Here is a 72089-nt window from a genome sequence, read left to right as displayed (position 1 = left end):
TCAGACATCTATCTTTGCCTTATCATCACGTTTGTCACTGAATTATTATCTTTGGAATCAATAATGTACTTGAAAATGGGGTTATAACAGAAACTTAGGTTGTGCAGTAACCACAGAAAAATTTGTGAAAAAAGGCAAAAAACAGTAAACAGTGTTTGTTTAGGTAATATCACACCTTTGACAACTGGTGGATACCATTCTGAGTCACGATACATGAGGCATGTGTGCAATGGCGTCAGAGCAGGTATCAAGAATGGAGATAATTTGACTTTCGATAAGCGTTTGTCTCCGTACCACATCAGTTTTTACTAACGAAGTATGGTTATGCCAGGCATAATACAAAACTTTGTAATGGGTTCAGGACTTCTTGGTACACAGGATGCAGCATGTTGTCATGTATGGATTATTATAAAATATGTCAAAGTAACTTTACGCTCGTCGTAGGGAAGCTTGTTGGCTTCTATGTTGTTTGCGTTGTGTATTAGTAACCTGGCAGACCTGTATTAATAGTCACCTCTGAGGTTTTACTGATAATGCAGTCATGTATAATTAAGTAATGAATGTGTTAGAGTTTTCGAAGTGCTCAAAGATTTGCAATTTTCCCGCAATGCTCATGGTGTAAAATTGTGAATTTCACGAAACTCAAAGAGGTAGTATCTTTTGACTGCAAACAATGAATCAGAACTGGCATCAGTACTCTCATGATAATACCTTCATGTAACATTTTGTGATGATGTAAAATGGAAGAACCACATAGCTGTAGTTCTACGTAACGCAGGCGGCTCACTTCGGTTCATTGGAAAGATAGCAGGACACTGCATTCAGTTTACAAAGGAGACTGCTCACCTGTCCTCCTTATATTGCACTGTCTCTTCACGTTGTGGCCCTTTCCAACTAGGAACAAGAGGGCATAGTGAACGTATTTAAACGAGGGTAGGACGAAGAGACACAAAAATGCCGAATTGCAGTCACAGAATCTCCTGGGAAAACCAGTATTAAATAAGTAACCAAGAAATATTCTTCATTCCAAAAAATTTCATTTCCACAGGTAGCACGAAGATATAACGACTAGTTAAAGTGTACACAGAGGCATTCCAGTAGTGATTTTTAGCGCACTCCATACACAATTGGAATTTGAATAACACAAATGTTGCTGAGTGCCAAATACAGTCTGCTATTCGCTTTATATGTGTTTTGAGGGTATATGTACCAACCTTTATGGTGATATGGCTGTAAAAGGAAGTACTTTTTGCTTGAATTGTAATCAGTGTCATCCGATAGTAGAAATTCCGCGTAAGTAAGTATTACTGGAAGTGTTCTATGTACCCTAATGAAAATGGGCTAGATTTCTGACAGTTTACCAATGTTTCATTCATTTTGGTACATGGTGGCAGGACATAAAAGTTACGCAGGAGGATCGTACAAACATACCGCCGTTTCAGTCTCGTACAGATTCCGGTATGGAGGACATCTCTGGGGTTGTGAAGCAGCAGAATGGGTTGCAAATAAATAAATCGCCAGGTTCTGATGGGTTTCCAATTCGGTTTTACAGAGAGTACTCTACTGCATTGGCTCCTTACTTAGCTTGCATTTATCGCGAATCTGTTGCCCAACGTAAAGTCCAGAGCGACTGGAAAAAAGCGCAGGTGACGCCTCTATATAAGAAGGGTAGAAGGAGGAATCTCAAAATTACAGACCAATATCCTTAACATCGGTTTGTTGCAGGATTCTCGAACATGTTACCGGTTCGAATATAATGATTTTCCTTGAGACAGAGAAGTTGCTGTCCATGCATCAGCACGGCTTTAGAAAACATCGCTCCTGCGGAACGCCACTCGCCCTTTTTTCACATGATATCTTGCGAACCATGAATGAAGGGCATCAGACGGATGCCATATTCCTTGACCTCCGGAAAGCGTTTGACTCGGTGCCCCACTGCAGACTCCTAACTAAGGTACGAGCATATGCGATTGGTTCCCAAGTATGTGAGTGGCTCGAAGATTTCTTAAGTAATAGAACCCAGTACGTTGCCCTCGATGGTGAGTGTTCATCGGAAGTGAGGGTATCATCTGGAGTGCCCCAGGGAAGTCTGGTAGGTCCGCTGTTGTTTTCTATCTACATAAATGATCTTTTGGATAGGGTGGATGGCAATGTGCGGCTGTTTGCTGATGATGCTGTGGTGTACGGGACGGTGTCGTCGTTGAGTAACTGTAGGAGGATACATGATGTCTTGGACAGGATTTGTGATTGGTGTAAAGAATGGCAGCTAACTCTAAATATAGATACATGTAAATTAATGCACATGCATTGGAAAAAGAATCGTGTAATGTTTGAACACTTCATTAGTAGTGTAGCTCTTGACACAGTCACGTGGATTAAATATTTGGGCGTAACAATGCAGAGCGATAGGAAGTGGGACAAGCATGTAATGGCAGTTGTGGGGAAGGCAGATAGTCGTCCTCGGCTCATTGGTAGAATTTCGGGAAGATGTGGTTCATCTGTAAAGGAGGCCGCTTATAAAACACTAATACGACCTATTCTTGAGTACTGCTCGATCGTTTGGGATCCCTATCAGGTCGGATTGAGGGAGGACATAGAAGCAATTCAGAGGCGGGCTGCTAGATTTGTTACTGGTAGGTTTGATCATCACGCGAGTGAGGCGAAAATGCTTCAGGAACTCGGGTGGGAGTCTCTAGAGTAAAGGAGACGTTCTTTTCGTGAATCGCTACTGAGGAAATTTAGAGAACCAGCATTTGAGGCTGATGGCAGTACAATTTTACTGCCGCCAGCTTACATTTCGCGGAAAGACCACAAAGATAAAATAAGAGAGATTAGGGCTCGTACAGAGGCATATAGGCAGTCATTTTTCCCTCGTCCTGTTTGGGAGTGGAACAGGGAGAGAAGATGCTAGTTGTTGTCCGAGTTACCCTCCGCCACGCGCCGTATGGTGGATTGCGGAGTATGTATGTAGATGTAGATGTACATAAAGCACGTCGATCATGCTGCCAGTGGAATGAAATTAAGTATGATTGCTGTCCGTGCTTGGCTTTTTGTGTACAGTAGTAGTTATCGACAGCCGTCGATAATAAAGAGAAGCTTGAGTGCTGTACGTTGATTCCACAATGCTAAATTCTGGGGCACTTTCTTTCTGGGTAAGTAATGCAACTCGGTACATTAAGATTCCTGTAATGGAAGGAAAGAGAGTGTCACGCGCCGGCGGCTGGCGTCGCGGCGCTCACAAGGTCGCAGGCGGGAGTACAAGTACCTGCCAGGAACAATGAGAACGAGCAGGTATTCCGCGACGCGGCCTGCATTATGTATACGGCGGCCAGCGAGAAAATGACATAATGCGCCGCGCGCCGTGAATGCTGAGCGGCTTTACGTTGTCACCTGTTCACTGTGCCGGAATGCAGCTGATTTCTCTGAAACTGCCTTCAACCGATATGCTCCTTTCAAGTTACACTAAAAATACATGAAACCATTATTTTTCTTTACCGCACCGCAATTCATCGACAACACACGAATGGTGATTTACGGAAGGCGAGCTTCAGAGGTTCCGTTGACAGCGATGTCATTCAAGACGGAGCACAAGTTTGCATTAAAGGAGGAAATCAGCCGTATCCGTCTCGACGGTGGCACTGGTACTTCACCATTCAGTGATCTATGGTGTCCGCAGGAAAGCTCAGTATGGGTGGTCAGATCGTCATTTGAACCGCTATCCTGTGTAATATAAGCCCGATTACACAACCTGTTTGTCATATCGTGCGGTCCCGGGAAACGGGATGCTGCGATCAGACGCTTCAACGTGAAACCTAAATTAAACCTGAATAAATTTTCAACTGCCAAGATCACTAAAATCATTTATCCATAGAGATCACTGGTTTCGGAAAACCTCTGTGGTCATCTTCGAGTTTCAAAAGGTGAGACCGAAAGTATTAGGATAAAGCAACTAACATAACAGGTGAAGGTTTGCAATACATGGAATAACAACGCACTTGTGTTTATATCGTTACCCAATCTTCCTCTTCAGTACAATAAATGACGCTATACAACGTATATCCGTAATGCTATCGTGGGCTGTGCTACAAGTCGGCAAGTAAATTTTAAAGTAACAGCTGCTAACACACATCTTATTGCACCGCTTACAAGTGCTAACATTCATTTCATAAAGAATTTTTATAAAATGTTGTCAAGTTTTTTTAAAAGAAATGATGGAAAAATTTTCATGTACGAGCAATGTTCTCAAGTCTTTTTTAACATGATGTGAAAAAATTCATTTACAAACAATTTTTTATGAAATATTTGTTTTGTAAATAAAAGTCTCCTTTTCTTGCTGCATTGTTATTTATTTCTCACAGATGCGTTTCGCCTATTTTTATTCTAAGGCATATTCATGGGGATCTAGAACGATACAGTTTTGTTTTGATATTTGTTATTTTTAGATTATTCGCATTCTTTTATAACTAAGTAATTACAGTTTGTTGGCATCTGTGTTTCCTTTCATCTGGACCGGCCGGAGTGGCTGTGCGGTTCTAGGCTCTTCAGTCTGGAACCGCGCGACTGCTACGGTCGCAGGTTCGAATCCTCCCTCGGGGAATGGATGTTTGAGATGTCCTTAGGTTAGTTAGGTTTAAGTACTTCTAAGTTCAAGGGGACTGACGACCTCAGATGTTAAGTCCCATAGTGCTCAGAGCCATTTGAATCTTTCATCTGGTCATTTCTGAAACATAAGCACATTTTTACTTCCCAGCTTTTTCCTTCACACTGTTAACCATACATACCCTTATTTTTGTAGTACACTATTACTGTTTGGTGGCTATATATTTCTTCAAAAACTGTTCTTTTGAAGACGTAAATATTGCGAGTTCACTACGTGTTTCCTCCTGTTTAGTTTGTTTACCTACACGCTGTCAACCTAGTGAACTTGCAGTATGTACATCTTTAAAAGAACAGTTCTCGAGCAAACATATATAACTACTGGCTAAAGAGGAATTCTGCACCACAAAAATAGGATAAAGTTCGGAAATAAAAATGAGTTTATGTTTCGGAAATGAAATAGTATTCGACCTCCAGACCAGATGAGAGGAAACGCAGATGCCAAGAAACTGTAAGTGGTCAGTTAGTTTAAATAATGCGACGTGATCTGTTTGCTAATCTAAAAATAACAAACAGCAAAACAAAGCTGTGTCGTTGTAGATCCCAATGAAGATGTCTTAGAATAAAACAAGGCGAAATGCGTATGGGAGAAATAAATTACAGTGCAGCAAGGAAAGGCGGTTTGTTGTTTCAATACAAATAATTCTGTGCTTGCTGTGGAGGACGGCCAGGCAGACAAACTTGCTAATGTATTATGACTTGTGAACATGATGTTACAGACTTTTTTTTAAACTGTCGAATATTGACCTGGTTAATATGTTATGATAATAACTTAGGCATGTGCATTTATGTGGAATAGTACATCCACGGCTTAGTCTAATGTGAGATGATATTATCGATTCGTGCTGTTATTGGGCCATCTGTTGTATCTATGTATCACTAAAAGTGTTTACGCCGGAATCTTTCAGTTGTAAAGTGGTGATAAATGTGTGGACTTGTAAGCGGTGTAATAACATGTGTGAACATAGTTGTTCTTTATAACTGACATGCTGCCTTCTAGTACAGCTCGCGATACCAACACGGACATACATTGTAGAACACCACTTTCTGTAATGAAGGAGAAGGTTTGGTAATAATGTAAACTTACATATGTTGTTATTCCATATATTCCAGCGCTTGATTGTAATTATATGCGCTGTTATGTTAGTTGCCGCATCCTAGCATTTCTGGACCCAACTGTTGTAGATCCAAAAATGGCACCAGTAAATCGCTGAAACCGGTAATCTGTATGAAAAACTTATTTAAGCAATTTTGGCAGCTAAATTTTTATCACTGTTAATAATACAACAATCGCCCCCATGCTGACGATATCAGGTGTGTATATGAAATCTATATATCTACTGTATTGTCGTGAACCAAACGACGTAAGAGAAATGCTATTTGTGCATCAGTCGGCTGCACGCAATCAACACAGTAAAAGAGATCAACACGGAGACGTGACAGAACTGCATAATGGAGAAGTTGTCCGATTTGGCGTTCGTTGTGTTATTCAGTGCTTTGGTATTTAACGAATTTGTAAATGAAAATGATAATCTTATTTTATTACACTGAGTAATTACTAAATAATTTTTCTCCCGGCTAAAGAGTTGATCAAGTTGCTAAAGAACTCCAAGTTAACGTCGTGTTAAAGTGTTGTCTGTAAGTTGTGTAAGTGTCACTAAATCACAGTTCATACAACGTATTCTACACAACTATGGATTATGATGGAAACAGTTATCTTCAGCAAACTGATCATTAAAACCACCGAATATCAGCCGTGCACAACACTGACGTATGTTACCTGAAACAATATTCTTCGCAACTCGTGCGTAATTAATTTCGTCTCCGTACATGAGCTAGAAAAGTCTGTTATAACGATCGTGGTATGAGCACTGTTTTTAAAGTACAATCTGATTCGAATCATTTTCATTAAAATAAGTTCGGAACCACCGGTGCACATTTATTTTTACACATTTGTATTACGTTCGGCATTTATGTTTGCAGAGTTGCGTAATTTGAATTTGCCGCTGAAGTGATTGTTAAGATGGCGGCAGACAATTGATAGAGACTTTCTATTGTTAGACCAGATAAGTAGGTATTTGAAATCATTATTAAATTCTATAAACTATACTTTCATATTGTGCACTATTTATACTTCTTCAAGCAAACATTTGATTTGTTTCTAAGGAAAACACAGACAAAAACGCGATGCAAATCGTTATCATCAATGGCTGTGCTCCTTGCAGCGGAAAGAAATAATTAACACAGATAATGCTTACTGAGAAAGGAATTAAAGTTACAAATAATTATTCACTCATATTTATAATAATAATGAACTCTATTTTCAAGTAATAATTAACAAATAATTACAACTTCTTAACAAACCTCAGTTTGATATGCGACCGCAACTTACAAAAGCCAACCAACAAAAGGTAAAAACAAACGAAGACAAACGCAGATCAAAAAATGATATTACAATTATCATTTTCTTGGTATGATACACATCGGTATGTCCAATTACATCGTAGAATAGTATATAAATAATTAATATTTATAAGTTTTCACTGTTTTTTCATACGCCGAATAGATAATGCTTATAACGGTCACAGGCATAATTTCCTCTCGTCGCACTCTAGCCTAAAATTTATCACGTGGATGTTACAATGCCCCCTGGGCTGAGAAAAAAAAAATTAGTTTATCTATTGTATATTTTTTTATCAGTCCACGTAGTCCACGTAGATTTGCTACTCTAAAGATGCAAATGTTTAGTTTCAATGTTGTTTTCGACACGACAAAATTATAGTTGAATGGAGTACTTTAAATGACTGCAGTGACTGTATTATCTCGGAAATTGCTGCGGATACTTCCCGGATTAACTTATCCCCCCCACCATTTGGGTTCACTGGACAGGGAAAACCGGGAATGAAACCATCCAAGGGGATTCAAGAAAATACAGACACCTACTTTTAACAGTCACGCTTGACATGATTGTATCAAAATATGCTGGAAAATGCAAATTTGTGACTGTTGTAAGCATCTGAGATAAAGAATGTTTTCTCATGGTAGTATATCATAAAATTTCCAAAGTCACTGATTTATCGAATGTCATATGAATTTGCTGCTGACGTCGTAAGACCGCCCCCGTGTCGAGCCGTTGGACCGCAGACAGGTAGTGGGTGCGGCTGGACCGCCCCTGGCCGAGTCGGTGGGGCGTCGGCTGCCGTCGGCTGCATCGTGGTTTGGATCTGCTACTGACTAGAAGTCGCGCTGCAGCAGGTCTTGTTTCTCCTTTCCCACGTCCCTCAGTTTAAGACGGGTACATGAGATGTCACAATATAAGCATCAGTGACAACATAATTACTACTCTCAACCTGTGGAAAAGTTTATTAGTGTCCATTTCACTCACATTCACACGGATGGAATTAGACTGTTTTTGGAGTATGTTCTGTATTTTGACACTGTTCTACACAGTGTAGTGATTCATATGTAAGTTCATCACAATATGCACATTTTGAACACTGCACCGTTAATCATACAAGTGTCCGCAGTGTGTCTCGTTACTTAAGCGGAATGTAAGTATTTTCGCGACGCGCTGCGTAGCCAACGTTGCATTATTGTTTTGCCGCGCGGCTGGCTGTACAGTTCGTCACATTAACTTTGGCACGCGGAGACGCTTCTTATCAAACTACTAAAGGTCATCAGTTCAAGTTAATTATTAATACAGTCAAAAGTACTCAACGTTCATAGCGTTGCTGCTAACTTTGACAATCCAAGAGCGCTCATAAGGTTACGTGATCACAGTTTTTATCACTGTTCATCATTATTCACAATGTAAATCACGGTTCTTCACGCGTCCACTAGTTCCTGCGAAACACGTTTCACTGTTCTGATTCCTGTCAGTAGTTTTCCAGAGTACTTAACAGACAATCTGTATGCAAGTGACACTTTTCAAATAATGAGGTCTGGAACATTTGCAAGTAAGTTCATATTACCATGACTGAATAACAAAATTTAAAATTTTACACTGTCACATAAACATGAGACAATATAAAATTTTCAGAATCTGCTACATTACCTTGACCATGAGATCATCACTGAACTGTCCAGATAACTGAACTGTCCATTTTCATTACAGATACATATATTTCTATTTTTTGTGATTGTTATTTACCGTGTTTTTAGGACAGATGTCCATGTTCGGTTTGTCTAACAGGAATGTTGCTCATAAGAGCATTTTAAATGACTTCGTAATGAAACCGTGTACGTAAATCAGTACACATTCAGATTTCGCTTCACTAGTGGTGACAGCAGTTTATTTTATTTTTTATTATTTTTTTTTCAGTCACACAGCTCACACGCCACCAACACTCGCTACGTGTGTGGGACTACATGACTCAACCTTATGAAAATATTTTTGTTATATCCATTCTACGAACAAGTATAGTATTTAAGCATTTTAATCATTTCTATCCTACATATAGAAAGGTAAAATTCCTCACATTTAATGCAACAACACTCAAGTGTTTATCAAGTTACTGGTCCCTTTTAGAGTAAAATACGTTTATTATGGGGATTCTCCACTCCTTGTTCAAATAATTCAAGAACATTGGAGTGTAATACTTGACATAAAACTTTAAACTAATACATACACAATATTATCACATTATTACTGCTAATTGGTTTACCATAAACATTAAAGTTACAGTTATGGGGTAGAGCACTTGCACTTCTGATTGGTCCTTTGTATCACTTCGTTTTTCTTAGTCCAGGGGACCGAGTAAGATGCTCTGCAATAGGTATTGTGCGGATATACTTTCAAATTATACTGGTAATCTTTTATGACTACAGGGCGTTCAGTGAATACTTCGAGATATCCGGATAATAATTCTGTTAATTGTCTAGCCTCTGAAGCATTAATGCAAGTTGCCTCCTGTACTTTCTCTTCTATCGTTGTGACAATGTCACTCACGTTGCTGGGTGCATCGTTATTTCGATTTTTGTGACACATCTGTGGGTGCTTGTGATCGAACACTAACAACTTCTGTTTGCTGACAGAAAGATTCATTTTTCTCATCAGCGGAAGGTTCGCAACGAACTCCCGATTCAGCATTAATGTTATGGGTAGCTGTTCGTACTGAAGTGCACATGTCCCACGGGCGAGATCAATTACAGCTTCCCTTTCCCTAAGGAATTCAAGACCCAGAAGCACCGGTACTGACAAGTTTTCCATTAGTAGGAATGTGCATAATAAGCGATCATTTCCCAAGGAAACTTCCACCTGTGTCTGGTATTTTACACTCCGTGCCTTTTTTCCCAATGCCTCTACTACCTTACAATTTGCAACCTGCAAAATCGGCAGTCTCCTTACCTCCGATACGTTCTTGAAAAACTGCGTGTTCATAACTGATACATTCGCACCTGTGTCAAGCAGAATAGTAGTTGTTACACCATTTACAGCTCCTGTGACACTTGCTTGGATGTTTTCCCTTGGTGGCTTATCAGAGACAGCAGGTTCCTGATATAGCTCATCTTCGATCATGTTGCCATCCTGGTACCATATCATGTTTATTTTTTGTTCTGTCGACCTATTGCCTTCATTGATGGCCTCGGTGACCTGGCGAAGGCCTACAGGGACCGAAATTAGTTTGTTGGCTTCTGAGTGTTATGTTTTGTTTCCGAAGGTACCTCCACCATTCTGACATTTTGTGAGTTTTCAGTCGGTGGAGGCGTGCTTGGATCCCACCACGGTGGATATTGATTGCTTGGTATAGGTATAGCCTTACATAATTTATTGGCTGACCTGAATTGATAGAATTTTGCCGCGGCTGCCAATGACTTGGCCCTGGCTGTCACCAATATTCACTGTCACCCCGCATATTTTTAGGCTTGTCTTTATATGGATTGTCTGGCTTGTTGTCATTTCGTCTCTTTCGGTTGCTATTGTTATTGTTTGGGTTTTCATTGTGGTACGGCCTCTGATTACCATTTGGTTGTTGGTGTTCTTCGGCCTTTTGATAATTACTGTTATTATTATTAGGATAACCAAAATTTTGGTTGTAGTGGTTCCTACTACTATTATTGTTACTGTAGAAATGAATTGTATTCTATAAGCTTTACTTTTATTTTTCTTTGGACTACCTTCGCCCCTATTTCCATTATTTCCATTCCATGAATTTTTTCTATTAGGACTATTATTATTGCTGATCACGTCAGAATTTTTTCTGGCGTTTTCTTGCACTAGATCCAGAGATACAAATACAGACAGAAATTCTTTCAAATCGGTGTCTGTAACATCAAATAATTTTTCACTAATATGTATGGGTAATCTAGCTTTTAACACTCACAATAAGTCTCTGGTGGTTACTGGCTCATCTAAGTACTGGGTCATGTTAATATATTTTTCAGAGTACTTTCTTACGGAACCTGACTTCGGATTGTACATTTCTGCATTGTAAACAATTTTACGGAGTCGCTCTTGAGTAGACGCTGACCAGAATTGATGAAGGAACGGCTTCTCAAAGCCGTGGAATGTCTTGTAAGTTTCTGCTGTATTTAAAGCCCAGAGCGACGTATCACCAGAAATATGTGAAACGACAAACTGTATTTTCTGTTCCTCCGACCATGATTTTCGAAGAACAGTTGTGAAGTTTCGAATGAAAACTACTGGATGTATGTTTTTCTTGATTTCTTCGTTAAATATTTGAAATTGTCTATGCTTAATTAGGCTTTCTTCATGCAACAAAGTAGTTAAGTGCATGGAATTGCTATCATTCGCACGTGGTGTGGTTACTTTATTACAAGTACATTCTATTCCACTATTAGTGTTCCTTGGTGCCCCATATTGCTTGGTAAGATAGGTTTAATACCAAAATTTAGTCTTCCTTGTGGTGCATTAAAATTCGCCGTTAGATTATCTCAGATTTTTTCCCTGTCAGTACCAGTGTTCTCATTACTGCATACTGTAAGATTTTCAAAGTTTTGATTTTCAGAGCTCAGCACCCTGGCTACTTCTGTTCGGACTTGTTTTCGGATTTCAGAGAGAATGTCCTCCTGCATTGTTTCTACAGCGGTAGCCAAGGCTTTGAATTGGTTCTTTAGTCTATCTACTTTAGTTTGAGGACTATTGACGTGAACTGGAATGTTTGTTAACGGTTCAATAGTGGTTTTTACTGCATCGATCTCCTGCTTAAAATGGGTAGTAATAGCATTATCACTATCGACCAACACTTGATTTGTCCTACGGACAATTTCTTTATCTCTTTTCAGGAAAATATTGTTTATATTTCCAATAAATTTCTTTTCCTTTTCTTGGTCCTTAGCTCCTGTTGCTGTTTTTCTATAAGCTTTTCCTGTCTACGTTTTTCCTTTTCCTGGTGACGTTGTCTTTCACGCTCCTGCTCTTTAAGCTCGCGTTGTTTTTCACGCTCTTTAATAGTAAACTTTTCAAAAAATGCCGTTAGCATATCCTTTATGGACATAGCTTGAGCATTGCTAATTTCTGCCCCTTGCCCAGAAGAAATATTGTCATTAATTCTTAACTGGTTGAATCCAGGAGTATCAGTTTGTTTTGGCAACTCCTCGGTGCTACTATCAGTCGGGACATCGGTTTCTAAAATATGATTCATAATAAAATTTTCTAATAATTCAACAGAAATATGGGTAGATTGTTCTACCTGAGACTCTGATGTCACCTCTGCATCAGTATGCTCATTCGGTTTATTTTTCTTCTGTTTAACCATTCTACCATTAATATATCACAACAAATATATAAATCACTGACAAGCACCAGTTGACACAAAATGATCTTATAACTAACACATATACACAAATAACACTCGAAAATATTATTCCCGCAGCCAGAATATTCAATTATTACTACTTATTGCTGCAGAAACTGACCGAATATGGACATCCGAATTAATTGACAGTTGTGGACTGCGCTGAAGTTACTCGTGTGTTGGGCACCAGTGCAGTTACAGGTTCGTACAATAGTTCGGTAGGAAGATGTCAATGCTCATGAAACAAATAAATAAACAATGATGAATAGTTTGTTTTGGTACCTCGCACCTGTATTAGACCTCAATTTTAATTATTAAGATGAATAAATGTTGATCGGTGACCCCACGTTGGGCGCCAGTGTGGCATTCGCTGTGTTATTCAGTGGTTTGGTATTGAACTTATTTGTAAATGAAAATGATATTTTCTTGTAGAACAAAAGTATCATAAAACTGCCGAAAGAAATCCCAAGACACAGTGTCCCAAGAATCTGGCACAATTTGTTGCTATTCGGCGATTGTTCTTACAGGACATGGAGAATGAATAAGTACCTGCTAAATTATAACCCAAACTTGTTCAATTCCGGACAGTCCTGGTGATCTTGCAGACCGGGGCAGTTGTTGTGTGCGAACGGAAGTCCTTCCCGTTGGAGCAGCTGTAATTGGACTTGTCCTGCTGAAAAAGTACTTCACCCTCCTTTCGAAGTAATGGCAGTTGCTCGGGGATGACAGCCAGCACAGTGTAGCGCACACTGGTGTCTGTACCCTGTAGAACACTAAATATGACCGAGATTTGTAAATGATGGCGTCATTGCTATGAAGCCTGGAATGGGACCTATGTGTCATGGATAAATGCACTCTCAAAAAGGCAGCCTACCATGACTACGCCACACACGTATACTTTCATCACTCACATATAGTCATGACGGAAGATAACAAAACGCCATTCCATTCACCAGTTAATGCTGTCGCGACACCAGGGTAGCCATAGTTCGCAGTGTCGGGATGTCTGACCAGAGACACACGTGATCTTAATCCTGCTGCATGCAGACGGTTCCCTGTGGTCTCTGATGACACACCAGGTGCGACGTCTCTGGATGACGCTCGGTCGACCGCCGCTGCTGACACAATGCGCCGATGGTGACGCTCGTCTGTAATATGCGGACGTCCAGTACCTGGACCTTAGGTGTTCAAATAGTTCGCAGACCAGTGTTGAAAGCAGAGGTACAGGACCGATGCATCGTGCACAACATGTGCAGTAACACGTACCGGCTGATCAACAGTCAGCATAAATTTGAAAACTTAATAAACCAAGGAATAATGTAGATACACTCCTGGAAATTGAAATAAGAACACCGTGAAATCATTGTCCCAGGAAGGGGAAACTTTATTGACACATTCCTGGGGTTAGATACATCACATGATCACACTGACAGTACCACAGGCACATAGACACAGGCAACAGAGCATGCACAATGTCGGCAATAGTACAGTGTATATCCACCTTTCGCAGCAATGCAGGCTGTTATTCTCCCATGGAGACGATCGTAGAGATGCTGGATGTAGTCCTGTGGAACGGCTTGCCATGCCATTTCCACCTGGCGCCTCAGCTGGACCAGCGTTCGTGCTGGACGTGCAGACCGCGTGAGACGACGCTTCATCCAGTCCCAAACATGCTCAATGGGGGACAGATCCGGAGATCTTGCTGGCCAGGGTAGTTGACTTACACCTTCTAGAGCACGTTGGGTGGCACGGGATACATGCGGACGTGCATTGTCCTGTTGGAACAGCAAGTTCCCTTGCCGGTCTAGGAATGGTAGAACGATGGGTTCGATGATGGTTTGGATGTACCGTGCACTATTCAGTGTCCCCTCCACGATCACCAGAGGTGTACGGCCAGTGTAGGAAATCGCTCCCCACACCATGATGCCGGGTGTTGGCGCTGTGTGCCTCGGTCGTATGCAGTCCTGATTGTGGCGCTCACCTGCACGGCGCCAAACACGCATACGACCATCATTGGCACCAAGGCAGAAGCGACTCTCATCGCTGAAGACGACACATCTGCATTCGTCCCTCCATTCACGCCTGTCGTGACACCATTGGAGGCGGGCTGCACGATGTTGGGGCGTGAGCGGAAGACGGCCTAACGGTGTGCGGGACCGTAGCCCAGCTTCATGGATACGGTTGCGAATGGTCCTCGCCGATACCCCAGGAGCAACAGTGTCCCTAATTTGCTGGGAAGTGGCGGTGCGGTCCCCTACGGCACTGCGTAGGATCCTACGGTCTCGGCGTGCATCCGTGCGTCGCTGCGGTCCGGTCCCAGGTCGACGGGCACGTGCACCTTCCGCCGACCACTGGCGACAACATCGATGTACTGTGGAGACCTCACGCCCCACGTGTTGAGCAATTCGGCGGTACGTCCACCTGGCCTCCCGCATACCCACTATACACCCTCGCTCAAAGTCCGCCAACTGTACATACGGTTCACGTCCACGCTGTCGCGACGTGCTACCAGTGTTAAAGACTGCGATGGAGCTCCGTATGCCACAGCAAACTGGCTGACACTGACGGCGGCGGTGCACAAATGCTGCGCAGCTAGCGCCATTCGACGGCCAACACCGCGGTTCCTGGTGTGTCCGCTGTGCTGTGCGTGTGATCATTTGCTTGTACAGCCCTCTCGCAGTGTCCGGAGCAAGTATGGTGGGTCTGACAGACCGGTGTCAATGTGTTCTTTTTTCCATTTCCAGGAGTGTAGAAACGCAGCTCTGGCGAGTATGATTTCGAAGTTCGAAGCCACAGGTTGTTTAGACGATACACTCCGTAGTGGCCGGCAGAGAACAAGGCGTAATGCTGCAGAGACAGTTTAGAAAGAAATGGAGACTGAAGCGGGTTCGTCTCTGCACGGGGAAGTTAGCGCTCGTGCAGTAGCTCGCCGCACCGGCATTCCATGCACTACTGTTTGGTTGGCACTGAGGCGTACACTCCGATGCTATCCGTACAAAATCCATCGGCATCATGAACTGTTACCTGGCGATTTAATGAAGCGGAGGGCATTTGCGGTGTGGGCGTTTCAAAAGATGACGTCTGGTTGAGTAACGTGTTGTGGACCGACGAAGCTCATTTCACGCTCCGAGGGTCTGTCAACGCCCACAACTGCAGAAATTGGGCTACCGAAAATCCTATAACTTTCGTGCTAACTGCATTGCATGAAGAGAAAGTCACGGTATGGGTTGGATTTACGGTACCACATCTACCGTTATCGGGCCTTTTTTCTTCGAGGAAATGTGTGATTCTGGTTTTGTAACTGCTACAGTGACGGGTGAGAGGTACGCCGATACGTTACAGAATCGCATTATCCCCAGCCTGTCTTATAATCACTTGCTGGTACTTACCATGGTTATGCAGAATGGCGCTCCACCCCATATTGCTAGACGCGCGAAAGATCTCTTGCGCGCGTCGAGCGGTGATGATCGTGTGCTCAGCCGCCACTTTCGTCATGCTTGGCCTCCCAGGTCCCCAGCCCTCAGTCCGTGCGATTATTGGCTTTGGGGTTACCTGAGGTCGCAAGTGTATCGTGATCGACCTATATCTCTAGGGACGCTGAAAGACAACATCCGACGCTAATGCCTCACCATAACTCCGGACATGCTTTTCAGTGCTGTTCACAACATTATTCCTCGACTACAGCTATTGTTGAGGAAGGTGGTGGACATATTGGGCATTTCCTGTAAAGAACATCATCTTTGCTTTGTCTTATTTTGTTATGCCAATTATTGCTATTCTGATCAGATAAAGCGCCATTTGTCGGACATTTTTTAAACTTTCCTTTTTTTTTGTTCTAATAAAACCCCATGTCATTCCAGGCATGTGTGTCAATTTGTACCTCTGTATCTACATTATTCCGTGATATATTCAGTTTTCAAATTTATACTGACTTTTTGATCACCCGGTATATCCAGCGCCCCGCAGGCCGACTGTGCCTGCCCGGTTAAATGAGTGAAGCTGCTCAATTGGAAAACGTACTCGTTGGTGGGCCATGTTTGTACCCTAGACTGAATTCCGCAAATACTATTGACCTCTAAATGCAGCACAGTTGCTGCCAGCAGAGTCAAAACGGAGGGTGCACAGACAGTCCTGAGCGCCATCTGAAAGCCGATGAATGTGACAAATGAATCACTAACACGGCAACCGCTTAGTAAGCACATATTACGAGATGCCACTGAACACAATTCTTGACGGTGTTGCATTTTTCTTGTGGTGTACATGTTTCTCGTTGCTAAGTCGAAAGCTGTATCTTTACAGTAACTATACCGTACTGGAAGATCGCTGATGTGTCGCAAAATAGCGTAGATTCTCGTGAAGGTGGGAACCCCAACGCACGGATTCTTCCCCCTTGCTCACCAGCTCTTCCCGTGACCAATTTTCCAGACAGTGCTTCCCTTCACACATACCCACTATGACACGTAATCGAAAATCCCTTGCCGAGCTCTGCGGGTATGTCACCCACAAATTCAAATACTTGCGTAACGCTTCTGATATGGAAATGCTGTCACATCAGTTTGATATATATGAACGCGTATTATAGGGCCTGGTGTATTTCCCCAGAGACACCCGCTGAGGGTCGGGCCGAATCCTGCAGCCGTGTGTGCGCGAGCGGACAAGCCTCAGTGAATTGGGAGCTGACTACCCTGTTGTGCAATGTCCTGCCACAAATGCCACTAGTTGTACTATCACGTCTGCTTTACAAGGTAATGAACATGGGCGCCTAAGGAGATGTATGTGAATCACGGAGAATTATGTTTGTGACCCTCAAACCGATAACTGCGGGTCTCCCTCCTAGTTTCTTCTGTACAAGTCTCTTCAGCTCTACACAACTACAGCTACCTTCACCAATTTCCGCTTGTTTCCCGTTACACAGCCCTGTTCGCAATCTACCCAACTCACTTCCCTGTTTTACCAAATCATCTACTATTTTATGCCTCATAGTGCGTCTTTACAACTCGTCGCTTCGTACAGTCAAGTGAGTAAGTAGCCTGTTTAGGTTTTTGTGTTGGTAACGCCACGTAGCGTTCTGTATGAAATTCACTGGCTGTGCTGTGTGCAGTCTGTGGCTGACTGGCATTGTTGTAATATTCGCTATTGAAGTGTTGGGTAGTCGGACGTAAACAGCGTGTAGCGTTGCGCAGATGGAGGTGAGCCGCCAGCAGTGGTGGATGTGGGGAGAGAGATGGCAGAATTTTAAGAGGGGACGATCTGGACGTGTGTCCGCCAGAAAGAGTAAATATTTGTAATACTGGCTATCATTAAATACTATATATAATGACTTTTGAACTGTATTAAGGTAAATACATTGTTTGTTCTCTATCAAAATCTTTCATTTGCTAAGTATGCCTATCAGTAGTTAGAATCTTTTAGTTAGCTGGCAGTAGTGGCGCTCGATGTATTGCAGCAGTTCGAGTAACGAAGATTTTTGTGAGGTAAGATGACCCAGGAAAGGTATAGGTTATCATTAGTCAGGGCCATTCTTTTGTAGGGATTTTTGAAACTCGGATTGCGATATTTTGTGTCAGTTTAGTGTTGATCAGAATAAGTATAGAGAGAAATGTCTGAGTACGTTCAGTTCAGCTCAGCTGTTTGAAAATCAAGTAACGTAAGAGGTTTATCAGCACAGTATTTCACTAATTTTTCTAAGGGGGCGTTTCAAGTGGTACCGTAAAGTTTCTTTTCACTGCAATTCCACCTTGCACCTTTTCGTTAGTTGTGCAATCTACCCATCAACTCTTCACCTTTCTTCCTCAAGATACCACTTCCGTGAACGGCAACAGAAAATACTTTCATAAAATATTTCCAAAAACTTAATTTTGATTTCGATGTTAATAATTTATAAAATAAGCTGGTCTCCTAGTGACAGTCTGCATTTTATATCCCCATTTCTGCTGTCGTCAGTTATTTTGTTGCCCAAAGAGAAGAAGTCGTCATTTACTTGTATTGTCTCGTTTTCCTACATAATTCCCTAAGATTCAATTAATTTAATTTGAACATACTTCATTATTCTTATTGTACATTTTTTTCATATTCATACAACACTTTCGAAGACGATATCCATTCAGTTTAGGTGGTATTGCAAGTCCTTTGGCGTTTCTGAGAGAATTACAATACTAGCCGAATATTTTTAAATTTTCGCTTCTTCTCCGTGAACTTCAAATGCCTTAATGCCACTATATCTTACATTACTATTTGCACTACGTGCGAGTGATTAACGTGGGGGTAGAGTGCTACCGGTCTCAGTGGCTTCCGAATTACTGCCTGCCTTTTATGACTGCAAATTCTTCTAACTGTACTACTTGCACTGTGTATTTGTTGAGTGATATGGGGTATCGGGCAAAGACCTGCCGGACTCCATTCTCAACTAACGCTTCCCTTTCATTTCCTCCTCTTGTAACTGTACCCGGGGTTCTGAACGGATTGAAGATATCTTCTGTTCCATGGATGCTATCCATGATACGTTAACAATTCCGAAATGCGTGCAACGACACGTTTGCTGCCATCTGATAATGTGGAACATTTTAGAATGTCTTTCGTTAAACTTCTAGTCGGATTACCGCTGCTGTCTGCAAAGACACCACGCATCGATCTCCATTCGTTCGCTAAAAAGTTTGTTTTCCATGTGCGTACTGATTTTTGCGCAGGAGACATTCTTTCCCTTTCTAAGCAATGTCATTATAATAATGCTTACCGTATGTTACACGACGTTGCGTCTGACAGGTTTGGGGATCTGCATCTGAATTTTTCCTTCCTTATTCGTCTAGAAATATACTTGGTATTGTTAGTTATGTTACTAATTGTCTCAAACCCTCCGCTTTCCCAAATTGTTACCGTTTTAATTTTGTATCATTAATGTATCTTTCTTTTGCTTCCTCCTTTCCAAGGCCGGTCGAAGTGGCCGAGCGGTTCTAGGCACTACAGTCTGGAACCGCACGACCGCTACGGTGGCAGGTTCGAATCCTGCCTCGGGCATGGGCGTGTGTGATGTCCTTAGGTTAGATAGGTTTAAGTAGTTCTAAGTTCTAGGGGACTGATGACCTCAGATGTTAAGTCCCATAGTGCTCAGAGCCATTTTTTGAACCTCCTTTCCAAGATCAGTAAAAATTTATTCTACTCAATTTCTCCCACTTACTCTTCTAAGCAACTTTTTCATTCATTCATAATACCTCAAAACAATCATTACAAATTCAAATAAGTCATCAAGAATGTTCTTCCCTTCCCATCAGTCTTAATGTCATTAATCATCAGATTGTTGCCAGTAGTGTAAACTGTATTTCAGTAGCTAAAATGACGAAACTGATAATACAGGAAGGGATTAGTCCCATCAGAATATATGCAGATTAACTACTCAAAATAAGTCCAGACATACACGAGTACGAATTAGAAAAATGTGAATAACGAGGAGCTGGCTGAAGTGGCCGAGCGGTTCTAGGCGCTTCGGTTTGGAACCGCGCGACCGCTAAGGTCGCATGTTCGAATGCTGTCTCGAGCATGGATGTGTGTGATGTCCTTAGGTTAGTTAGGTGTAAGTAGTTCTAAGTTCTAGGGGACTGATGACCTCAGATGTTAAGTGCCATAGTGCTCAGAGCCATTTCAACCACTTGAGTAGCGGGGAAACAGCTTAGAAACTAATCTGAAATGCTCGCTCCACAAACTGGGTAGCACGTATGCACCAAAATACGAAACAGAGTACGCAGCATAAGACTGGCCGAGTTTATTGACAGAGGTTGAGAGACAGCGTACGCATGATCAGAAGCCATCTGTAGTGAACAAAACAAACATTTCTGGAGTCTAATAGCGGACAGTTCCTTGAATCATATGTATTAAAAGTTATCACCACGTCGGATAACTTGATATGCAAGAAATTATTCAAATTTTCCCGCATTTCTGAATCCAATATTATCAGACAAATAAGCCAAAAGGAATTGATTCTGCGTTTCGAATGCAAACACTCGTGTAGTCGATTTTCTGTTTCTACGTTTTTGTGCGTTGAACATTCTGTGGATTTGCATATATATGAGACTTTCTTTCGTTATTCAGCGAACGTTTCCGAGGGCTGATTTTTCTCTCCCTCTTTTTTTCGTAAGAATAATGCTGACTCACACTAGCTGCTTTCTACTTGATCTCGGAGGGATGCAAACAGCGCAAACGAGAGGGACCTCGGAATAAGTTTAACCATTGCTGAATATTAATACGCGGAGAGGGTGGGAGGAGGACGATAGCGATCAACCGGGACAACAGTCAGGGGTGTGAGGGTAGGGGGTGGGTCTAGAGGAGGAGGAAGGGATCGCGCTGCGCGCGGAGCGGAGCGCACATATTCGAAGGGGAGGGAGGGGGAGGGCTTAAGGTAATTGCTGGCGTCCTCTCACCTGAAGAGACACGTGCGCTTGCGCCAGAGCCAACAGGACCGCGGGAATAGCTGGTGCTGGAAACACAGTTCCTTTGCATGTCGACTACACTAGATACAAGGTAGTTCTTTGTTTACAGGTACGTACACAATCCACCGTACCGTCCGTAATGACACCGATTCAAAAGGACTCTGGCTGCCCCTACTTTAGTGGTACATCACTGAAGATGAAATACACCTATCTATTTTCGAAGTAATACACATAAGTTACGATATGAAAGATACAATTCATGCCAAAATATATTATGTGGCTTCAGGGTCATCCCTGGAATACTAAACACTCGCAGACGCCAAGAGGCGTAGGTATACGAAAAGATATATCTTTGAAATTTTCAATGAATATATGGCTTGCCCATATTCTGTACTAAACTTTGCTGCTGATAATGCTGTACCATACGTGTAACAACGTGTTGGTTAAGGAGTTTACGTTAGGGAGTGGCATGCGTAGGTAGTATGGTATCTGTGGTACATACAAAAACCACCAAATAGTGGAGTAGTCATCTCATCTTTACAAGAAATTGTCTACACCTTCCCCAGTTATATGAAAAACGTCATATTTCAGAACTGTCAAGTGTCGCCGCTAAAGAAATCCTTATTAACCGCTGGCTTTGATTGCCTTCCGATTATTTATAACCACATAATATCAAAAGGTTCCTAGCTATGTATGTTGTGCACTCTGAATATGTCGAAGTATGCAGTATGTAGAGTGGGCTTCTCACATAAGAATGGAAGCTGTATACGTCATGTATGCTAAATAACTACACTGCAAGAAGTACCAACACCGTCGAGATCAAGGTCATTTTATTGACAAGTGAGATGACAGGGGTATATCATAACAAATTCAGACCAAATAGAACACGTATGTCACAGCCATTCCACTCTCCAGTCAACTGTTGCACTATTCAAAAGTACCCATGCTTGTCAGGGTCGCTTTGCTAGCGGTAGCCCGTACAGAGGTACAAGTGATCGTAATTCTGCCGCAAGCTGTTCTGTTCTAATTACTATCCTATTCTAATGTCATCTAAGTCCATATATCAGTCTATGTGTGCGCTTTGTATATTTCATTTATTAGGGCACAATCTAGCATGGTTACAGATAGTTATTGTTTATAGACGTTTCATCTTTGTGTATGCTGTTTTGGGTGCTCTTTGCCGTGAATATGTCAGTGTTGTGTGTCCTATTTTTCTCCTACTGCTTCGTTCACTAATTATAAACTTTCATTGTGAGAGTGGGTTTTTCCGCTCTGTCCAGAGTCCGATACTTCCCGTGCGTCAAGATCATCTCGGGTAATTACCTGTCTGGTTCGTCTGTAAGGTCTTGCTTCTACGTATTCGGCATAAAGTATACGTGATTTACGCGTAGTTTCAGTGGCTGGGCTCAGCTATTCTCATATCTTTGGGTTTCCTACGGATTCGTAGACGTCGTCATACGTGACCTTTGTTTGTCGGGTCTGCATGTGTAATGTGAAAAGGAGAAGCGTATGCTCAGGGATTCTTCGTTCGCCACAGTAACACTATTCGCTGAGTGAGGTGCATTCGATGGAGGTGCGCTGGATAGGTGTTTCGTCCTGTTAAAACGTGCACCATGCCTCGAGTGGAGCTTGCGGCGCGGTTGCGACCTCTTCCGGACGTCGGGGAAGAGTAAACTATATGGCCTTTAATGGTTGCCCACTCACGCTGCCAAGCATTCACTCCTACCTGTTTTAGTTGGCGCTTTTCCCTTAGTTCTTCCTCTGTATCTTCCATTACTTTGTCTTGTCTGCCCCTCATCGGACAATATGTCGCAGCACGTTGACGAATGTTTAGGTACATTGGGTATATTCCGAGATGCATGCAAAGTACCTCCACCGACGTGGTGCTGAAACACTTCTTTCACCTCGCCTAACAACGGTTGTGGTCATTATGAGACATAGTCTGTGTGCCTTTGTGCTCACTGTAAAACATGGTATAGTCTGAAGCAAGGCAGGGTGATACATTCGAACAGCAGTAAGTAATGCTGTTGATACGCTCGAGTTTGTGAACTAGTTTTTCTGCTTCTGTTAGGAGGGATTAAATGTAAAGATTCCAAAAGTTGCGCTAACAAACTGAATCCTGCGGGTATCCCTTAGTAATTCGCTTGATCACATTCATCTCATCCGCAACCAGTGCGCGTAATTCAACTACTCTATTATTACAGTAGGCTAGTAGACTATTGTATAGCGTTGCTGGTACCTGCAGTTCCTGCTGTCTTGCGAACGTTGTGGACCACCAACGCCCTGGCGAAGTTTATATGGGCATTACGTACTTGCAGTTGACAATGTGTGCTAAATTGGGGTGCCAGATTAAATGTAACTGAGGTATTTTCTCTGAACCCGTGTTGATGCAGGCTGAACCTTAGAGCCGTCTTTGATCGTGTAATCAGTTACACAGAAGCGGCTCCTGGACCTGAGCCAAAGGGTTGATCAAGCAAATTGGTCTGCACAACTTCGCAACGGATAAGATTTTGCCTTCCGGTTTGTTTGCTAATTTACGATCTGTAGGTACTCTTTGTCGTCTTACTGAGCCAATTTACTGATCAAGAAAAATGGTCTGCACAACTTCGGACTGGATGGGTTTTTGCCTTCCGATTTGTTTGCTGATTTCCGAGCTGTAGGTACTCTTTGTCGTCTTAGGGCTCCGTTCAGTGACTCGATTAAAAATCGGTTAAACTGTGGAACTGCTCGTATAAGAGGTCTCGGAGTGAATGTGATCCGACCCAGGTGATTCCTTAACTTTTACTTTTGATATTGCCAGCGCAACGTTTTCCTGCGCAAAGGGGCACGTGATGGTCTCCGTTGTGTATTCTGTCTGTATTAGAGCTCTTAAATGGTGTGGATCGTGTGTCCTGTGGTTGTCATCGGGCAGGGGCTGTTCAAGCAGAAACTCCACTGCACTTTTCCATCTCTGTGCGGAGGTTGCGTCAACCCACCTCGGTGTATTTAGCACAAACGATGTTCGTACTCTCAGGATCATCAGTTTGGACGGTGGATCGCTTTAGTCGATGCTCATTTAAGTTTAAACGTAATCGTCTCAATGACGTCTCTTTGTTTTCCAGGTCCTTGTGTTTTCACTTTGAAGCCCCCAGCTATTCCAGTCGTATGTGCCTCTCTCTAGCAGTTGCCGCCCTCTGGTTATATCTGCGTTTGGTTCTCGAATCCTTTCTGGGTCTACCATCCAGGGCATTTTCCTTTTACTCTTACCTGTTATTGTTGGATTTCTTTAATTGTTTCTCGTGCAAGATCTCCTTCAACCTACGTATCTTACGGACAGTTCTGCCTTTAATCTATCATACATCGCCCGCCGATACAAGTTCTATACATGCACCAGTCTGCTTTCTTAAACAGAAAAAACTTGTTCTGTGTTTCCCTTGTCGTATGTGTAGAAATATTTGTGATTATAACATTATGATCGTTGTGTGTAAACCCGTCGCGTACTTCCCATGATGTGATGAGCTCAGGTAATTGTATATTTTTAACTGTGACTTCATCGTTTCATTTTGCTCTCGCTCTGTTGCTGTGAGTGTGGGTCTGATCGTTCCTCTTAACTTCGTATAGGTTTTTGGAGGATATCTTGTGAGTAAATCAGCGTTCCCCTGTATCTGTTCGTGATGGCATATTCCTTGCTGTTTCTATTGATGATTAACTTTTTTATAAATGATAATTAATTGAAACCCTCAGTTGCCGACAGGTGTTGTTGATATACCTCTGTGGGGACAGCTGAAAATGTGTACTCCGACCGGAACTCGAAACCGGGATCTCGTGCTTACATTACAGACGCTCTATCGATCTGAGCCACCGAGGACACAGACTTATCCCTAGTACGCTTCCCGTGAAACCCACATTCCCAACTGTCCACAATATGAAACGTTCCTAACAGATATTTGCCCATCGACTCATTACAAGCGCACACTAAGAGTTCGGGCAACCTGTGCGCATTCGCATTTTTATGTCGTGCGCATTGCGTAGTTCTCTGCAGCCATTCTCTTTGGGGTGGATCTCATCAGAAAACTGCACATCAATTAACGAAATCATCCATGCATCGTAACCTTCTCGTAGTTCTACCGTAACTACGTGGTCACAGCCTGTTGACTAATATGATGACAGGTTTCAGATCGGCGCCTCTGGCTCCTGAAGGCACCCCATGCCAGCGCATCACTCGTCCACATTTTCCAGCTGCGCATACACGACAGTACTCGCATTGCTTTTAGGTGGGACAGCTTCAAAGACGTTTCATGAAAACAAAGCACTTCATGCTCGTTCTGGTAGGACAGAAGAATAGGCTGCCGTGCGCTCTCACAAAATCTCCGTGCAAATGGTCTTGGTTGAATCCTTTCTATCTTCGCATACATGACCTTCCTCCTTGTTCAGGTACCACACGGGGATCGGCCGAGAGATTTTGAACCTTGGAGGTAACAGGGAAAGCATATTATTTTCCCTTTCTCTTGCATTTTGCGTGTTAAGTAACGCTAGGATGTTTGAAAGATATCTCGCTGTTGCAACCCGTTAATACACAGAATCACCTCTAGTGTTCCTCAATCACACGAGATGCAGTTTTGTTTGATTTTGTGAGTAGCTCCTTGTTTTTTCTCGCGTTTTGTGGTTTTTAATGAGTTTTCTCTTTGTTTTTTGTTTGGTTGTGTATATTAAAGCATCTTGCTCTTGACTGCTTGTTGTATCTTACTGTTGACAACAGCGAAGCACCGGCCACTGTGACCGAGCGGTTTTAGGCGTTTCAGCTGCTATAGTCGCAGGTTCAAACCTTCTACTACTAATGCTGCCACCAGCCGTGTGTGAGTGGTTATTGTAAATTAACGTCGGGCATAGGCGGTGGTCACATTAACGTGAATGGACCGTGTAGTATCGAATATACTGATCGAATCATTTACAATTTGCAGCGCAAATAATGTGGAAATGGGTGGTGCTACTGAAGTGCTGTTTTCACAGGATGGGGCTCGTACTGATAGCCAATAAAGACACTGTAGTAATAATTAGAAAGTGTATTTTTTGTGCAAAATTACAGGTTTTTAAATGGAACAGTGATTATTAATATTAACAATCTAAAAGTAAGGTAAAGTGGAATGTCAGTGGTGTTTGCTGTAGTATTTTCGTGCGGGTCGTTTACAAGATACCGTATTTTGTCTGGTAGCACATAATAAAGATCAACAAAAATGCGTACACTATTTATGTGGATTCTGACCAGTAACGAGACAACTGACCATCACAGGTGGATTCAAAACGACCACCGCCAGCGGAAACACACGCTTCCAGTATGGCAGAGAACTACTGCTGCGCATGTGCTAGCATTTTAGTGGAGACGTCTAAGCAGGCTGCAGTAATAAGTCATTGTATATCATCGGGTAGTTGATGCGTCCTTGTAAACAGCGCATTTCAGCTTCCTCCACAGAAAAACTCTACAGGCGCCAAGTCAGGGCAATGGGCTGGTCAAGGAACAGGTCTTCTGTTTCCAATCCAGATATCTAGAAACTATCCGTGAAGACATGCTGCAGTACTTCGTGCGCTATGGACTGGTAAGCCGTCATGTTGGTACCATAGGTTCCGCCTAGTCTGTAGAGGAACGCCTTCTAGAATCCATGGAAGACGGTCTGTTAGGAGACTGTGATACTTGTGAGTTCAGTGTTCCGTCTATGAAAAATGGGCCTTCGAGCTAGTGGTTCACTATCTCAAATCACACATTTACATTCCATGGAATGTAGCCAACGGGGACTGTCAAGAGGCTAATAGTGTATGAGGATTGATAAGTGTGGCTTCATCACAAATAATACAATGATACATCCGAAGCTTCCTGCCTTAGCGCTTATGTACAGAAGTTAACACGTTTTCCATAATCGTTTCAATGCACCTCTTGACGAAAAGAGATGTGACAAGGAGGAACCTATGTCATTTAGATTGTATAGGACACTTGCCTGGCTTTGCCACTTCCTTGTGTGGTTGCGTGGGAGCTAACGTCCGGATCAAGTGCAACACTAGCAAGAATTTTAATTCCCTCTCTTCTGTTATCACTAGTTTCCTTCTGTTGCGCTGCCTTGGTTAAACACTACCTCTTTCACGTAACTGGCTGAAGAGGCTTGCAAACAATTGCTGAGGTGTCTGACGTTTATTGGGAAACCTTTCCACACAACCGCAAAAGAACGAGCTGCATGCTTCCTACATTCTCCATACACCATGAGCATGTGGGCTTTTTCTGCACTGGTAAATCATATCGTCCACTCACAGCGTACAGCTTGGGCTGTACACACCAACCGACTAGCAAGTCGGAATGCACTCAAAGCACACCATAGCACCCTTAAGCAAACATAACAACGTTGCACGAGCAGCTACGTAGGCTGAATAGCACAAACCAGCGTCGGTGTGGTAACTTCTCAAAATACGATACCTTGTAAACTCCTCGCACTTGAATCCTGCAAGAAACACCAACGACATTCTAATTTGCTCTACTTTTAGTAGATCACTAGTTTCCTTCTGTTGCGCTGCCTTGGTTAAACACTACCTCTTTCACGTAACTGGCTGTAGAGGCTTGCAAACAATTGCTGAGGTGTCTGACGTTTATTGGGAAACCTTTCCACACAACCGCAAAAGAACGAGCTGCATGCTTCCTACATTCTCCATACACCATGAGCATGTGGGCTTTTTCTGCACTGGTAAATCATATCGTCCACTCACAGCGTACAGCTTGGGCTGTACACACCAACCGACTAGCAAGTCGGAATGCACTCAAAGCACACCATAGCACCCTTAAGCAAACATAACAACGTTGCACGAGCAGCTACGTAGGCTGAATAGCACAAACCAGCGTCGGTGTGGTAACTTCTCAAAATACGATACCTTGTAAACTCCTCGCACTTGAATCCTGCAAGAAACACCAACGACATTCTAATTTGCTCTACTTTTAGTCCGTTAGTGACAATAGGCATTTTCTCCTTATAAAAGTCGATGTTTCCACGAGAATGCACTTTCAAAGCATTATTACAACCTTTTTATTGACTGTCAATCCATTCTGTGAAAATTGCACATCAAAAGCACTATTCGTGTCCACAATATTCGCGGTGCAAGTTTTAGGTGATGCACCCTATATATAGAGGGTGATGCAGTTTCCCGTACCTCTGGGTGTTATGCAGCCCGCAATACCTCGTAATACCACGCACGAGATATTCGTTTTATCTCCCTCGCTGTGCGCAAACTATTAGACCTACAGAGTAAATGGACGGGAGCATTTTGTTGGGTATATTATGTAATTACATTTTGTACTGTGATACCTTCTCGCTGGAAGCGACGATTTTCGAGTTATTCAAGAAAAATGCATTTTAAGATCAGTTTGGTACATTTTCCTTGAATAATTCGAAAACTATGGCCACTCGCAAAAATGCACCCACGTAAAAAATCTAAATACTTTAAATTTCCTACAAAAATATCCTGCTCATTTTTTCGTAGGACGTTGTGAGTGAGATAATATGAAAATCTTACACATAGTATTGGAAGGTGCTGCAGATTGCGTAAAACCTAGAGACAGGGGCAGCTGAATCTCCCTCTATATGTCATTGTGGAAGTGGAAGTTCCAGGGAATATATGCCATCACTGATGATGGTGCATCTCCACTGACCGCTTAAGTGAAAGCGGATGATTGATTTCAGTTTTGCCAGACAATACACATTCATAATTGGTAATACACCACCGTTACTAAAAAGTATACCTTCTCGCCAAATGCGCAATGAATGTGAACCGCAGCTGCAATAACAATAAGCATGTTTGGAAAGTTGCATTTTATGGCTGCTATCGGAAAACACAGTCATATTATTGAACTTCATTGTGCAGCAATAACAAAACACAGATATGTTTCGAAAATTGCCTTTTATGAGCGCTAATTTGTAGACACAGTCATTTAAAAGTCACTTATTGCAGCAATATCGTTCCCCACAGCACTGAGAGTTGCACAACACGTGTTTCTTTTTTCAAAAGCATCTCAGGGTCTGAGATGTGTGCTGGCAGTGGCATCTGAAGAATCCCTGACCGCTTCCCATAGACTGTGACGTCGCAGCTTACCTCAGAGCAACTTTTTTTCTGGTGGAAATTCCATCTCTGAGATTACTGTAAGAGGGCAAGTTCTGATCAGCACGTGTAACAAAATGCTATCGCAATCGTAGCCGCAGTGGCATATAGTATCGTATTTAAAAAAATCAGTTTATCACGTAGGTTCGAGTTGGCGCAGCACACCATCTCTTCCCCTATTTGGTAGAGGCCATCAGCCGTTGGTTCGAGGACGACACACATGATGGACCTTGCATGTCGTCTTCCTCGATCGAAGTCGGGACTGGAACTCTCACTGGTTGCAAACGACGACCTGAGCACTGCTACATTCTGTTTGTTCTTCTGAGCAGTAGTAGGCCTTTATTCTGTTTTCTAATAGCACGAGTTAACTCGTCTAAAACAGTCAGACACCATTCATTACTATCTGGAATACATCTCTGTTCTCAACTTCTGTTTTTGTTTGTATGTTATTCTCTTATACTGGAGATCTGCTATGACGTTATCCTATAACGTTTCAGACCCTTACTCACTTCTAATATTTACTTTATTTCACGTGATTAGTTACATTTTCAAGGTCGTCTTCAGAGTGAACGTTCGCCATTGCTTCAGGTGTCAACTTCATGATGACAAAACGAATTTAGGAATGCATGCGAACATCGCTTCGTACAGGGATCTTTTAACTCCAAAATTTACAGCGCAGTTCTTCATAAGCTGCACAAAACTTAGTGCACGGCTCAACTCCGAGATGGTTTTTTCTACATTTAGCACATTTTCTATGTCTTGCTTTGGACGCTAGGGCTACATTGGCTCTGGCTATGTGTAGGTTTGCCGTGTGCACTCTTAAAATTGGACCATAATTCAGTTATCTGGCTATGTGTAGGTTTACCTTGCACACTCTTAAAATTGGACCATAATTCAGTTAAGCTGCTCATCATTTTATTAAAGAACTCGCGACCATTGTCTGACTGCAACACTGAGGCAGCGCCTAACAACGTAAAACTTTCAGTAACACTATCATATACCTCCTCAGCCATTTTGGGTTTCAGTGTTCTCATAATCGCTCTTTCCGTTTAGTAAGTTGTTAATATTGGTTGTAGTGAATACCGAAGGCAAAAGACAGAAAGGGCATTATAGAGTAGAGACGAATCACGAAAATCGGTGAGGCCTACGTTGTAGGCCTATCTTTAACACAATGAAGAGTGACTGTGGAAAGATGATTAATCAGTTTTGTGCGTCGGAATCAACTTTGCAATAAAATGACGTTCGTGAACCGGCATCGGACTTCGTCATCATCCAACTGAATGACGACAGGATCGTTTCCTGGGACGTTCTGTGAGCCCTTAAGACAATGGCAGCAGACCCATTCCATCTTCGACTTATTGCATTTTCGTATTGAGACGACCGACCTACAACGAATATTTGCTGACATAAGTTATCAGATGAAGAGAAGGAGTTAATTAAATACTACAAATGAATGAAGTAAACATTCATATTAGTGTAGCTCAACCTGTCTAAAATGACAGCAGAAGACACCACCTTTCCCTTCAAGCGCTCACTAATACGCCTACGACCCTACGAAGGACGAGAGCAACGAATTTCGTGAACTTTTTTTTTTTTTTTGAGTCATTAGCCTCTTGACTGGTTTGATGCAGCCCACCACGAGTCCCTCTCACGTGCCAGCCTCCTCACGTCACAGCAGCACTTGCAATCATCATCCACAATTATTTGCTGTGATGGTCCTAATAAGCCATTACGAATTTATAGCCTCCATCTGGCTGTGATTGGAAGTCAATGATATCAACTTGTTAATCATTTACCCCTTTACACAACACCCTACACAGCTGCAGAATTACTTATCAACCATAAGGAAGTATACTAATGGATAAGCCCACTGCCTAGCCTGCCAAAAGAGGAGCTCCTACGGAAGAAAACGTAACAAACACATTTGTCTCATTCACTGTACATCACGTCAGAATTACAAAAGAAAAAAACACATACGAGAGAAGGTTAGCTCTTGTTCAGAAATCATTCGCTGGAGCAACGACGCTATTTAAATCTCATCCCAAATTGTCTGCTTTGTTTACAAGAAATAGCAAATTCCAATTACATATACAGGACACTGACGAACTGTCAACATACTAAACCCAAGTAGTTATCAATTGGCCATTTCATCTGGTAAAATTAAAGAACTTAACTGTCATCAGGATTTACAATTATAAATTCAGGAATTACATAACCCTCTTGAACGGCTGTGGCACAATTTTTCACTATGACTTTGACAACGCCATTTAAGAAGTCACTTCATATTCCTTTTGTTCCTGGACTCTCAATTCTTATACATTATAGAGCGCAGCGATCAATCGTACTACTTTTGCAGGTTTTACTTGACAAATCCAGATTTCGGCTAGTTTCTAGCCATAATGGCTAGGTACTAGTCGAAATCTGGATTTGCCAAATAAAACACGCAAAAAAAGGACGACTGATTGCTGCGCTCTATAATTTAAAAATCATATCACAGTCATTGAGAGCACCCACTTCCCTAAAGGACTGTAACCTTATCATAACTCTTAGTTTATTTTATCACATACGTACCGAAACCGACATATACAATGATTTCATTTGCATAGACCTTGATAAGTTCTTTCTTTTTTTCTTTTGATGGATAGTTTTTCATTTCCTTTTATATTCCAGTACTCAAGTATATTAGATTGATTACCAAGGTCTGCTTAATCACTGATCAGTGAATAAGTAGACCACATGCTCAGGAAAGTCAGATGGCAGAGGCGACAGAGGTTGGCAGGCACTTTGATTTATGAGAATGGGCTTCTGGAGAAGAATTTCTTGTCAGTATTGTTCCTGGATGGCTCCACTCAACCAGAATGTCATTCCACATAGACCAACATTATGGAGGAGTTGTACGACAGAATGAGTGATGATATTTTTGTACAACTCAAGATTGGTTGTGATGAAATAAACGTTTTCAAATAGAAAGGATATAACATTTCCGTTTCTAAAACAACTTAAAAATTGATATGTACATATATGTATAAACGTTCCGATAAATACCAAGCGAATTTCCTGTTGTCTTTTGTCTCGGATACTTTGGCTGATGTTTGTTTGATGATTTTTCAGACGTTTCGCCAGCAGGGATAGCATACCTTGTCGGAATTTCACCTTCCATTGCTGGCGGTGAACTGGTGTCGAGTTCACGGCCGGAGATTATATGTTCCCGGCACGAACGTTCAATGGCTCTTCCTTGAGGACCTCCGTTGCATTTCTCATGTTACTACCAGCAACGGACGTTCGCTGCAGACCGGGAATCAAGGATTCATTCACCTTGAATCTTTCTTCTTTCTTATCCAGGCTATTGTCGTGATAGTATATTTCTATAGTTTCTCTAAACAATTAAATGTAATAGCACTTCTTTACAGCATTCATGTCGGGGAATTTTATTACGTGGTAGGTTTCAACAGCGCTTGCTCCGCCACGGTCGATTTATCCACCTACCGCAGACAGCAATGCCGCTGATGTACAGTGATCCTGGTGTTGTTTGATCTTCCAGTCATTCGAACGTAGACTTTTCCGCATGTGCATATTATTCGGTATGCTTCAGACATTGCAAGTGGGTATAATTCCTCCATTACCGATTTGGCTGTTGATCTTCTTCGTCAGTTTCTAAATTGTCCTTTAGCCGTGTTTGCACAATATAAGCCGATTCTGTCCGTCACACTGTGAATGTTTGACACAAAGGCCCTATCCGACATTTCTTTCTCTGATGCTTCATTTCACCATGTGTTTCATTTAGTGGCCGGCCGCTGTGGTCGAGCGATTCTAGGCCCTTCAGTCCGGAACCGCGCTGCTGCAACGTTCGCAGGTTCGAGTCCTGCCTCCAGCATGGATGTGTGTGATGTCCTTAGGTTAGTTGGGTTTAAGTAGTCTGTAAGTCTAGGGGACTGATGACCTCAGATGTTAAGTCCCATAGTGCCTAGATCCATTCGAGACATTTTTTTGATTTAGTGACACTTTCTTATGTAACTGGTGGAGTACCTTTTACTCTCAGAACGCTTTCCAAGTGTTTCATCTCGCATCTGAGGTGCTGTGGCTCACATATTTGTCTTGCTGGCCTTGCGAGTGTATTACTCTTGCTTCCTTTCTGGCTCTGGTGCTGATTTGACAATTTGTGTAGGTATCGGTCCGTGTGTGGCAGTTTTCGATACGAACCGTGTCCCAGGTTTTCACCGTTGCTCGTGATCAGCACATCTACAAAGGGTAGCTGCTAGTGCTTTTCTAGCTCCGTGGTAAATTTTAAGTTGGCATCGAGGCAGTTCAGATGCCTTAGCAAGTTGCCGAGCTGTTGCTCATCATGGCTGCATACAACGAACGTATGGCCGACACATCTGTACCACATTTTAAGTTTACAAGGTGCCAAGACCAGTGCCTGTGCTTCGAAATTTTCCATGTAGAAGTTGACCGCGACTGCACGTCCGCGCCCGGTAGCTGAGTGGTTAGCGCGACAGACTTTCAATCCTAAGGGCCGGGATTTGACTCCCGGCTGGGTCGGAGAATTTCTCCGCTCAGGGACTGGGTGTTGTGTTGTCCTAATAATCATCATTTCATCCCAATCGACGCGCAAGTCGCCGAAGTGGCGTCAAAGCGAAAGACTTGCACCAGGCGAACGGTCTACCCGACGGGAGGCTCTCGTCACACGACATTATTGGTTCAAATGGAACTGAGCACTATGGGACTCAACTGCTGTGGTCATTAGTCCCCTAGAACTTAGAACTACTTAAACCTAACTAACCTAAGGACATCACACACATCCATGCCCGAGGCAGGATTCGAACCTGCGACCGTAGCAGTCGCACGGTTCCGGAATGCGCGCCTAGAACCGCGAGACCAGCGCGGCCGGCACACGACATTGTTATTATACCACCACTGGACTAAGTGGACTAGCCAGAGTTTCTTCATTGACAAGCTAAAGAAAGCAAAAGTTGGAACATACAATAAGTTGGTCAACTTTGACGTTTTTCATTGTTTACATTAGAGCCACTGAGTGAGTCTCTGGAGTACATCGGTTCCATTATCCCGCAAGCCATCACCAAGCTCTTTAACGCATGTCTCACCATGAGCAATTTTGGTGGAATGGCAACTTCTACGAACTGCTGGAATGCTTTGCCGTGGGTAGTCCACTTAGTCCAGTGGTCGTCATCTTCTTCAAGGAACATTTCGAAGCACCGGCACCGTGTTTGGCACCTTTTAAACATAGGTTTCGTGCAGATAAGTCGACGATACATTCTTTGTGCGGAGTAACAGTGAGGAACAGCTTGGTGACTTGCTAAGACCTGAACAGCGTCCCTGTCGAAATAAATTTTACCACGGAGGTAGGGAAGGAACAATGTCTACCTATATTTGTGGTCACGAGACATCGTGAAAATCTGGGACATCGCGTATAACGAAAATCGACACACACAGACTGACACATGCACAAACTGTCAAATCACAACCTGAGCCAGGAAAGAGCCGTGCTTAATACTCTCGTAAAGCGAGCAAGACGAATATGTGAACCACAGAATCTCAGACGCTAGATAAACCTGAAAAGTGTTCTGAGGAGCATTGGGTACTCCACCAGTTACATAAAAGTGTCAATCAAACATTCGACGAAGTGACACATCAAATACTGCCTTTCTGCCATACATTACCAGGCTGACGTACAGAATCGTCCGCACACTGTGCAAACACGGCGTAAAGTCCATTTAAGAACCGACAATGAAGCTTAAAAAGTGCCTCAGATCGGCAAAGGAGAATAGGGACCCTCTCGCGATTATAATGAATACCACGTTCATGCGGAAACGTCTATGTTGGAATGACTGGACTATCAACCGGCACAAGAATCACCGAACTTTAGTGGTATTGCTGATGAAGCTGGTGGAGAAATCGGTCGTGATGGAGCAGGCGCTATGTAAGACCGACCACGTAGTAAAATTCGAAGACAGAAGTCCTTGCTGTAGAGAAGAACAATCACACACACTTCTTCAGAGAAGCTATAGAAATACAAATACCTACACCAAGAAAGAATAAAGCCTCAAGGCGAATGGATCATGGACTCCCGTGCTGCATCAAACAACCTTTGTAGGTATCAAGGGGAGAAGCGCCTCGCCAACACACACGGAAAAGCCCTTACACATAAGCGCGCCTTTGAATAATTTGCATCCGCGAGCTCGATTTCAGTTCACCACCAGGAATTGAAAGGTGAAGCTTTGACAATACCAGTCACGCGTGCAAGCGAAACGTCAGGAAAATCGTCAAACAAACGTCGGCCGAAGAACCCGAGACAGAAACCAACGGACGGTTTGTCATCAAGTGGCCATGAATGCCTTAACAAATGCTAAGCTATTTTAAGACTTAATACAATATCATAGGAAATCAGTTAACATTTGTTCATGGGTTGCGAATTTCTTTTAATGCACGGCACAAGAAACGCCTGGATAATATGTTAGCAAAGTTTACATTAGACACAGTTCGTGCGTATATTAGATTTTCTTTTCGTGTTCATTTTATTTACATTATTTGAATTTTCATAAAACAAATCTGTCTCCACCATGGAGTCCGCGTTACACAGTTGAAATTGTCGTAAGGTCCGAGACGCGCAAGAGCGACAAACAATTGATCGGTACTGGTGAACGTGGATAACGTGCTCGCGTTATCGCTTTTATATGGAATGCCTTGCAGGACCGTCCCGGGACAGCCCTGTTTTACACATTAAACCACAGGAAGGTAGATGCTCAGAGGATCAAGTTCAGGTAATCAATCTGTTCAGCTTCTTCTTTTGAGTCCATGTCAGTGAAATTTTCAATTACACATAGTAACGCTTGCAAAACGTAGAATTTCGCTGAAGGAAATTTTCACCCTGTAGCAGAGTGTGCGCTGATATGAAACTTCGTGGCATATTAAAACTGTGTGATGGACCGAGACTCGAACTCTGGACCCCATAGCGATTTGTTAAGTAAATGAAACCACATACTTACTGGTCCCTTTTTTACTTCACTGCCACTTAATTCAAGAGACTCTAATTCAGAGCTTTGTCACTTGCACAGTTTAAGCTGCCACTCGTCCCTGCGGATCTCGCTATTAGTCATGAAATCAAACATTTTTTCATCGTATTTACGTAAAGCACTCAGTATTTCGTATCTATTTCTAAACTTTCTCCTTTTCCTGAATGAGAATATTTCTATGGGACTTGTAATTAAACGACGAATCTTAAAATAATTTTTACAACTATAGTGGTTTATGTAATGATTCACAGAATCTCCGTCCCCATAGTAACTTGTTGAATAAATAAAAGCAGTATTCACTACATTCAACCAAATTACAGCAAGATTTTCTTAAGTAGTGATCTGGTCCTTAGTACTTCCCTTGTTCACGTTTTGATTACTTTAACATTCACAGTATAAAAGCGTAGTTTCGTTCTTTGGTTCAAATGGCTCTGAGCACTATGAGACTTAACATCTATGGTCATCAGTCCCCTAGAACTTAGAGCTACTTAAACCTAACTAACCTAAGGACAACACACAACACCCAGCCATCACAAGGCAGAGAAAATCCTTGACCCCGCCGGGAATCGAACCCGGGATTCGTTCTTTGTTTACTTATGTTTCACACTTGGCATTTGAAGAAATCGTCAGTACATCAAATGCTATATCAGTTGTGTTGTTACACGTGTAGAAATCGTTTCAGATCCTGGTGACAATAACGTCCTTTAATTTCACCATATTTAGGAATAGCCAATAGGTAAGTACCTGGGTGTGGCGTGTTGACTATACGACAGGGTTCGGAATGCTAAAAGTGTGTTCCTTACCTTTTCTTCCAGAGGAGCTCTTGCTTAGGAAATAAATTTGTCCACACGTTGGTTTCCTTGCGCTTAATTAGTAATTCGACATGGGTGTAGGTATTGTGTAAAAAGGTAAATTATTTAGTTAATTCTCAGACGATTCAATAAATTAACATAAGCTCTCATAAATCAATTGAATTCACGGTAAATGTGTTCAGCCACTTTACTTTTGGGATGGTATCATGATACCAAAACGTCCTTAATACTCTTGTCTTGCAAGAAATTCTTTACATCTCTTCTACGTAAAATTCGACGCTTGTCTGTTCGGAATGTGATAGCCTTGCCAAATGTTGGTACATAACTTTTGAGGATTCTGCTAATATAGTAGACGCTGCCACCGATCTTGTGGCAAATACTGTATATTGACTTCCCATGGTTGTGATTCTCAGTCACTCAGAATCCTTTAAAGGAGATCATATTCCCCATTGACTGTAGAAATAGTTTATTCCACATTTGCAGTTTCGGCTTTTGGGCCATTTTGAAGTGGTAATGCAAAAGACTTTGCTTCAGCACATGTCAGACATCATTTCAGGATGTATGCAGCTTCGTACTATTCTGATGTTTCTGTATTTCTACAATGAAAAGGCTTATTTTTTAGGATGCCATATATACACGTCTGACATGTGCTGAAGACCCTAACGTATTATCTTGTACAGATGCTTCGTTATGTTCATTTTCACCATCTTCAGGTACCTCTGCAGTTAAAATTTTTTATTGAAGTTCTCTGGTAGTATTTACCATGTTCCTCTTGGTTTTGTATTATGTCTACTTCAATATCCTTTCCCTCGATGATTAAGTAACACTTACCCAAAGGAAAATCTAATTTTATGTCTTTTTCTCAGAATCACTCCATACCCAGCAATCAGTCGGCGACAAGATTTTTAGAATCAAGAATGCGCCGTTTCTAAAGACAATATTTACTTGTGTCTACTACTTGACAGAGAGCAACAGTACGACAATTTTGCACCTGGTAGGTTGTACTTTAGCTACTGGTTTAACCTTTTTAAAAACGTGCCTCTGTTAAGAGGCACCTATGTCTAAAACTTATTTTGGCAGGAATTGTTACGACTATGGCATGTATTTAGGCTTGCACTAAAAACAGCGTATGTTTATTGTGGAGAGCCTGATCCACAGTCAACGCATCTCTGATATCGACACCATCATTATTCCTTAATAGTCTGACGTGAGTTCCCTGAGTGCCCCCACCACGTGATACACCTGCTACGAGGGCTTACAATTGCTTTACTCAGCTTCAGTGCGTATAGTTGGGGGTAGTGCTTTGGGCGACTTCCACAATGTTTACCGAAAGGTCTTTATTTTGCCAATTACTAGCAGGTGCAACACGTCGTATATAGCTGGTTTTTATTTTTTTATTTTATTTTATTTATTTATTTATTTATTTATTTATTTATTTGGATAAGTATTGTCTTCCCTCCGTCGGTTCTGGGCTTCGTTACGTGGATTCCAGTAGCCGTTACTGACATTTCTGAAATTTTGCCCACCCCCATTTCCTTGCTACCCAGGGTATACCAGTTATTATAAAACATTCTTCCGTTACTATTATGCGATCTCCGTGTACACGTAGCGCTCTGTATGAAAATCACTGGCTGTGCTGTGTGCAGTCTGTGGCTGGTTTGCATTGTTGTTGGCTGTTAACAGCGCTTAGCGTTGCGCAGTTGGAGGTGAGCCGCCAGCAGTGGTGGATGTGAGGAGAGAAGTGGCTGAGTTTTGAGAGCGGATGATCTGGACGTGTGTCCATGAGAAACAGTACATTTGTACGAATGGATGTCAGGAACTGCTACATATATTGGAGAAGGAGGAGATTAGTGTTTAACGTCCCGTCGACAACGAGGTCATTAGAGACGGAGCGCAAGCTCGGGTGAGGGAAGGACGGGGAAGGAAATCGGCCGTGCCCATTCAAAGGAACCATCCTGGCATTTGCCTGAAGCGATTTAGGGAAATCACGGAAAACCTAAAGCAGGATGGCCGGAGACGGGATTGAACCGCCGTTCTCCCGAATGCGAGTCCAGTGAGCTAACCACTGCGCCACCTAGCTCGGTGCTACTACATATATTATGACTTTTGAACACTATTAAGGTAAATACATTGTTTGTTCTCTATCAAAACCTTTCATTTGCTAACTATGCCTATCAATAGTTAGTGCCTTCAGTAGTTCGAATCTTTTATTTAGCTGGCAGTATTGGCGCTCGCTGTATTGCAGTAGTTCGAGTATAGATTTTTGTGAGGTAAGTGATTTGTGAAAGGTATAGGTTAATGTTAGTCAGGGCCATTCTTTTGTAGGGATTATTGAAAGTTAGATTGCGTTGCGCTAAAAATATTGTGTGTCAGTTTAGTGTTGATCAGAATAAGTAAGGAGCGAAATGTCTGAGTACGTTCAGTTTTGCTGAGCTGTTTGAAAATCAAATAACGTAAGGGGCTTAACAGCACACTAATTCAGTAATTTTTCTAAGGGGACGTTTCAACATATCTGTGGGAGTCACATCATAGTCGGGTGACATTGAAGGTGACCTCACAGGAGTGAGGAGGAGGAGATGATTGTTTAACATTTTGTCGATAACGACGTCGTTAGACATGGTTAGGAAAGGACGAGGAAGGAAACTGGTGGTGCCCATTCAAAAAGCACCCCGGTATTTGTCTGAAGCGATTTAGGGAAATCACGGACGCGGGGTTGAACCGTCGTCCTCCCGAAAGCGAGTCCATTGCGCTAACCACTACGCCACCATGCTTGGTGTTGCGATCCCACATGCGGCTGAATTGAATGCAGCGTGCTGTTGTGGCCTTTACTCAAAAAATGTTCAAATGTGTGTGAAATCGTATGGGACATAACTGGTAAGGTCTTCAGTCCCTAAGCTAACACACTACTTAACTTAAATTACCCTAAGGACAAACACACACACCGATGCCCGAGGGACGACTCGAACCTCCGCCGGTGCCAGCCGCACTGTCCACAACTGTAGCGCTCTAGACCGTGTAATGGCACTTGAATTACGTAACCATTACGGCAGCTCACCTGAACCTCTCGATACCAGCAATATTCTACTGTATTTTCCTAAAGTAGTTGACGTGTTTCTGAGACAACATTCAGATTTGATTTCATTAATGTAGAGATCTTTTGATTCATCGATATGTTTATATTGCAATGATATTATTCTTATGTGTATTCTTTTTTTGTCACTATGATCTTTGACGTACTTGTAACTCTAGATTTTTGGGCGCGTGAGCAGTTAGTTAGAGAGTCGGACCTTGAGAAGGTCAAGTCTTGGATGTCATGTTGGGAAGACACATATTGTAGTCAGCTTATAAAATGTGAACTTTAAGTGAGGAAGATGTTTTCAAGTATGTTTTGTATTGTGAAGTGATGTTTTGTGTGTTACGTGCCATTGCAACAAAAACAATAAAAAAAAGTGTAACTTGAATTCGGAGTGCTGATTACTTTTTTTACATCACCATTGTGTTAACTTTCAAAGGTTTAATCTTCAAGAATAGTTTGTGAAACACATCTATAAAACTTTTGAATATAGCAGAATAAAACCTAGACCTCTTTGCATCCGACCTTGGAATCAGAGACACCTAGATTTTCGACGATTGAGCCATGATTTTACGAGACCAGCGTGGGAAACACGAAAAGATAAGAGCCTAGTTTATTCATTATTACTTGAAATGACTTTATTAACTGTGCTCTAATGACACTTGCCACATAATAACTTTGTTGTTGCCCGAATGTGCAGTATTTAGCAGCGTGAGAAACACCACAATCATTATTAAATTTTGACTTTTGTTGTGGTACGGTTGTTAGAACCGCTCGGCTAATCCCGCGCGGCTGTGGCCGTTACTGTTATACTGTAATTACCGACATTCGTGTCTTCATGTATAGGATCAGTATAATCTAGAACACACATAAAATGTTCTAGAGTCTCTTCTGCTACGTGACAAGTTCATCACGAATGTCTACAGGCAACTTCGCCTTCAGAATACGTAATATATCTTTGTGAGAAATGTGCTTATCCCAGTGAAGACGTTTGTTTAAATATTTCTAAATCTACCTGCGAAGACGACCCTGTGTAGTATTGAAAGGCTCCAGGTTGAACACCTGTTTCCATAGTCTTACTTCATGGCCACTTGACCAATACTTAGACGGAAATGCTCTTTCAAACTGCACGTCAATTATAAGGAGTTGAGCGGTGTCTGTGGACCAAAGGGCTCTGTCACCTTCAATGTATCCTGTGGTGAACGGGGTCTATTGCTGCTCATTCCAGGAATGTGGTAAGACATCTTTGAATGCTTTATGCGTGCACTAAGATGGCTACGGCAAAAGAGAGTCCAAGACAGAATTGAGTCACATCTCATGGTAGGACATATCTCATGGTAGTTGTGATGCTGATAGTAAATTATGGGACTGCAACCTGAGAACAACGAATTTAACGAGATGGTACAAAAAATATGACGTATTCATAGTCTCCGTGTGGTTGCGATTGGAAGCCGATAACATCAGCTTGACGTCTCTGGTTTTTGTAAACAAAGCTTTCAGGAGCTAACATAAATCCGGTCATATTTGTATGTTACACATAAGAATACCATGATTTAGTGGCGTCCACCGTGGCCATTCGTTGCATGAGCGCCATGGGGAATATCATACAGTTCATCATCACAAACATAGCACTTAATCTAGCCTTCTTCAGTAACAGGTTGAATTAATTTCGTTACTTCATTCATCTCAAGCATTTCATCTGTATTCAAAAACTTGTACATCCTGCAGTCCCTCTTCAGTCGTTTATACAGGTTTTAATAATTTAACATTGCTGATCAGTGTTTCGTACTTTTCTCTGCCAGTGAAGACACAATTCATTCTACGACGCTCGTAGAACTTCAGTGATTAAACCATACCTGCTCTGCTGTCAACCACAGCTGCACTGCTGTATATCTACAATAACCAACTGACGACAATTACATTCAAGTCGATGCCTGTTACCACTTTGAGGCGCACCATTAATAATATGAAATTATCTGGGGCCAGTGATGGTATACCTTATGTGTTTAATTTCAAGTTATGGTAAGTTTTACTTATCATTTTAATGATGGTATACATGCACTACGAAAGGTTTACCTTTCCTAAAAATCCCCTTTCACTAGACACACACACAAAACACACTACTGGCCTTTAAAATGGCTACACCACGAAGATGAGGTGCTACAGCCGCGAAATTTAGCCGACAGGAAGAACATGCTGTGATATGCAATTGATTAGCTTTTCAGAGCATTCACACAAGTTTGGCGCCGGTGGCGACACCTAAAACGTGCTGACATGAGGAAAGTTTCTAACCGATTTCTCAATACAAACAGCACTTTGTAAGTAGGCTGTTTAGGTTTTCTTATTGGTAACGCCACATAGCGCTCTGTATGAAAAATCACTGGCTGTGCTGTGCGCAGTCTGTGGCTAGTTTGCATTGTTGTGTGCCATTGTAGTGTTGGGCAGCGGCAGTTGGATGCTAACAGCGCGTAGCGTTGCGCAGTTGGAGGTGAGCCGCCAGCAGTGGTGGACGTGAGGAGAGAGATGGCGGAGTTTTGAAATTTGTAAGAATTGGTGTCATGAAGTGATATAAATATTATGACTACTAAGGTAAATACATTGTTTGTTCCCTATCAAAATCTTTCATTTCCTAACTTTGCCTGTCAGTAGTTAGTGCCTTCCATAGTTTGACCTTTTAGTTAGCTGGCAGTAGTGGCGCTCGCTGTATTGCAGTAGTTCGAGTAACGAAGATTTTTGGTGAGGTAAGTGATTTGTGAAAGGTATAGGTTAATGTTAGTCAGGGCCATTCTTTCGTAGAGATTTTTGAAAGTCAGATTGCGTTGCGCTAAAAATATTGTGTGTCAGTTGAAGCACAGTCTTGTATAAATTTTTCTAAGGGGACGTTTCATATGTCGACTCTTAGCCGAGGATACCTCACTGGAATCTTCTGATTTTTTTCTTGTAGTTTGTGTAATTAATGTAGATTTTGTTTATTGCTAGCGCATAATTGTAGAGATAATCTCCTTTGTAGTTGTAGTCTTTCATTGTTGTACAGTACAACAGTTGTGGCATCCATGTAGAGTTGCACCAAGTATTTCGCAGCTGCGCTTGCAATTAACTAGATATTATTTTCAGTGCTACGTTAATGTGTTCTCTTATTTTTGCTCTTCAAATTGTGCTTTTCTGTGTTGTCGTGTGAAATATTGTGACAATAATGGCGTGTGAAAAACGTAATACTAGGCTCCAAAGTAAACTGAGAAATGACAGTGAAGACGAAAGCAGTGTGTTAGCGCCACCGAGGAATGAATTAACTAATGTTCAAAGTAGTAATTTGGTAATTGTACATAGGGAAATGGAGCGGGCTGCAAACAATGCTGTAGGCAGTAAAACAATTAGTGAACAGGGAAGCATTATCGATCGATCGGTCAGCAACAGCTCGCCTCAGGATTCCGAAATGACAGGACACAATCTTGCAAATACTGTAGATTCAGGTTTTGCGTCAACACCGTTTTCTCAAATAATGGCCGCTATCGACAGGGGATCTCAAGTTGATTCCGTATTTCTAGATTTCCGGAAAGCTTTTGACACCGTTCCTCACAAGCGACTTCTAATCAAGCTGCGGAGCTATGGGGTATCGTCTCAGTTGTGCGACTGGATTCGTGATTTCCTGTCAGGAAGCTCGCAGTTCGTAGTAATAGACGGCAAATCATCGAGTAAAACTGAAGTGATATCAGGTGTTCCCCAGGAAAGCGTCCTGGGACCTCTACTGTTCCTGATCTATATAAATGACCTGGGTGACAATCTGAGCAGTTCTCTTAGACTGTTCGCAGATGATGCTGTAATTTACCGTCTAGTAAGGTCAACCGAAGACCAGTATCAGCTGCAAAGCGATTTAGAAAAGATTGCTGTATGGTGTGTCAGGTGGCAGTTGACGCTAAATAACGAAAAGTGTGAGATGATCCACATGAGTTCCAAAAGAAATCCGTTGGAATTCGATTACTCGATAAATAGTACAATTCTCAAGGCTGTCAATTCAACTAAGTACCTGGGTGTTAAAATTACGAACAACTTCAGTTGGAAGGACCACATAGATAATATTGTCGGGAAGGCGAGCCAAAGGTTGCGTTTCATTGGCAGGACACTTAGAAGATGCAACAAGTCCACTAAAGAGACAGCTTACACTACACTCGTTCGTCCTCTGTTAGAATATTGCTGCGCGGTGTGGGATCCTTACCAGGTAGGATTGACGGAGGACATCGAGAGGGTGCAAAGAAGGGCAGCTCGTTTTGTATTATCGCGTTATAGGGGAGAGAGTGTGGCAGATATGATACATTAGTTGGGATGGAACTCATTACAGCATAGACGTTTTTCGTCGCGGCGAGACCTTTTTACGAAATTTCAGTCACCAACATTCTCTTCCGAATGCGAAAATATTTTGTTGAGCCCAACCTACATAGGTAGGAATGATCATGAAAATAAAATAAGAGAAATCAGAGCTCGAACAGAAAGGTTTAGGTGTTCGTTTTTCCCGCTCGCTGTTCGGGAGTGGAATAGTAGAGAGATAGTATGATTGTGGTTCGATGAACCCTCTGCCAAGCACTTAAATGTGAATTGCAGAGTAGTCATGTAGATGTAGATGTAGATGTAAGTCAAGACACATTTTTTGCTTGTCAAAATGTGAATGTTGCCGGTGCAAATGCACTGCCGAAAAGCATACAGGAACAGATTCCAGACACTAATACATTATTATTGCAATTAATGCAACAAATGAAACAAAATCAGAGACAAACACAGCAACAGTTAGACACAATGGAACAAAATCTTCGAAAGTTAGACACAATGGAACAACACCAGAGATAAACACAGCAACAGTTGGACACAATGGAACATAAACATTAAAAGTTAGACACAATGGAGCAAAATCTTCGGAATTTAGACACCACACTTGAAGAAACACGTGAGGATTTAACTACTGAGTTACATAACATTGAATCTAAATGTCAAAAAATCTGTAATGGCGTAAAAACACAAATTTGTGAGCATTTTCAACCTATTTTTTCGCGGCATGAAAACGCATTACAGAATCACGAAGCAGCCATAAAAGAATTGCAAACTGTTGTTCGTGAAAATCACGACACCTTGCAAGCTAAAATGGACTCAGTTGCATCCACTGATTCGGTTACGCAACTTGCAAGAACTCAGGAAAACTTAAAGGACACAGTAGATTCGATTTCAACACAAATGGACACTCTGAAACTTGGTTCAAAAAAATACACTGAGGAAACGTGTTCACTATCGGAGAAAGTAGCCGAACTTTCGGAGCAGTTCACTAATTTATCAGCAAAGGTAGATGATGATCTGAATGACACAAGACCTGTAGCCATCACTGACACAGAAGAGTATGAAAAAATTAAGAAATTCAAACAAAATTTCCAACCTATATTTTCGCGGCATGAAAACGCATTACAGAATCATGAAGCAGCCATAAAAGAATTGCAAACTATTGTTCGTGAAAATCACGACACCTTGCAAGCTAAAATGGACTCAGTTGCATCCACCAATTCGGTTACGCAACTTGCAAGAACTCAGGAAAACTTAAAGAACACAGTAGATTCGATTTCAACACAAATGGACACTCTGAAACTTGGTTCAAAAAAACACACTGAGGAAATGTGTTCACTATCGGAGAAAGTAGCCGAACTTTCGGAGCAGTTCACTAATTTATCAGCAAAGGTAGATGATGATCTGAATGACACAAGACCTGTAGCCATCACTGAGACAGAAGAGTATGAAAAAATTAAGAAATTCAAACAAAATCAGAATCAAATTAATACGCAATACAAAAGAGAAATCCGGAAAGTACAAGATCAGTTGACACAGATAATACAAAAATTACATATTTCAGAGGACACTCGCGCTCCAACACGGGAAGAAGAACTTAGAAATATGGAAAAGGCACAAAATAATAACACAGGGCATTTCGAAAATCATGAAAGAAATTGGCAAGGTACACCGAATTTTGAGATGGAACCGCCGACACGACGTAACAATGACCGATATGCTACTCGCCGACACGATGATTTTGACTATAAGCTGTTCATTACTGCACGTAAATTCGAAACATTTAAGAATTCTGGCAACGACATTCATCCACAAGTGTGGCTCCGTCAATTCTCTCAATGTTTTCCTCCCAACTGGTCATTAGAGCACAGATTAGAATTTATGTATGGCTACTTGGAGAATGAACCAGCGGTAAGAATGCGATCGGTCATTCACGATTGTCACAGTGAAGGAGAATTTTATCATGCCTTCCTCTCAGCATATTGGTCTCAAGCTACACAAGACCGAGTAAAACATATCATCATGATGATGAAACACTTTGAACAATCTGAATTTTCCAGTCTTGTCAAATATTTTGAAGACATGTTGCATAAGAATCAGTACCAGTCAAACCCATACAGCCCCTCAGAACTCATCCGCATTTGCTTAATCGAATTACCGGAACATTTAAGGAATATCATTTTGGCAGGACGTTGCAAAGACGACATTGAAGCTTTTCAGGGGCTCTTACAAGAATTAGAAATTGACACTGACAATCGCGGAACGCCAAAACAGGAACACAACAATTACAGGTCACATCCGTCGCAATTGCGCGATGAAAGAAACAATAACTGGACACGACAAGGCCATTCTCACAACACAAATCGTGACCAAAACAGACACCACCCATATGATAACCACTGGCAGAGTAACAGTTACAGAGAAAGATCGCATTTCCGTAGTAATGAATATCACAGAGACAATCAGAGAAACAGACAATACGGGAACCAAAATAATTATTATCAAGGGAGACGGAATAACTTCAGACGGAACGGTCCAGCCCGCTGTTACGATTCAGGGAGAAATTCTCCACCACGTGACCGACAAGAAAGAAACTATGGTATCTACCGACATGACGACAGACGATATGTCGTAACGACAGACCTGAATTGCATCAGAACTGGCGGGATTCAAACAGAGCAGGGCCCTCTCGACAAGGTGAATTTGTAGAAGTTAGGTCTCCTAATCCCAATAACGACGCGCGCCAACAAAGAAACAGACAATGACTCGCACCACAGGCAGCCGCGTACGCCGGCTGGCTCAGAGAAAAATAACATAAGCTAACCTTGAGAAAAACTCCAGTGTTCCTTACCGACGTAATCACATGATAATTGCTTTTCAGTTGACAGTCTGCGTACTAGGAAGACTAAAGGTTTACACCACGTTTCACATGTAAAACCGTTTATTGAAATATAATCAGCTTTTTAACTTTGTCTTTGCCATAAAATTTTTCACTTCACGTTACTAGTATGCTTTGTCAGACTTAGAAACTGTTAACATGCAACAATGTTTTGAAGTTCACTATCCAGTCTAGAACCTAGGGAACATTTTTAAACAGAAATTACGAATGCATTGTTATAGTGAACAGAAGACACAGTGTTGTTATTTGTACATTCTTGCTTGTTAGTTGTACGATTATGTAACGACTATAAGGCTGACATACTTAGAACAGTTACCAGGACGGCTAATGAGATATAATGCAACATTTTGGTTTACTTGAAAATACATTCTGGATTTAAAGTACTTTCTGTGAGATATCATATGACACAGTGGTTAGTTTATGTGATAGCTACACGATTTTATCACGACGCTACTAATGAGTGACAATTTACAATGTTGCTTTTGCGAAGTATCTGTTTTATATCTGCACAGTTTTTCTGATTTTTTCTGGAAAGTAAAACATGTTTTAGTAGCAACTTTTGTGGTATAGCTACAAGGAGACAGTCTTTTCCGTAGCACAACAATACGTTACAGCACAGCACTTTCTTCATCACGGCAGTAAGAGTAATAACTAAGATATCTATCGGAGGACGATAACTACGAACTTCCACAGAGATTATCTTACAACATGACGCACAGATTAGCGCTACAGTACACGTGTTTGAGTGATTAATTTTGTACTTAACACATTTATTTTTAAAGATATTTGAAGTACAATGATACAAAGGTTTTCCGTGATACATTTCATTCCATTGCTGTAACCTATAACATCTGAGGATACAATTACATTAATCCTCAGGGGGGTACACGCGTACTTTGTGTACCATGTGTTTGGCAAGCACAAGGAGCCCTAGCTAATATGGTATTTGCTTATACAACTCTACACATTGGTACCATATTTTTCTAACACAGAATTACACAGCTATGTGATCATTTAAATGAGAGACAAACATTTTTTATTTACTACGTCAGTGACACATGTTTACGCAATTACACAGTTGGATAATTTCACACTTATGAAATTGTATTTGGTCTGTACTTTGTGAAATGTTCATATTTTTTCGGAACCATTGTGACACTATGAGAGCTTTGAATGATATATTTGGTATGGGATCACGATTTTTAAAGTACGTTTGAGGTAGATGACACTTTTGACATGAGCAGAGAATTTTTTTTTAGGTTTTGAAATTATTGGAGGAAGCTATGACGATTTTGAGAATTTGACTGAGGTGTTATGATGTTATTATTACGATGATTATGTGTATTATGCTGTTGCGGTATGTTTATGATCAATAGGCTGATGCTATATGAGTTATTTGGTTACGCTACGTATCTGTTATGATGAAATATTGAAGAAGTGTCAACGAATATGTGTATGTGTAATAAGGTAAGGAATAAAGAGTAGTGGTTAAGGACTCTGGTTTCTGAAAAAGGTTGTTGGAAACCAAGAATCGTACTTTAAGAGCTAAGAAATGTATGTAAATGCGTGAATGTATTACAATGCCGATGAAAATTTTTTGGTCACTATTATATTTAAAGGATTTTGTTTCTACAGATTTGTAACGCAAATTCTTGACATGTGAATTTTTTTATATGAGACTGCCACTGTAGCGGAAACTGGTGACGTAAATATTTCGGTAAGAAACTTAAGTGACCACCTGCATGTAATGCGTCGTGGGCGCCGAGCTGGGCGACAGCCACCAGGAAACAAGCCATTAGTGTGTGCCTTTCAGAGGCACAAGAAAAAAAAGGGAGGCCATTATCCTCGCTATTGACATTCCTTTGCAGAAAGCGTCGCAAAAACGACACGCTCATTACTTGGAAAAGATACTTATTTACTTCTGCACACCTGATACTGACAAGCGTCTTTCTACGAGAGTTGAGAGAATTTGTACTAACTTATGAAATGTCACATGACTATTGAATGATATTTTTATGCTTTGCCTTTCATAGTTGCTTATTTCATTTGATATCTGGTTTCCAGCTGTGTTGCAGCATTGGTTTTATAAAATAAAATTAAATGCATTTGCTAATGTGAACACTTTCTGTCAACAGATCTATTAAATAATTATTTCATGATCCACATTCTTCGAAAAAGGAGCTCTTGGAATGGAAAGAGCAATAAGAAGCGACTAATAACAGTAACTGTATATATAATTTTCTTTTCAAGTAATTGGTAATTTGTTGTAGCATTAGTTTTTGTGGTGCACCACTTTAATTGCATAGACATTAAGATGTGAATAGACATTGTCCTTATCTGCATTGTTGTCTTTAGTGTACTATTTTTTTCTGTTTGTGGGTTTGTCATGTTTAGGTATAAGTTATAGCATTTGTTGTGGCTGTTTGCCATTCATAGTGCTACTGAATGTCACTTTGTATTACTAGGTTAAGCCAATTTTATTACTGATCTATTTTTCTAGTTTGCTGCGCATTGCCTTATATTAGTTGTAATATTGCTGCCTTTTTTGCCAATTTCCATTTTTTTATCATTGTTGTTTGTGTAAATCGTTTTGTGCTGCTGCATTGCCTCGTCCCTTAGTTAAGCATCTGAGCTCAGTAGATTCAAGTTAGCTTAAGATGGGGTAGGCTATAAAAGAGAACGAGTTGTGATGAATTGGAAGAAATGCATTGAGAAGCTATATGAAAATGATTTGGCCAAAAAAAGTAGTGTACAGTGGAGGAAAACTATTTTTGAAAGAGGATGTGAACAAAATACAGAAAGCATGCTTGGATAGGATATTTTGGTGGAAACAAATGTTGAGATAAGCCGAAAGATCTACAGAATGACGTTTTGGATTGGACTGCAGTACCAAATGTTCCCCTGAAAACAAACACTGTCCTTTCCTTTTGTGTTATCCCACTATGTGTTTGTGTTCCCTTGTGTATTTTTTTTCTTCCTGTCTCTGTGTACTGTTTCATAGAATTTTTTCTCTTCTAATACTAAGCTACATTCACTATGATGAGGAATACTGTTACCCTCAAATATAATTGGCGTTAATAATATGTTATTTACTTTGTTAAGACGTTTACACATTATTTATTCTGTTTTGTTTTAATGCTCATGTGTGAAGTTGATGTTTCAAAAGTTATTCTGATCTTTTATGCACGTACTTATGTCGTAAATTTTTTTTAACACTGATGTATTTGCTATTTCGATTCTTTTGTAAAGCCTGTATTACTGTAAATGTTATCTGTACTATTATGTTCTTCAATGATGTATTTTGTACCTTTGTTATTGTATTCTCTTGTTATAAAATTGTAATTGACACCTGTTCATCAAATTTAGTAACTTGTAAGTTACATTTCACTGCACACATTTCTGTTGGTCATACTATATGGACAATATGTGAGAAGTAGGGACTGATATTGTTTGCAAGTGTGTTGATAATTCAGCAAGGGACTGTTAACAGCATTGCTGGTTCTAAGGACAATTCCAAAAACTTTGTGAGTTGACAAGTCGGGGGTTATGGACTTGCTATATTATCCACAAGACTCTTCAGTGGTGATTGTGCGCCTGCACAGTCAAACAGATGGCTGTTGGCAATCTCTACAAGGACTACAGTGGGTCTACACCTTTGATGACACACCAACACCATTATTTCTACAAGGGCTGCAGTGGGTCTGCAACTCTGGTGGCCCACCAATACCGTAATCTCTACCAGGACTACAATGGGTCTACTCTGTGACGACCTACCTACCAATATTCTTCAAAACTTCGACTGACTCTGCTGTGGGTTTGCTCTGTTGTGGCCCATTACCTGTCTGCATGTCAAGAGTCAGCACTGTCTTTCCGTTGAAAGGACAACACTACTTCTTCAAGACTGCATGGAAATCCACTACTTCCGTGTGCATTTTCTTTTACTACTCAGACTTTGATGAATGATCAGGACTGTCTTTCTGGACTGTGAGAAAATTTTAGCTTTTGACCAACATTGTATCGATAAGTGTGTGCATTTCATTTCTTTGTTATTGTAATTATGAAAAAAAATTTCAAATCTGTATTGGCCACTACCCAAAACAATTTGTAAATTTTTTTTGGGGAGCATGGTGGCTATGTAAGTAGGCTGTTTAGATTTTTTTATTGGTAAAGCCGCCGCCACGTAGCGCTCTGTATAAAAATCACTGGCTGTGCCATATGCAGTCTGTGGCTGGTTTGCATTGTTGTCTGCCATTGTAGTGTTGGGCAGCGACAGCTGGATGTTAACAGCGCGTAGCGTTGCGTGGTTGGAGGTGAGCCGCCAGCATTGGTGGATGTGGGGAGAGAGATGGCGGAGTTTTGAAATTTGTAAGAATTGGTGTAATGAACTGCTATATATATTATGACTAGTAAGTTAAATACATTGTTTGTTCTCTATTAAAATCTTTCATTTGCTAACTATGCCTATCAGTAGTTAGTGCCTTCAGTAGTTTGAATCTTTTATTTAGCTGGCAGTAGTGGCGCTCGCTGTATTGCAGTAGCTTGAGTAACGAAGATTTTTGTGAGTTAAGTGATTTGTGAAACGTATAGGTTAATGTTAGTCAGGGCCATTCTTTCGTAGGGATTTTTGGAAGTCAGATTGCGTTGCGCTAAAAAAATATTGTGTGTCAGTTTAAGCATAGTCGTGTACAATTGTTCTAAGGGGACGTTTCAAAACAAAAAGTAGCTTTTTATGTATGATAGAGAAAACAGTAATATTTTAGGAGAGTATGGGGCAGTTTTTCTGAAACAGAATTCCGTATACACCAGATGACTCCCCTAAAAACATTTCCACAATAAATTCGTTTACAGCGAATGACATGTGACATATCTGCAACAGTTGGCGTTTAGGTTACACTGCGCGACACAAATGCATGTATGATGAATTTCAAATGAGATCACGCTACGTATCGCCACGCACCAAAAAAGAAAGTAAAAAAAGCGGAAATAAAAAGGGCTCCGCTTTGAGTCTTGTCGGGGCAGATGGCGCCTCGCCGCGACACCGCGCGTGTGCATTTTTAATTTTCTAATTCGCGTGGTAAACGCGGCGTGCGCGCTACATATTTATGAAGGGTTTTACATTTCGCCCTTCCTTTTTTAATGTGGTGTTGTGGCCTATAGCGAGAGCGTGTTATTTTACGCGCTTAATCCGCTGAGTACCAATGTTCTGTTTCTCTCGTCCTCATTCAGTTTCCGTTTTACAGAACTCTGGCCAGCATTCGCGAAGGGCCTGAGCTCTTCCAGCGTAGCTTAATGCACAGTTTCGTTCCGGTAAGAGGTTTTTATTGCTGAAACGACGGTCTTAACAAAAATTTTGGTGTTCTTTGAGTTTATAAATCGCACGAGGCACAAAACAGAAAAATACTTACTGACCAGGCGTCTATTCCTTTCAAAAGCTCCTTTTTATTCATTGAAGGCGCAAAGGAATACATTTAAGCCCATTCTATACGGTACAGTGTTGACAGTAAACACAAAAAAAAAACCGGACAAGTGCATGTATGACTTGCACTCTGAGGGTTCCGTATGAATTTAATTAGTTCATATATAGATTTTTGTGAGTGCGATTCTGAGTATCAAAATATCAGATGTAAATGGCCATGTCTTTTAATTGCATTGACGTAGAAGCTTAAAGTTTCTTACACGTCCAAGGAATCGTAGACCTTAGATAAAAGAAGAGAAAGGTAAACACTTAAACATATCTTATTCCGACGAAAACTCCATTCATTTTCGGAAACAAAAAGTAGCTTCTTTTATTCACGTCAGAGAGCACAGTAATACTGTAACAGTGTGTAGGGAATTTTTCTCAGCTAAAATTCCCTATAATCTTCAACTTCATATCTGTACCTCTTCCTTAGAAAAAGGGGTCTTAATAGACCCACAGGTATACAGACGGTTCTGCTTTTGTCGACTGAGGTATGGAAACGTAATAAGAAAAAATTCGTTATGATACATTGGCAATACCAGTAAATTTATTTATGCAACCAACTGAATTGCTATTACTCGAAAGGCACAAACCAGCCGTGCTTTTGCCCATAAGCAAAATGTGAGCTACACGATCTTGAAACACTGTAGTCGTCTTATGTTTCCATATTTAATAATAATAATAATAAACATTTCTCTACCGAAACGCAGATGCAATCAAACAGATGAGGGAGTTGTAGGGAAACAGTATATTAGAATAGTTTATATTTTAATAAAAGATCTACAGGAACAAATAAACATTTTGAAACAGCGCACAATGTATATTGGCACCTCATACAAAGTGTGTGTTTCCGACTGGCAGGTACTAGAACCCTTAACTAACATATAGTAACAAGAACAGATGTGCGTGTTTATGGATAAACTTGGATCCAGATTTCCACAGAAAAGTAATTCGTGATCATCGAGTTCGAAAAGATATTTATGCCATGCAACAACAACATAAAGCAAACCTTGTGACACAGGGTGTGCATCTCTCAGTACCAGCATCGGTGCTCTAGCAAAATACGATGACACTGAAACTATAAATCACTTTGTGCGGCTAGAAGTACGTATTCAACATCTGTAAGAAAAGTCAGTTGCTCAAAAAGGAGTTCGTTATTCAGCAACAAAAATGTTTCACCTTTATCCCACCAAATAAAGTGTCTGGCAAGTAGCAGATCAAGTTTTAAATCTAGCTTAAAATAATTCCTTTTGGACAACTCCTTCTACTCCATGGACGAGTTTCTCTTTCAGAAATTATACAAAAAAATTGTACCTCTAAGTGTAATTGCATGTGTAGAACTAAAAATTTTAGTAATATTAACAGTAGCACTAGTCATATATTTATATATATATATATATATGAATAGTGTTACTGTTATATATATATATATATATATATATATATATATATATATATATATATATATATATCCACGAACCTACTACAGTGTCGTAGCGGAGAGGTGATACTCCGCGTCCCCGGGTGGCGGATAGGGGTGTCCTCACTGGCTTGCCGGAGGATATGAGTGAAATAAAATAGCTCTCGTGGACCAAACACTCAACCTCTATGGTTCACAACCATAGTTGTAATTTGGAGCTTGCTCCATCCAAGGCTCAATGCCTTCGGTAGTCAAATATTGACGGAAATCTTTTAAGAAAATCTCCACCGCTTGGCACTACCCAAGGAAGACTGCATTTGGATACGGTGGGCAGTCACTTAAGAGATAAGTTGGATGAGTCGGAGCATCTAGAAATACCCAAGACAGACCAAAGACCGAAACAGAAATCAAAAATGAAACAAATAAATAATTTAGCAACATTTAACATTAACTCCCTGGCACAAGTAGGAAAATTGAAAATTCTAACTAATGAACTAGACAAACAAGGGATCCTAATAGCAGGACTACAAGAGATGAGGAATTCGGACCAGGTGCCCATGGAATCTCAAGGTTATAGAATATATAAAGGCATCCCAGGAGAAAGAGTGATGAAAAATTGTCCTCAATTTGATATGGGATTCATAGTCAACTTAAAAATAATTGATTCGAAAACAGATTTCCAATCCCAATCTCCTAGGCTCTCGACGCTGACAGTAAAAGCATCAAATAAAATCTATACAATAATTAACGCCCGTGCTCCCACAAATGATAAAAACAATAGGAGAAAAACCAGAGAAGAGACGGATGAATTCTGGGACCTACTAGAGCGAACAGTGACAAATATAAACAAAAATCATAGTAAAATTTTAATAGGTGATTTCAATGCACAACTGGGCAATGAAAAGAGATACAGAGACATAATAGGAAAATGGCTGGCTCAAAAACGAACCACTAAAAATGGTATAAGATTAGTAGAATTCTGTAGAAACCATAACATGATATCAAAATTGACCTATTTTATGAGAAAACCCAATAAACTAAAGACATGGAAACACCCAGATGGGAAAAAGGGGGAATGGCAATTATATCACATCTGTAAGGACAAAAATTACCATAAAGAAATCCAAAATGTTAAAGTACTTAGAGGAATAGACATGGTGTCAGACCATTAAATGGTGAAAATCAAATCTAAATTCACGCCTGCAAAGAAACCAAAATCCATATTTAAAATGAGAAAAATATATGACCCTCATAAACTAATAAACAATGATCAATATAAAGAACTAACTCAAAAAAATTGAGAAAACTGATAAATGAGAAGAGATAGTCCCGAAACTAAAAGAAATAGCTGAAAAAATTGCCCCACCAAACCCAAGGAAAAAGCATCAATGGTGGAATGAGGAATGCGATAAAGCATTTGAAAATAGACACCAAGCATGGTTAAATCATCAAAGCCAGAAAACAGAGAAATCACATGAAGAATTGACTAAACAAAGAAAACTAACTCAAAAAACAATCAGAAGTACTAAAAGACAATATCAAAAGAGCATTATTCAACAAATAGAAATAGATCATAAAAAGAGCAAATTCAAGGGATTATTATAAAATATTTTGTAAACAACTTCAAAAATATGAACCACCAACACTCATGCTAAAAGATACAACCGGAAAAATAGCACACAACAATAAAGATAATGCCCAAATTCTTAAGGAGCACGGAACATTTCAGCCTATGACTCGGGACTGGGGAAGAGCTAGAACGACTAGGACACCTGCAACAGACGAGGCAATTCTTCGTGGAGTTGACGATAATCCTAATGTCGGCGTCAGAGAAGTTGCTGCTGTACAAGGTAACGTTCACCACGTCACTGTATGGAGAGTGCTATGGGAGAACTATTTGTTTCCGTACCATGTACAGCATGTGCCTCTAGTTGTTTCCGTACCATGTACAGCATGTGCAGGCACTATCAGCAGCTGATTGGCCTCCAAGAGTACACTTCTGCGAATGGTTCATCCAACAATGTGTCAATCTTCATTTCAGTGCAAATGTTCTCTTTATGGATGAGGCTTCATTCCAACGTGATCAAATTGTAAACATTCACAATCAACATGTGTGGGCTGACGACAATCCGCACGCAATTGTGCAATCACGTCATCAACACAGATTTTTTGTGAACGTTTGGACAGGCATTGTTGGTGATGTCTTGATTGCGCCCCATGTTCTTCCACCTACGCTCAATGGAGCACGTTATCATGATTTCATACTGTACCTGTGCTGCTAGAACATGTGCCTTTACAAGCACGACACAACATGTGGTTCATGCACGATGGAGCTCCTGCACATTTTAGTTGAAGTGTTCGTACGCTTCTCAGCAACAGATTCGGTGACCGATGGATTGGTAGAGGCGGACCAATTCCATGGCCTCCACGCTCTCCTGGCCTCAACCCTCTTGACTTTTATTTATGGGGGCATTTGAAAGCTCTTGTCTACACAACTCTGGTACCAAATGTAGAGACTCTTCGTGCTCGTATTGTGGACGGCTGTGATACAATACACCATTCTCCAGGGCTGCATCAGTGCATCAGGGTTTCCATGCGACGGAGGGTGGATGCATGTATCCTCGCTAACGGAGGACATTTTGAACACTTCCTGTAACAAAGTGTTTGAAGTCACGCTGGTACGTTCTGTTTCTGTGTGTTTCCATTCCATGATTAATGTGATTTGAAGAGAAGTAATAAAATGAGCTCTGACATGGAAAGCAAGCGTCTCCAGACACATGTCCACATATTTTCTTTCTTTGCGTGTGAGGAATGCTTCCTGTAAGTTTGGCCGTACCTTTTTGTAACACCCCGTATGTAAGAACCACACAGCTCGTTTTTTGTCTATTGTATCCACCAATATAACGTGGTCGCCTGCAAAAAGGAATGACTTAATTACTGTACATTTCGATGGGCAGTAATCTTCCATCTTCTTTGAACATTTGTTGACAATGTACTTCATGTGCATATTATTCCGCTGGATGACGTATTCAAGATGGGTAATGATACATCGCTTTGGAGAATACTTGTACAATATTGGCTTCTGTTTGTAATATAGTACTGTTACTTCTTCTTATTACAGTGCGAACTCTGATGATGGCCAGTAATTAAAAGGCCGATATCGGTTAGGACTTAACATCGGCTGCGATTAAGACTGCTTTTAAATAATTTTATCATAATAATATCACTGTTCTCCGACAATGTTGTATAAAATTATGAAATTTGGTTAATTTCAAAGTGGCCGGAGCCTTAATAACACCAATTCTTTTTCTGAAAATGTCTTTCAGCCAAAATGTTAAAAAGGCCAATAATTTCAGCAGAATACAATGCGTAATTTTACTGACAGAGCTGCCGTGATTAACTGGCTGTATCAGTATATAAATATGAAGATTGTCATGAAGCAAGAACGGCTGTGACTGACCATTAAAAAATATAACTTAAATATTTAAAAGAAAATATAACACAGTATTAAGCAAGCGTCCGTTACTGACCAACAGTTAAGTACTTTAAACGTTTTAAGTAAAGCGGCTCTGACGGGACAATGCTGAACATACAACCATCTAAGGAAATGAAGACGGAGAAGCCTTTAAACAACAACGCCCTGGAGAAATAGTCAGCTATACGAATCAGGAACTTTCAGGTACCGTTTGCTTTCTGAACAAACGGCCAGAAATATTTAGGAGACATCTTCTTCAAAGATTCAATTAAACAGGCAAGGCATCTAATTCACTTCAAGCAAGGAACAACAGACTTAATATAATGCTGCCAGTTTTCTCTGCGCGTAACAAGAGCATGCCGATACGTGCTTAAAGTGGGTTGACATGCTCTTTCTTTTTCATGAATCGAGAATTTCAGTTTTTTCTTTACGTAAAAGAACTAGTATTTAATAAACAACAGAATGATTTTACTGGCATTACGTTGTGGTAATTATCGGCAAGAAATTTTAAAATGTCGTAAAAAGGCTCTTAAGTATGTAACTTTGTCACCTCCAGGTAATCCGTCTTTGCTTTAGCCTCGCTTCCATTTCGGCGATTGAACTCCTTTTACAGAGGACGTAATATCGATATTTCTTATTAGCTGAGGCTTCGTAAATCTGCCTTCGATTAGTTCGGTAATTGCAGGCTGGCCATTTTGAAATGATGCAGATGGTGTCGCGTCATATGAACACACCTCATTTAGAAACGTCCTCAATGCTGTAGAAGGCATTGATTACGTTCTGATTAAATAATGATTTATTTCCTAACAGATGTTATGACCGACCTCTGTTCGTCCCGACGCATCTAAATCAGCTACACGCCTCTCGCAGTTTCAAGGGTATTCACAGGGATCAGACTACATATTAAGAACGATACTCTAATTAGATCGCAGATTACTGCCAAAAAATTCTGATGTGTTACGTACGATAATTAAATATGATATGATGATGAAGACTCATACTCCCTTGTTGCGTATTCCACATAGAATACGATACGTACGATAATTAAATATGATATGATGATGAAGACTCATACTCCCTTGTTGCGTATTCCACATAGAAAAAGTCGTCGTTCTTACCATGAAGACTTAAGATTATTGAATTCTACATCTGACTGCTAGTAAATGAATACAATAATGCTCTGTGAACTGAGTCGTAGAAAAAAAGGCAGAATCATTTCTCTTTGGACCACATCATTTGACGAAAAGATGAAATTAAATAGGCACGCTTCCAGCTAACAAGACGTGGCGCAGACATTTATTTCATATTCTGCCTTACAAGGCCTCAAGTATGTGCCTTCTGTAGATGTTCAATTTCTTCCATAAGGGAACGTGGCAGGCAATTTCATATGAAACTGGCACGCACTTACTGAAAAATACGTTGAATGCTTTCTCGCTCTATCTCTCTCTCTCTCTCTCACACACACACACACTCTCTCTTAGTCTCTATACCCTACCTCTTTCCCTTTTCTGCGTTTTCTCAATCTCTTCCATTTAATTTTCGAATTTTAATCAAAGACGCTACACCTAGACAACAATGAGGTACGATACGGTTATCCAGTTAGGTATTCCATACGATGACATATCGCATAGATAAATACACATGTTATATATGGACTTGTACAGGGTGGTCCATTGATCGTAACCGGGCCAAATATTTCACTAAATAAGCGTCAAACGAAAAAACTACAAAGAACGAAACTTGTCTAGCTTGAAGGGGGAAACCAGGTGGCACTATGGTTGGCCCGCTAGATGGCGCTGCCATAGGTCAAACGGATATTTACAGCGTTTTTTAAAACAGGAACCCCCATTTTTATTAGATATTCGTGTAACACGTCAACAAATATGAATGTTTTAGGTGGACTACTTTTTCGCTTTGTGATAGATGGCGCTGCAATAGTCACAAATATATGGATCACAATTTTAGACTAATAGTTGGTAACAGGTAGTTTTATAAATTAAAATGCAGAACGTAGGTACGTTTGAATATTTTACTGCGGTTGTTGCAGTGTGATACATGTACCTTTCTGAACTTATCATTTCTGAGAACGCATGCTGTTACAGCGTGATTACCAGTAAATGCCACATTAATGCAATAAATGCTCAAAATGATGTCCGTCAACCTTAATGCATTTGGCAATACGTGTAACGACATTCCTCTCAACAGCGAATAGTTCGCCTTACGTAATGTTCGCACATGCATTGACAATGCGCTCATCTTCAACTTTCGCAGCAGAAAGAAATGCGGGAACGTCATATCCGGTGAACGTGCTTCGACGACGAATCCACCTGTAATGAAATACGCTGTTCAATACCGCTTCAACAACACGCGAGCTATGTACCGGACATCCATCATGTTGGAAGTACATCGCCATTCTGTCATGCTGTGAAACATCTTGCAGTAACATCGGTAGAACATTACGTAGGAAATCGGCGTACATTGCACCATTTAGATTGCCATCGATAAAATGGGGGCCAATTATCTTTCTTCCCATAATGCTACGCTATACATTATCCCGTCAAGGTCGCTGATGTTCCACTTGTCACAGCCATCGTGGATTTTCCGTTGCCCAATAGTGCATATTACGCCGGTTTACGTTACAGCTGTTGGTGAATGTCGCTTCGTCGCTAAATAGAATGCGCGCAAAAAATCTGTCATCGACCCGTAATTTCTCTTGTGCCCAGTGGCAGAACTGTACACGTCGTTCAAATTCGTCGCCATGCAATTCCTGGTGCAAAGAAATGGGGTACAGGTGCAATCGATGTTGATGTAGGATTCCCAACACCGACGTTTGTGAGATTCCCGATACTCGTGCAATTTGTGTGCTACTGATGTGCGGATTAGCCGCGACAGCAGCAAAGCACCTACTTGGGCATCATCATTTACTGCAGGTCGTGGTTGACGTTTCACATGTGGCTGAACACTTCCTGTTACCTTAAATAACGTAACTATCTGGCGAACGGTCCGGACACTTGGATGATGTCGTCTAGGATACCAAGCAGCATAAATAGCACACATCCGTTGGGCATTTTGATCACAGTAACCATTACTCAACACGATATCGATCTTTTCTGCAACTGGTGAACGGTTCATTTTAACACGGGTAATGTATCACTAAGCAAATACCGCCCGCACTGGCGGAATGCTATGTGATACCACGTACTTATACGTTTGCAACTATTATAGCGCCATCTATCACAAAGCGAAAAAACTGGTCCAACTAAAAGATTCGTATTTATTTGCGTATTTCACGAATATGGAATAAAAATTTGGGTTCCTATTTAAGCAAAAGACAGTGGATATCTGTTTGACCTATGGCAGCGCCATCTATCTGGCCAACAATAGCGTTATCTGGTTTCCCTCTTCAAGTTTCGTTCTTTGTAGTTTTTTCGTTTGACGCTTATTTAGTGAAATATTTGGCCCGGTTACGATCAATGGACCACCCTGTACAAGTCCATATATAACATGTGTATTTATCTATGCGATATGTCATCGTATGGAATACCTAACTGGATAACCGTATCGTACCTCATTGTTGTCTAGGTGTAGCGTCTTTGATTAAAATTCGAAAATTAAATGGAAGAGATTGAGAAAACGCTTATTTCGTGAGACATTTGGCCCGGTCAGTATCAACGGACCACCCTGTATAGTGAGAAAGCTTTTTTTTTTTTTTAACGGAAACAAAGCGTGCTATACGTCCTCACGTAGTGTAATTCCCACCGGGCATGGGGAAGGAACTGCTAAGTGACAGTGCGGGACGTAGATAAAATTTCTGAGCGGAATCTAGTGCAGGCGGAGCCGTAAGTTCCGCTTACGCCTTTATCGGGTGTCGGCCCCACGGCAGCCGGCGCGCGCCCCGGGTTCAGGCGCCGTGGCACGGCCAGAATGAGCCGTAGTCCCTAACGATAGGGGCGCCGCGCCGCGGCGAGCAGTGATTTACCGGCCTGCCTGACGGCCGATAGCGGAACCAGCCGGCCAGCCAGCCAGCCAGCGGGGGAAAAAGGCGCGCGGGGCGCACTCTATCTTGTTTACAGAGCGCGGCCCGCTTCATTACGGCGACACTTGGCCCGGGGCGACGCGCGCCGCGCCCGGAATGTGCGGCAGGCGCCGGCCTTATCTGCGGCACAGCGCCGTCCGCCATGTTTACGTGATCCCACTGACTCTCTTCCCCCTCTGCTACTGTCCCCCTATCCTTTTTCTGCGACAATGGACATGTCATTCTAGCAGTGTAGTTTTCAAAACGCTAACAGGTGCTAAACACAGTTTTCCAAAATTCCTACGCCAAAGAAAGTAAACATCCGAAAATTCGAACCGGAAACAACTGCCATCATGAGTAACTTAGAAGTAGATACCATCGATGAACCGAAGCAACATAAAGCGCTCAATGAAGACAAGTGTTCCGGTCCAAATAACATGCTACAGATCGGAGCGTGGAATGTCAGATCCCTTAATCGGGCAGGTAGGTTAGAAAATTTAAAAAGGGAAATGAACAGGTTAAAGTTAGATATAGTGGGAATTAGTGAAGTTCGGTGGCAGGAGGAACAAGACTACAGGGTTATAAATACCAGATCAAATAGGGGTAATGCAGGAGTAGGTTTAATAATGAATAGGAAAATAGGAATTTGGGTAAGCTACTACAAACAGCATAGTGAACGCATTATTGTGGCCAAGATAGATATGAAGGTCACACCTACGACAGTAGTACAAGTTTATATGCCAACTAGCTCTGCAGATGATGAAGAAATTGATGAAATGTGTGATGAGATAAAAGAAATTATTCAGGTAGTGAAGGGAGACGAAAATTTAATAGTCATGGATGACTGGAATTCGTCAGTAGGAAAACGGAGAGAAGGAAAGATAGTAGGTGAATATGGATTGGGGGGGACGAAATGAAAGAGGAAGCTGTCTGGTAGAATTTTGCACAGAGCATGACTTAAATATAGCTAAAACTTGGTTTAACAATCATAAAAGAAGGTTGTATACATGGAAGAATCCTGGAGATACTAAAAGGTATCAGATAGATTACATAATGGTAAGACAGAGATTTATGAATCAAGTTTTAAATTGTAAGACATTTCCAGGGGCAGATGTGGACTCTGACCACAATCTATTGGTTATGAACTGTAGATTAAAACTGAACAAATTACAAAAAGGTGCTAAATTAAGGAGATGGGACCTGGATAGACTGAAAGAACCAGAGGTTGTAGAGTGTTTCAGGGAGAGCATAAGGGAACAATTGACAGGAATGGCGGAAAGAAATACAGTAGAAGAAGAATGGGTATCTTTGAGGGATGAAGTAGTGAAGGCAGCAGACGATCAAGTAGGTAAGAATACGAGGGCTAGTAGAAATCCATGGGTAACAGAAGAAATATTGAATTTAATTGATGAAAGGGGAAAATATAAAGATGCAGTAAATGAAGAAGGCAAAAAGGAATACAAACGTCTCAAAAATGAGATCGACAGGAAGGTCAAACTGGCTAAGCAGGCATGGCTAGAGGACAAATGTAAGGATGTAGAGGCTTATCTCACTAGGGGTAAGACAGATACTGCTTACAGGAAAATTAAAGAGACCTTTGGAGAGAAGAGAACCACTTGTATGAATATCAAGGGCTCAGATGGAAACCCAGTTCTAAGCAAAGAAGGGAAGGTGGAAAGGTGGAAGGAGTATATAGAGGGTTTATACATGTGCGATGTACTTGAGAACAATATTATGGAAATGAAAGAGGATGTAGACGAAGACGAAATGGGAGATACTGCGTGAAGAGTGTGACTGGGCACTGAAAGACCTGAGTCGAAACAAGGCCCCCGGAGTAGACAACATTCCATTAGAACTACTGACTGCCTTTGGAGAGCCAGTCATGACAAAACTCTACCATCTGGTGAGCAAGATGTATGAGACAGGCGAAATACCCTCAGACTTCAGGAAGAATATAATAATCCCAAAGAAAGCAGGAATTGACGGATGTGAAAATTACCGAACTATCAGTTTAATAAGTCACAGCTGTAAAATACTAACGCAAATTCTTTACGGACAAATGGAAAAACTGGTGGAAGCGGACCTCGTGGAAGATCACTTTGGATTCCGTAGAAATGTTGGAACACGTGAGGCAATACTAACCTTATGACTTGTCTTAGAAGAAAGATTAAGACAAGGCAAACCTACGTTTCTAGCATTTGTAGACTTAGAGAAAGCATTTGACAATGTTAACTGGAATACTCTCTTTCAAATTCTGAAGGTGGTAGGGGTAAAATACATCGAGAATAAGCCTATTTACAATTTGTACAGAAACCAGATGGCAGTTATAAGAGTCGAGGGGCATGAAAGGGAAGCAGTGGTTGGGAAGGGAGTGAGACAGTGTTGTAGACTCTCCCCCGATGTTATTCAGTCTGTATGTTGAACAAGCAGTAAAGGAAACAAAAGAAACCTTCGGAGTAGGTATTAAAATTCATGGACAAGAAATAAAAACTTTGAGGTTCGCCGATGACATTGTAATTCAGTCAGAGACAGCAAAGGACTTGGAAGAGCAGTTAAACGGAATGGACAGTGTCTTGAAAGGAGGATATAAGATGAACATCAACAAAAGCAAAACTAGGATGATGGAATGCAGTCAAATTAAATTGGGTGATGCTGAGGGAATTAGATTAGGAAATGAGACACTTAAAGAAGTAAAGGAGTTTTGCTATTTAGGGTGCAAAATAACTGATGATGGTCGAAGTAGAGAGGATATGAAATGTAGACTGGCAATGTTAAGGATATCGTTTCTGAAGAAGAGAAATTTGTTAACATCGAGTATAGATTTAAGTGTCAAGAAGTCGTTTCTGAAAGTATTTGTATGGAATGTAGCCTTGTATGGAAGTGAAACATGGACGATAACTAGTTTGGACAAGAAGAGAATAGAAGCTTTCGTAATGTTGTGCTACAGAAGAATGTTGAAGATTAGATGGGTAGATCACATAACTAATGAGGAGGTATTGAATAGAATTGAGGAGAAGAGGAGTTTGTGGCACAACTTGCCAAGAAGAAGGAACTGGTTGTTATGACATTTTCTGAGGCATCAGGGGATCACATATTTAGCACTGGAGAGCAGCATGGAGGGTAAAAATCGTAGATGGAGACCAACAGATGAATACACTAAGCACATTCAGATGGATGTAGGTTGCAATAAGTACTGGAAGATGAAGAAGGTTGCACAGGATAGAGTAGCACGAAGAGCTGCTTCAAACCAGTCTCAGGACTGAAGATTACAACATCAACAACAGATGCTACACATTTTCCCTAAATTCCTTCGCCAAAGAACGTAAATATTCAAAAATTCGGATCGGAAACAACTGTCATCATGAGTAACTTATAAGCAGATATCCTCCGTGAACCGAAGCAGCATAAAGCGCTCAATTAAGAGAAGTTTTTCGGTCCAAATAACATACAAATAACTTTCCCTTCAGAGAATCGTATTTAACCCTAGCTGGTGGAAAGGTTCGTACCAAAAGACCGGAATGTTCAACTGTTGACACCACTACTCAAGAAAGAAAATAGGAGTAATTCACTGAATTACAGGCCCATATCACTAACGCTGTTTGCGCTAGGATTGTACTATTGAGCCAAAATGTCATGACCACTGCCCATATCGTCGTTGGATGGCGCCTGGTGGCGTTGCGGGCCCGTGACGCGGTAATAAAAATATGTAGACGGAACAGACACAGATGAAGGATCATCCTAGTGAAGATGCAGATGGGGAAATCCATAGAGGCGCTACAGTCCGGATCCCCGCGACCGCTACGGTCGCCAGTTCGAATTCTGCCTTGGAAATGGATGTGCCTGTTGTCCTTAGGTTCTACATCTCGTGGACGAATAGCGCGAACTGTGTTTCACACGCCCGTCTTTTTCGAAACCCATGATGATTCCTACAGAGTAGATTACTAGTCTCCAGAAAAGTCATTATACTAGAACATAATACGTGTTCTAAGATTCTACAACTGATCGACGTTAGAGATATAGGTCTATAGTTATGTACATCTGTTCGACGTCCCTTCTTGAAAACGGGAATGAGCTGTGCCCTTTTCCAGTCCTTCTAGAGACCTACGGTACACCGCTGCAAGAAGGGAGCAAGTTCCTTTGCGAACTCTGTGTAAAATCAGGTCCAGCGGTCTTTCCTATTTTAATTGTTTCTCTATCCCTCTGACGTCTATTTCGATATCTACCGTTTTGTCATCTGTGCGAAAATCTAGAGAAGGAACTACAGTGCCGTCTTCCTCTGTGAAACAGCTTTGGAAAAACACATTTAGTATTTCATCCTATAGTCTGTCATCCTCTGTTTCAGTACCATTTTGGCCACAGAGTGTCTGGACACTTTGTTTTGATCCACCTCCCGCTTTGACATCAGACCAAAATTTCATAGGATTTTCTGCCAAGTCAGTACATAGAACTGTAAGGTGTCAGGCAAATCCAACACCTTCCATGAAAACCCTGACGTGATAAGCAAATCTACTAGTATGTCACATAGCTCTGAATAAATCGTGACATTAAATTAACCAAAGTAATACGAGTAACGAGTGAGCAAATGGAATACCACAGACTAACACAAGAATGCCTAAATGCATGTCGTACCTCCCCACCGTGAGGCAGATGCAGTTCTGAGAGGAGAAACGAGGACAGAAGCCGAGAGCAGAACCGTGTTAAGCTAGAAGGCACTACGATAAGGGACGGACACCAAAGTCTCCAGCTAACCACTAGGGCTCACCACCTGCACGTTTTAGCGTGAGGCTTTTTCGTGTCTCAGGTACGTCAAGGACCACCCCCCCCCCCCCCCACCAGACCATGTTAAAAGCTAGAGCCCTCCAGAAAAACAGTATAGATCTTACGATAACACAAAAAGGGCCACTACCACCCGCAAGATTTAGCGTGAGACTTTTTCGTGTCTCAGGTACGTCGAGGACCACCCCCCAGTCCATGTTAAAAGATAGAGCCCTCCAGAAGAACAGTATAGATCTTACGATAACGCTTAAAGGACCAAACCAGCTGCAGGTTTTAGCGTGAGACTTTTTAGCGTCTCTGATACGTTTCAAACTTTAAAAACATTGCCCCACCACGAAAAGTATAACGTTTCTCGTTGGATACACAGAATTTTTGAGGGCGGAGCTTAAGGTTAACATTGAGACCCTGATTGGTCAGATGAAAACACAGCCAGATAGCTTTTTAAACTAACTTCGGTAAATTGTAGTAAGGAGGATGACTGGTGCACCAGGCGCTGTCGCCTTGACGCTGCCTAAACACCGACAAGGTAATGAACGCACGCTATGCCGCATTTTTGAGCGCTTAAGGCTTCACTCAGAACTGCAGAAGACTCATCTGTTACACCCCTTTTTTGCGTAATACTAGTGTCGATCGTTAATTAAAACTCATGGTGTACACATTTGCCACTTGAAGAACAGATCTGAAACGCGATGATTTTTCTTTTATGTAGTTATTGAGAAGCCACATCAGCCACTGTAATTTACGACAAGTTAGATAAGTAATTAAAGATAATTGAGGGTCACTGTAGACCATTTTGATAGTTTTCTCTTTTATGAAACTTAAATTAAACCTAGATTATAGATGTTGTAGAACTTGGAAACCCATTCAGGGAATATTCGTTCACATTTTTGTTGAACGCAGTTGGTTTTTACCATCCTGTATTAAAACATTTCCTTTAATCAATAGTGCAATTTATAAACGATGTTTTGTGAGTAGAACAAAATTTCCAATGGTAAACTTAACTGCTTTGTCGACGTTATTTTACCAGCTAACTAAAAATAGGAAAAGCCTTGAACCCTTTGCACTACATTTAGTTAGTATTAAGATTCTTTTACAGGGAGTGCAGTGGAGCTGACGCTGAGATCATTTAGTATTTGGTTATATCATCGCTAGTCTCAATGAACTCTTCTGAATTCTACATGTCATGTGTGGTCTGGCGTCTCCTTACCAGCAACAGGTCCCAGGTTCAAACTAGTTAATTCCCTAAAAAACGCACTCAGAGCGTGGTTGCGCGAAAGTGGTAGGGAGACACGATATAGAACAAACAGACACCACCATGAATGTTTAGAAAATGGCGACCCTGTCAGGATGGTAAAATACCATGATTGAAGGTCGACCACATGCCTAACTAGGTCAGAAAAATATCCAGCTAAAAAATTTCAGTAGTAAAAAATTTTTTTTTCTAAAGTTATACATAATCGAAAACAGTAGCTGCAGCGATAGATAGTAAAAGTATTCAAAAAAGACATTCTACCAGAAACAATAGCATAATTAAGTTATGAATTTTAAAATTTTTTAGAATTAAGTTTTCTCTCCAATGCAAGCGCACAGGTGGTGGATACATCGTCGACAAGTTGGTTCTGACCCAACAAGTAAGTGAATGGATTGTCAGTCTTGGTAGTGTCAAGTCGTGTGAACAAAAAATTTATGAAACGCGTGAGATCGTATGAGCGCATGCTGACGCGAAGTAGGGCGCGTGAATTGCTTTTAAAACAGAAAATAAGGGATTCGGAAAGATTAGCAATGGCAAATCGAGACCTTGACCGAATTGAGGTAGTGACCCAGCATGAAAATCGACAGAGAATAGAGGACAATGCAACAGACGATGCAGTATCGCGGGAAGTAGGACAGATAACGCACTATAACGAAGATAATGTACGTCGAGGCACAGAAAACCTAGGTCAGCATACGACAGAGGAGCAGCAAAGTAGAGAGACAGTTGATGAGGATTCTAACTTGCGTCTTGAATACGTAGAACCCATAGTACAAGTAATCAGAGCTCCCTCACCACAGAGTACAAGGAATGCGAGCAGAAACGTGTCACAGCACAGTTCAATGCAATCGGTTGCAAACCAACAATTAGGCGAAAAGACAGAGCGTAGGACGTCGGAAGGAAACACAATAGGACCCACCAATCTGGCAGAATTATTACAAAATATTACGCAAACCATGACAAGGCAAAATAAAGACATATTCGACCAAATTCAAATTCAGAATGCGGAAACCACGAGACAAATGCGTGAGATTAAAGAACATAACAAAAAAATTCAGTTACACCTAAGTCATATTGAAGACGAGGCAAAAGAATCTCGAGAAGTGATAGGAAACTTAATAACAGGTCACAATCAATTGAGAACAGACATTGACAAGGTACAACTGGACGTACAAACATTGCATAATGACATTCAGGACGAGATCAAAACATTATGTGACAACACCCATGGAGTGCTCAAGAAAGAAGAGAAACAGATAAACGAAATTACTAGACAAGCAGCAGGTATAGCACGTGAAATTGTTGAAACCAGTGTGTTACACAAACGTACTGTATCACAAAAGCAGCGCTGAAAAGATATGATAACCGCATAGTCAAAATAGAAGCGCAAACGAAGCGACAATTTCAGAAATTGCGAGCAGAGTTGTTGCAAACCATTCAAGAGCGTAGTGAACAGGATCGAACAAGCACAGAGTCTGCAACCACATCCGTATTTGTAACAGCACCGGAAAAACAAGCGATTAACAAAGATATTACACATTTGCGATGCTAATCACAGGCGGAAAGTAACAGACAGCACCGCGGGTAGGCGAAAGTTACAGTGGACAATATCCAATGGATCTACCACAACCGGAAAGAACGACGAGAGAAATGATCAGAAACAAAAGTGACGAAGAATCGCGAATTTCATATGGAACTATGACGAAGTACGACTACGATCATTTCCTCACAGTCAGAAAATTTCAACACTTTCGAGAAGGAAACTCATTACATCCACGAACTTTTATTGATCAATTCAGAGTAGGATTACCAGAACACTGGACGCTAGCACACAAATTAGATTTTATATGTGCACACATGTCAGGAACAGTCGCAGAAACCATGCAGAATGTTGCAGCGACATGCCGATCGTATGAAGATTTCAGAGAGAAGTTTCTCGCACGATATTGGTCCAGCGAAGCACAGAACATAGTGAAGTACGAATTATTACAGAACCCATATTTTGAAAATTCAGGAGAGAAGAGTCCCGTGAAATTTTTCGAAGTAATGGCAAACAAAAATCAATGCTTAGATGTACCATACAGTGACGGACAGTTGATTAAATTATGCGCCATGAAGCTACCATTGAAATACCAGCAATCATTAGTAGGTCGCGGAGGCAATGACTTCGAAGCATTTAAAAGTATTCTAAGGGAACTAGAGTTCATATTTTCGGAAGATGACCCAAGAAAAACAAGAAGCGCACGTGAAAACGAAAGCAAAAAGCAGTGGAATCCACAAGACACAGTACGAAGAAACAATAATTACGAACCATGTGATAACTTCGCACCAAGAAACGACAATAGATTTCAACAAAGAACCGGTTATGGATTTAGAAGAGAATATGGCAATAATTGTAATTCATCCAGGAACGGCAATAACTATTACAGAGGGAATAACGACCACTGGAACGGGTACTGGTGAACCAATAGACCGACAAATTATCAACAAAGAAACCACTATCAACAAGGTGAACAAGAAAAGCGAAAGCAGATAGAAGAGGTTGAGGTAAGACCACCAAACCCCAAAAAATGTTCGATTTGACAGCTAAACGCCCATGCCAAAGAGAATGACGCACCGACCCAGTACAATTGCAGCACCTTGAACAGAGAAGTAAAAATCTTATCACGAGAAGAGAAGAAGGAAGAAACAAATCCGCAGGGACCAGATGAAAAAGAAGACAAGAAAATGACAATATCGTGTTGGGACGAAATTAATTGGGAGAATACTGACGAGGAAGATGAATTACCAGAGGCATGCACAACGAATGTAGGAGGAAAGGATGAAGTAATGAGTATTGCAGAGCTATTTGAGATGGTAACCAGGGAAAGCGAATTCAGTGAGGATAATGCACAGTCGACAGAAGTTGAAAATAAGTTACAAGTGGGCACACAACCCAACGTATATAATGAAGGAAGTTATGAAGCGATCATTAGAGCATTTACATGCGATTATGTAAAAGTAGCGACGAAGAAGGAGAAGATAGATGAGGATGAGGAAGAAGTAGAGGATGCAGAAGAAAGTGTAAATGAAGGAAGAAATAGAGAAGAGGAAATAAAAGAGAGAGAAGTGGCAGTCGAAGCTTATCCTACAGAAAGTTCGACTCCACATGGGATATTCCTAAAAAGACTGATGTATGATTCAGTGTAGGATTCGTTGATGCAAGAAGAAGAAGAAGAGAACCAACCCTTTCAAATTCAACCAATTGTGAAGGCCATGGTAAAGAATATCCCAGTCAAAATTGTAATTGATAGCGGAAGTGAACTGACTGCGATCTCAGAAAATTTATTCATGCAGTGTAATGCCAATGAGGAATTGTCAGTTCTGAAAACACTTAAGATTAAAGTAAGAGGTCCTATTAGAAACAATGCTGCGGACGTGAGGAGACAAACAAGATTAACTCTTTCGTGCCAAAGTCAAAAGATCGAAGCCAACTTCGTGATTATACCTAAACTAACTGTAGATTTAATTATAGGTGCAGATTTTTTAAATGAGAGACAAGCGATAATAGATATGGGGAAAGGTAGCGTAACATTTGGGAATGTCACACTTCTCTTTGAGCAAAAGCTAAAATTAGAAGAAATACCATTTATAAACAAACAATTACGATTGATGCGAGATAAAGAGGATGAAGAATTAGAATGGTATGCACAAAAGAAGGAATCGCCTCAACTCATGTTAGAAGTCCAGAAAGAGATCGACGAAAAATTACTAGAAGTTCAAGGTATTTCGGAACACAGTAAAAGAGGATTAGAGGATATTTTACGAGAAAAAGCAGAGGTATTTTTACCTAAGGCTGGCAGCATTAAACACTTTCAGTACATGTTTGAAGATTAATTTTATTACTCGTAAATAATCAGCACAATATTTCAAGATTATGTTGCAGATAAGATGGTCAGGAGAAAGAAGAATGAAGAGAGAGGAAGGTGGGAAAAAGAAAGTAGTTTCAATAATAACACCAATAGTACCAGAGATTAAGGTGAAGGGATAAAGCATAGACAATCTAACAGCATGAAATACTAATATGCTATACACCACAACACTACACAAAAATAAAAAACGAATTTGAGGATTCTTGAGTAGACATTAAGACTCCAAATAACTTAGAATTGCAACATGGAAAGGGCGCCGAAATTTGTAAAGCTTTTTAAGAAGGCTTATAACAAGTAGGTACTAGGTATATGTTAGATGATTATAAGTAAAACTTTTTGTAGTAAGAACAATTGTAAAAACTCCAGCAAATAAGAGATGCAACGACCCACAAGTTGCAATGTGAGATGTATCAAGAAAGGAAAGCACGTAATTACCAAGACACGATTCCTACATAGCAGGAGCGTCGAGAGAAGGGAAACGACAGCGAAACTAACAGAAGGCCCTTGTAGCGAAAGTGGGCAATAAATTTGCCGGCTAGGTGGAACCTTGCTGGGATCTAACACCGAGCCGCACAGTGACAGACCCCTGCTGAGACGCGGCAGGACAGCGTTGGGATGGCAATAGCTGGAAGGGTCTCCGAGCCCCGAATGAACGGAGCGAGCATAAAACGGCCGGACAAGAAGACCGCTTGGGCAAACCAGAAC

Source organism: Schistocerca gregaria, chromosome 2 (assembly GCF_023897955.1).
Source record: "Schistocerca gregaria isolate iqSchGreg1 chromosome 2, iqSchGreg1.2, whole genome shotgun sequence".
Taxonomy (NCBI): Eukaryota; Metazoa; Arthropoda; class Insecta; order Orthoptera; family Acrididae; genus Schistocerca; species Schistocerca gregaria.
This window is presented reverse-complemented; position numbering follows the sequence as displayed.